The sequence below is a fragment of the Hemitrygon akajei genome, chromosome 30 (assembly GCF_048418815.1).
Source record: "Hemitrygon akajei chromosome 30, sHemAka1.3, whole genome shotgun sequence".
In the NCBI taxonomy this organism is placed as follows: Eukaryota; Metazoa; Chordata; class Chondrichthyes; order Myliobatiformes; family Dasyatidae; genus Hemitrygon; species Hemitrygon akajei.
This window is the reverse complement of record NC_133153.1, coordinates 31,571,669-31,643,757: the sequence shown is the minus strand read 5'-3', so window position 1 is coordinate 31,643,757 and position 72,089 is coordinate 31,571,669. Positions and strand designations below refer to the sequence as shown.

The following is a 72,089-nucleotide window of genomic DNA, read 5'->3' as shown; positions in this document are numbered from 1 at the left end:
ATTCATGGCTTCCAGCTTAAGAATATTATTTGCCATGAAAAGTATCTCCACCCAGCCTAGATTGGATGTGAGTGATTCAGATGCCACACAGTACGTCCCCAGCTTGAAGTTAGCACCAGTAAACAATGCGACCAAAGATGACATCCTCCAGACCATTCACAAAAAAGTGCTTCTTTTACCTCTTTCAAATGTGATTCTGCTACTATTGGAACCTGTGATTTACATTTTGATGGTGTGATTTTGGGCTGATGGAGCGATCGGCCCAAAAACTCCGAGGGAGCTTGGTGAGATTTCAAGTGGAGCGTGCAGCCTAGAGGCCAAGAAGCTGTGAGACGAGGCGCGAGGCCACGATCGACCCATTTATCGCTGATCTCACCGACTAAAATGTCGAGCAAGATCGAAATCGACGAGGATAAGAGCGAAAGGCGAGCGGGTATTCAGCACCATCTGATGTTTGATCAGTCTCTCTCTCTCGCTCTCGGTCGCTGCTCCCAGAGGAAGGTGCCTGCGTTTGACGGGCCTCTCTCTCCCCCTCTCACTTGATGCTGCTGGGGAACGGTGCCAGTGTCTTGGGTCTTGGGCAAGATTTAATCAACCTGGTTTGTGGTTAGACTCTCAAGTTTATGTTATATGTGTGTTTGTTTTCTTGTTACACCTTCTTTTATTGATCTTTTGATGCGATTTGGCTCGGAGTGGACTGGCTCTCTGTGGCCTGCAGTCGATGAACAACACAGTGCTAATTTGAGCTGAACTGATCTAAACTGAACACTCCTAGACTGTTTCAATGGCTCTGTGGTTTGATGTTTTATATTATGTGTTTTCTGCTTGTTTTTGCCGTTCCTGTGATTTGTTTTTTGCGCTTTGGGTGTTCGATGTTTTCTTTGCATGGGTTCATTTTGACAATGGTGTTCTTTGTTTTGTGGCTGTCTCAGGGTCATATACTGCTTACATACTTTGATAATAAGTGTACTTTCAACTTTGATTTCCTTCTGAAGGGTCTCAGCCCGAACCGTCTACTGTTCATTCCCTTCTATTCATGATGACTGACTTACCGAGTTCCTGCAGCATTGATCAAGATTCTGCTCAAGATTTACAACATCCAAAGAATCTTTTTATGTCCCAGGTTGACTTTGTAACTTTTCCCCCCCCCTCCCCCCCAGAGTGACAGTACAACTCTCAAATCTCTACACCTTTGTTGTGGTTGAGTGCCATCGAGTTGTTATCGACTCATGGTGACAATGTGGACTGTTGTCTACAGGGCTTTCATGACAGGATCTGGAGGTAGATTGCCAGGCTACTGCTGCTCAGGTTGGGGCCACACAGATTTGAACCCAGGACCACCCGCCTTCAAGTCCAGTGTTCATGCCACCGGACAACCCATTTTTTACTCTCACCTTATTCCTCTATTCATGGACTTTCACCATCTTGCTTTAATTACAAAGTTTAGTTTAAACTAGGGGATCCCAACCTTTTTTATGCCATGGACCAATACCATTAAGCAATGGGTCTGTTGACCCCAGGCTTGCAACCCCTGGTTTAAAGCCATTACTGCACTTATTACTGTTCTCTAGTCAGAAGCAGCTCCTTGGGTGGTCTGGCAGTCTGCCTTCCATCCATAGGATTAATGCAGTCTCATTTACTCAGTCTACTGTGGGGATATTGTGGCCCGTTTCCCACCAGTGCTTTGTCATTTCTCCTGGCAGCCATGAAGTTTGCACAAATCAAAGCAGGGGTACCACTTTTAAAGGTGTGATATTAATTTTTAAGACTTCTCAGTTCATCCTCAGTAAGGGTGACCGATACTTACATTTCACCGGTTGCTTCTTTTCCACGGTCCACTGACCTCGCCTATCAAATTCCATCTTCTTCAGCTCTCCATCATTTCCATCTATCACTACCCAACTTAAGACATCATTTCCACTCTGCCCCATCCTTTACCTGCCTATCAACCCCACCCCCACCTGGATCCACCTATCACCTGTCAGCTCTTGCTCCACCCCTTTCCTCCATTGGCTACCTCCCCTCTTTCTTTCCGGTACTGACGAAGGAACTCAGCCCAAAACATGAACCATCCATTTCCCTCCATAGATGCATTTTTCCTGTGTACAGTTTTTCATAAATTTCATAGAATTTATTTTCCTGTAAATGCATGTAAGAAAATGAATGTCAATGTAGTATTTTGCAGCATATACATACTAACTACCTGTTACACTGTGGTGTTTAGTTCCTCCATCTCAAGCAATGTTCAGGGCTTCCTTCATTGTGTCAGTAGCTCCCTCTCGGTTTTCTCTACAGTCAGGTCCCAGGTGAAGAATCAGGAATATTGTCATACTCAGACAATTTTGCTTTTGACAGGTCAGGGTTGTTAGCCCTGAGCTAGAGGAATGGTGGACCACTCTTAGTCTAGCCTCTACCCTTTGACCTGTTGACCCTACCAAGAGTCAAAGCATAAAGCTCTGACTCCAGCCAGCAAAGCTCTCTGGGCCTTTGAGGCACACAAGCCTCCAAACAACAATAAGGTTGTGATCTTCTTGGAGTATAAACATACATCGATAATAAATTTACATTGAACTTTGAACTTTGAACCACTGAGTTCCTCTGGCTCTTTGTGTGTAACTTTAGACTTGGCCTGGTTCCTATTTAGTCATAACAGTTCAAAATTCAAAGTAAATTTATTATCAAAGTACAAATATATCATCATTTATATCATCACTACCCCGAGAATCACTTTCTTTAGATACAAAGAAATAATAGAATCAGTGAAAAACTACACACAAAGACAGGCAAACAACCAATATGCATAAGAAGACAAACTGAGCAATTATTAAAAAAAACACAAATAGTAGTAATAAGTAATAAATAGTTGTGAGAAAATACTTTGTAGAGACTTTAAAAGTAAATAAACAAATAGAGGGGTGCAAATTCCACAGTAAAGAGTCCTAGTAAAGAGCTTAGATTTAGTTTAGAAGTCTGAGGGAACAGTCCCTCACCTTCAGGAAAGTGCAGAGAAGAAATTGTTATAGCAATTAAATAGAGTGAAAATAATGTCAGGAGCCTGAAGGTAATCAGCATTTATTGTCCCATGAAAGAAAGCAATGAATCTTTTGTTGTGGAGGTTCTGTGTCATCCAGGATAATGGATATGCGTTTCCCCCTTTAATTGACCCTCTGAGCTCAGGGCTGCCGTGTGTTTCCTGCCACTGGGCTTGTTTTGATCTTGCCACAATTTCCCTTCAGCCACGATTCTCGCGGCAGCTGTTTCCAGCCATTCTTTGGCGATGCCGGGAGAAGGATGAGCCTGCTCTTTCCGCCGATGTCACAGGAAAGCCTGCAGTTGACTGCGGTCACCCAGTCTTGTTGGCAGCATCTCTCCTATTCGTCGCCCTCCCTCTGTCATCCTGTCTACCGGCTTCTTGCCTCACCAGATTCAATATTTGGTCCACATTTTATGCAAGTACTGATGAATGAAATGATTGTTACTCTGGATCTGTTGTAATGGGAAAAAACACAATAAACATAAAGAGCAGAAAAAGGTACAATAAGTATAAATACATAAGATTAGCTTATATACATTCGTAGACCGATTGTATGTACATAAAGTAACACTAAATACAGTATTATCTATACATAGGGTGACTGACAGGAAAGGATAAAGTGTTGAACAAGAGTTTCACCATCAATGCACAAACCAACACAATTTTTAAAAAATGTCTGACATATTTCATTCTTTATTACAGTACAGTAGCAACCACATTTCAAAAGTATTGTGCTTTGAGAAATCTTAAAAGGAAAGGAGAGGAAAAATGGATCAACCATGAAGAAATGGTAGATCAGACTCAATGGGCCAAATGGCCTAATTTCTACTATATCTTATAGCTTATGGTCTCCTTATACTATGTAATTTTTTCTTTTCTTTATTTTCATTCATTATCCCTTTACCCACCATGGCCATCTCACTGGCTTCACGCTGCAGTAGCTGAGTTCAGGATTTTGGAGCATAATATATTGGCACCAGAATGTGCTGCAACACTTGCGGGCTGCCCCCAGCACCTCCCTAGGTGGTATTAGTTTATTATTTACTTAGAAGTGCAGTGTGGTAACAGGCCCTTCTGGCCCAGTGAGCCCACACCATCCAATTACACACGTGACCAATTATCCTACTAAGCCGTACGTCTTTGGGAACGTGGGAGAAAACCAAAACACATAGAGCAGGGGTGTCAAACTCATTTTAGGTCACGGGCCGGATTGAGCAAAATGCAGCTTCATGCGGGCCGGATCAGTCGGACGCGTGCGAACGCAGCTTTCGTTGCCTCCGTTTTTCAGCCTGCTCTCATGTGTCTCAGTCTCTGTTATAACTACAAAGTGTTTCACTTTACAAATTCCGTTTCTTATGAAGAAGACTGCCGAGCAAGACTGCTGAATAAACACTAAAAACCCTGAAAACCTGGTACCTGAATAAACTCAGCATTAGCCATATCATACGCCATAGTACGCTTCGATTACTGGGGCCAGCTTTAATAGTAATTAGATATTATCTCGCGGGCCAAAGATAATTCCACCGCGGGCCTTGAGTTTGACATATATGACCTAGAGGAAACCCATGCGGTCACAGGGAGAAAGTACAAACTCCTTGCAGGCAGTGACGGGAACAAAAACCAGATCTCTGGTGCTGTTAAAGCATTACTGTATCCACTACGTTCCTGTGCCACCCAAGATCAATGAGTTTACAAGTTGGGAACAATATCAATACAGTGAAGATTGAAATTGGTGGGGATGATGCCGTGTGCATTATGGAAACGTGGCTGCAAAGGGATCAGAGCTGCGGGCAAAATATCTCGGGATATGGATTCCATCAGAAGGCAGGCTGGTGTTCAGAGAAGGAGCCGTGGCCTCTTTGTTAAAAACTGAAATTAGATCAATAGTAAGAAGCAATGTAGGGTCAGAAGATGCAGAATCCTTGTGCTCAGAGATGAGGACCTGCAGAGGTAAGATGTCCTGATGGGAGTTGTGTGCAGGGCTCCAAGTATTAGTCAGGATGTGGAGTAGAAATAACAGCAGTACACAGAATGCTGTTAACACAAACAATGCACTTCACTGTACATTGTGATAAGTAAACAAATCTGAATCTTCAGAACAAACCCTGTTCCTTGCAACAGATTTCATCTCAGTCTGCAGCCAGTCTCAGCCTGAATGTTACCTGATCTTCCAACTCCGTACCATCCCGACCGATGTCTTCAGCAGCCACTTTATCACATACACACCTGCTCTCTAATCAGCCAATCATGTGGCAGCGGCTCAATGCATGCAGACATGGTCAAGAGGTTCAGTTGTTGTTCAGACCAAACGTCGGAACGGGGAAGAAATGTGACCTAAATGGCTTTGACTGTGGAATGATTGTTGATGCAAGACAGGGTGGCTCGAGTATCTCAGAAACTGCTGACCTCCTGGGATTTTCACATGCAACAGCCTTCAGAGTTTACAGAGAATGGTGCGAGAAACAAAAATGAGCAGCAGTTCAGTGGGCAACAATGCTTTGTTAATGAGAGAGGTCAGAGCAGAATGGCCTGACTGGTTCAAACTGGTAGGAAGGTGACAGTAACTCAAATAACCATGCATTACTGCAGTGGTGTGCAGAAGAGCATCTCTGAACACGCAAGTTTTTGAAACTTGAAGTGGATGGGCTATACCAGTCGAAGACAATGAACTTGTACTCAGTGGCCACATTATTATTAAGTACCTCCTGCCCCTAGTAAAGTGGCCACTGTGCATGTCTCAATCCTATTGCTGTTGTGAGTTTTCTTTCAGCTTGTAATCCCTCCAGACTGGATTAACCTAATGACTTCCTGATTCTGAAAGGTTGCAATAAAGTAGTATCCGGGTTTAAATTAAGTTAATCAGTTGCATGAAGTTAATATGGTATTTCAATGAAGGCATGATCAGATGGAGGTGATTGAAGTATGAACTCTGTATGTTTTAGATTAAGTCACTTGCCTGGAAATTCATTCTCTCAACAGGCCCGGAATGGAGGCTTGTAGAAGGTGAGGAGCTGAGGAGCCGTATCCCTATTCTGTATGGGGAGAGGTGGGGTAAGAGCAGAATATTGGGAATTAGAGGAGATGTGTATTAAGGTTCCATCATCTGTTGGGGCATATTCTGATGCTGCGGTTCCAGCAATTACTAACTTCACCATCAACCAAACTTCAGACATGGACATCAAGTCAAATCAAGTCATTTTTATTGCAATTTCGACTATAACTGCTGGTACAGTACATCCTTCTAATGCCCTTCCCTTAGACAACATCGGTGGTGTGCAGAGGGGTGACTTGCAGCTTGGGCAACTGCCGGTCTTCCATAAAAAAACCCTTGCCCAGGCTTGCACCCTGGAAACTTTCCAAGGCGCAAATCCATGATCTATTGAGACTAATGGAGGTCTACACACTACACAGTAAAAACGAGACAACGTTTTTCAGGACCATGGTGCTACATGAAACAGTACAAAAACTACACTGAACTACGTAAAACAACACAAAAAACTACACTAGACTACAGACCTACCCAGGACTGCATGAAGTGCACAAAACAGTGCAGGCATTACAATAAATAATAAACAAGACAATAGGCACAGTAGAGGGCAGTAAGTTGGTGTCAGTCCAGACTCTGGGTATTGAGGAGTCTGATGGCTTGGGGGAAGAAACTGTTACATAGTCCGGTCGTGAGAGCTCAAATGCTTCGGTGCCTTTTCCCAGATAACAGGAGGGAGAAGAGATTGTTTGAGGGGTGCGTGGGGTCCTTCATAATGCTGTTTGCTTTGCGGATGCAGCGTGTAGTGTAAATGTCTGTAATGGCGGGAAGAGAGACTCTGATGATCTTCACAGCTGACTTCACTATCCGCTGCAGGGTCTTGCGATCCGAGATGGTGCAATTTCCGAACCAGGCAGTGATGTAGCTGCTCAGGATGCTCTCAATACAACCCCTGTAGAATGTGGTGAGGATGGGGGGGTGAGAGATGGACTTCCCTCAGCCTTCACAGAAAGTAGAGACGCTGCTGTGCTTTCTTTGTTATGGAGCTAGTGTTGAGGGACCAGCTCCATAGCAATCCATGAGGGACATGGATTGTAGATTGAATTTAAAATGCAGCCCTGAACAATAGTTTTCTGGAGTTGATTGCAAACCGGACAATGCTGATTAACATTTATTTTAGGTGTATGGCGTGTGGGTGCAAAGAAGAAGGTGTGTGAAAACTATATGTAATTCAAAGGAAGCACTGTAAATACCTTGAATCTATAGAATTATCCCAGCTGTTACCTTTGATCTTTAGCATATAAAAATGTCAGGTAATATTGGATTGGGAGGCCTCTTCCTCCAAAAAGGTCTCAACATGATGCCTACTGCTTGTTTTAGATAAATAAAACACTTCAATATCCACTAGCTTCCGTGCCTCTCCGGTGACCTTGTTCATGTTACGTCAACCACAGTAGATGGGATGCCCCATTTGTCCTCCATTTCCCTCTTCAGATGCTGCCTGACCAATTCAATTCCTCCAGCTTCTTTTTTTCTGTGAAGCCATACTATTCTCGAAGATCTTTTTGTTCCCCCAGTTTTGGCTTTTAACATTCTAATGATTTTATTTCTTCTGCATTGGAGAGAGTGGCTTTCATCTCCACTCTCTTCCTCAGAGAAGTTGCTTAATGTATGGTCATTGGTCATCTAACCCAGGGGTTTCCAATCTTTTATATACCATGGACCAACACCACTAAACAAGAGGTCCATGGGCTCCAGCTTGAGAGCCTCTGATCTAACCGGACATCTTCCTCGGAATCAATTTTTGACAGCCTATTTGTTGATAAACTTCTTCAGGCACAGCTTTATATATTCCATCTCCAATTAGCAGGATAAGCTTTAAGTGAAAAGCTTTAAGATAAGATAAGATAAAACTTTATTTATCCCAAAGGAAATTATTGTTGCAAGGTTGCTCAGTCAGAAATAAAGGTAATTGAAAGGTAATTCAAAGAAAAATGAGATCATGGTAACATCTCAAGCCACTCTACACTCCAAGCATAGACCCAAAGGTACAAATTCTCCCTCACTTTCACAAAGTTTAATTGTTTTGGTCACAGCAGGATTGCAGAATGATCATCTGCCAAGTGACAGGCCTTGTGTGCTTTCTGATTATTGAACATCCTATGGAGAGACAGGGAGTCTTCCATGGTGCTCATTTGCTTTGCTCACTACCTACGGGTCACAGCCATCTCAGACAATCGAGGCTTTGACTATAGCAGAAGGAAATGGCTGGTGTTGGAAATTCAAACCGAACGTTGCCCTTCCTGGAATTTATCACAGCTCTCAGTCACTGGAGCACAGAGGAGGGTTATTTTGAGCAGGAAACCTAGTGGGAGCTGAAAGAAAACACAACAGTTAGAAGGGGTCAATTCATTTGAATTCCCAACCAACCTTCCTAATATTCTGATGTGTACTATGGAAAAACCATCTATTAGGCTATGGAAAGCTGTTCCAATTGCTACATGTAATCCAGGCACACTGATTGAATCTTACACTAATGATCATGAGCTACTTCCTCTTTTACTTGACGTTCTCTGCTCTAAACACAAATTATTATAACAGCTTTGTGTTGAAGGTGGTACCAGAAAATGACTGCGATATCATCTGTGTTTGGTAATGCAATATGCTACCGTCCTCATGCTCTTCTTTAGCACCGATCAATGCTGTTACTTTCTAAAGTTGTTTACCTAGCTTGGCTCACACTCAGAGGCGTCTGATCTCAGAGATTAAAGCTTGTCCAAAGGAGTACTTAAAAAGAGAGATGGGAATTCGGAGCCCCAGTTGGCCCGGATACTGGCACGTGGGCAGTTGGCAAAAGTCAGGAATTTTTCACCGGATGGCCAAGTTTCTGATGTTTGTACCTCTTTAACCTGCCAGAGACTCAATGTTCCAGTGGGTCAGAATGTTGACGCATACAGATTAAGTCATTATCGAAAGGCTTTAAGCAGTTGCCAACTGCAGAGGCAATCTGAACCTGATTGCACAGTCAGGACAGTGCTGAGGGGATGCGATCCTGTTTCTAAGCTATTCCTTCCACAAGGTGAGAATGGAACTGGGATATCTTCATCTTCATTGGGCATAAGTTCTTCGGCGTGTACATAGTGGATCTGAGTGGATTGACCATCCTGCCATTGAAAAACCAGTTATTAATTAGAAAACTGATCCATTGATGGCTAACACGAGGAAATCTGCAGATGCTGGAAATTCAAACAACGCACACAAACAACAACACACACAAAATGCTGGTGGAACGCAGCAGGCCATGCAGCATCTATAAGGAGAAGCACTGTCGACGTTTTGGGCCGAGACTCCAAATCCTGACGAAGGGTCTCGGCCCAAAACATCGACAGTGCTTCTCCTTATAGATGCTGCCTGGCCTGCTGCGTTCCACCAGCATTTTGTGTGTGTTGTCAATTGATGGCTTTTATTATAACGCTGATGATTATAATTTGTCCAAAAAGGGCAGTGTTTCATTCCTTTATGAAAGAATCTTTTGATTTAAGTAGAACATTCATAAATTTATTTGAACACAGAATGTCAATGTCACTAAAATGCTAGCATTACAGTTCAAAGTTCAAAGCAAACTTAATTATCAAAGTACATATACGTTAACCCATACTACCTTGAGATTGGAGTTGAAGTGTACATGTGAGTGGTGGTGAGTGGGTGGGTAGGCAGCCAATTATGTGACAGCAACTCAATGGATAAAAGCACGATCAAGAGGTTCAGCTGTTGTTCAGACCAAACATTAGAACAGGGGAAGGAATGTGGTCTTTGACCACGGAATGATTGTTGGTGCCAGGCTGGGTGGCTTGAGTATTTCAGAAACTGCTAAACTCCTGGGATTTTCATGCATAACAGTCTCTAGATTTTACAGAGAATGGTGCAGAAAACAAAAGAAAAACATGCAGTGAGCCACTGTTCTTTGCCTTGTTAATGAGAGATGTCAGAGGAGAATAGCCAGGCTGATTCAAGTTGACAGGAAGTCAAATGACCACGTGTTACAACAGTGGTGTGCAGAAGAGCATCTCTGAATGCATAACTTTTCAAACCCTGAAGTGGATGGGATACAGCAGCCAAAGACCATGAACATATATTTAGTGGCCAGTTTATTGGGTTATTGGCCTCTCGGGCAGGACCCATTCTCTACCCTGCAGCAGCCTAGTCACGTTACTTGTCAAAATAATGAAGCAGGTTATTTGTTAAAATGATGAAATGCTCAAATGCATTGGGATCAAAATCAGAATCAGCTTTATTACCACTGACATATATTGAGAAATTTGTTATTTTGTGGCAGCAGTACTGTGCAATACATAAAATGTACTACAAATTAAATTTAAAATAAAAATATATATTTATTATATTTACTGTTAATTATAATAAATAATACACACATACATTATAATATATACATTGTATGTTATACTCTGGAGCGGAAAGCAAGTTTGTTAATTTGGCGAGAGCAAAAGATGTTGGGAATGGTGAGGGTGCAGCACCATGGGAGGAGTGTGGGACAGGTGGCATGGAAGGGGTGCCCAGGGTGGGTGGTGGTACGGGTGCAGACACACTTCACCCTGCAACACTATGCAAGGTCATTTGCTTCCAAACAACTGGATTATTGGTCATGACAGAATGTCTCTCTGGTGCTTCCCGACTCCCTCCACTTTACCTTCCGATTTTCCCAACCATGATTCCCCTCTCCCTGCCTCCTTCCCACTCTCAACCCACAATGAAGACCCATATCAGAATCAGGTTTGTCGTCACTCATATACGTCACAATTTTTTTTTCCCGGCAGCATGACTGTGCAACACATAAAATTATGTCAGTGTTGCGCAAAAGTCTGTCCTGATGACAGGATTCGGCCCAAAACGTTGACTGTTTACTCTTTTCCTTAGATGCTGCCTGGCCTGCTGAGTTCCACCAGTACTTCGTGTGTGTGTGTGTGTGTTTCTTTGGATTTCCAACATCTGGAGATTTTGTCATGTTTGTAAAACTCTTCTGCACCCAATTACAGCACCTTACGTGCCTCAGACTTCTGCGCAGTACTGTATATATAAGTAGGGCGAACAGGGCAAAAATATCGAGATCGCGTTTATGGATTCATAGACCATTCAGAAATCTGATGGTGGAGAAGAAAGAAGCTGTTCCCAAATCTGAGCTACCATGCTTAGAGATCTGGTGAGGATGGCAGGAGTGAGCATTAAGCAGCATCCACGTACCTAAGCTGCTCCTGGTAACATGCAAGTCGCCCATCTACCCCCTGCATGGATGTTGTCAGCCACACAGAGTCAGGCGGAACAGGAAGGCTTCAGGCTGGATTCCCAATTCATGGCAAGTTACACTCAGCCAGTGTGACAAAAAATGAAATACTGTAAACAATTGTTCTCAGTGTTCTCCAGGCTTTCTGCTTTGAATCACAATCCAGTGAATCCTGTTGAGGGGGAAACAGTGAGTGGGTAGGATGTGGTAGGGAGTAGGAGACTCAGCAATAACCCACCTCTGCTACAAAGGGAAAAATTATAAATTTAAGCCAACATAGCCACAGTCCATGATGAAGGATGGTTCTGCCAGAAATAATAACCATTCTTGTAAACTAACTGCCTCTCCTCCAGTTGGAAAACAAATTGGCTCTTCACCACCCCAGTGCAAGTTTTTATTCACTATCTAACCATATTTAATTTCACCTCGAAAATTCTGCCTCAGTTTCCAGAATAGTTCTTTGAATGACATAGCTTTAATTCCAGGGGATGTGGACAAACTGGAACTATTGACTCCTGAACCTGATGAGCCCAGTTAACAAACACTCAGTGGCCACTTTAATAAGGTACCACTTGTATCTAATAAAGTGGCCACTGAATGTATGTTCATGGTCTTCTGCTACAGCAGCCTCCCCACTTCAAGATTCAACATGTTGTGCTACTAGAGATGCTCTTCTGCACACCATGGTTACAACACGTGATTATTTGAGTTACTGTCACCTTCCTGTCAGCTTGAACCAGTCTGGCCGTTCTCCTCTGGCTTCTCTCATTAGCAGGGCATCTTTGCCCACAGAACTGCCACCCACTGGATGTTTTTTTTTGTTTATTTGCAACTTTGTCTGTAAACTCTGTTCTGAATGAAAATATTAGGAGATCAGTAGTTTCTGAGATATTCAAACCACACCTTCAGGCACCACCAAGCATTACAAGGTTGAAGTCATTTGGTTTCTTTCCCACTCTGATGTTTGGTCTGAACAACTGAACCTCTTGACCATGTCTGCATGCTTTTATGCATTGAGTTGCTGCCATGTGATTGGCTGATTATATATTTGTATTAACAAGCTGTTATACAGGTGCACCTAATAAAGTGCCCATTGAGTGTAAAATACAAGTAATTCCTATCCCATTCCCTCTATTCTGTGGAAGAGACCCTACAAACCATTACATTATTGTGCATTTCCATCGTATCGTGGGTCAATATTATGGTCATTGACAATGCTAAGAGCCTGGTGTACATAGCGCTCCTGATAAATATCTCTAATGGGTCGAAGAGAGTCCCCGATGATCCTTTCAGCAATCCTTTCAATCCTTCATAGGGCCTTGCAGTCAGATGCCTTGCAATTGGAAATGCAGCTGGTCAGGACACTCCCAGTGGTGCTCCTGCAAAAATTGGTTCAAATGGGGAAGGTCAAGATGGCAACAGCGAACAATGATTCCTTGGGTGACATCTTCCAGTTAGCCAATCTCTTCAATTATTTCACTTTCTCCACGTCTTCCGCTTGTTCTTTTTGTCTTGGTAGTGTTAGGGAAACTCTTGGAGCCTGTGATGCGCAGTTTGGAATTTGACGGAATGATCTAGCGCTGTGCTGTGTCTGATGAGCTGCCTCGTGAAGGTGACCAGAGACAGGGACCCGAAGAGGACCGAGAGAGCGAGCGGCCTCATGGAGAAGAACAGAAGGGGTCATGAATAACTCCATTTCAAGGCACTGAGGAAGATTCGAGCATCGAGGTGAATGCAGAGGTCAACGGTCGCTCTCAACAGAGGCCACAGGTTCATGCTTGGACCTGACATGGTGGTCGCTCTTCACTGGAGGTCTGAGTTCATGCGGCTGCGCTCCTCGTAAGCTGATGGAAGGATGGTTTCGATATTCTGAGATTTACATGATCATAAGACTATACTTTCTATTAGTTTCCTTCAGCTTTCAGTGTTTTCTTTCTTATTGTTGATTGGCGGAGGGCAATGTGTTGCTTTTTATGCGAGAGAAAAGTTGGGAGTTTGGAGTCTGATGTGGGTGTTCTTCCTGTGTGGACGAATCTGTTAGGTTTTGTGTGTGAGAAAGGGGTTTGCCATTTGATGTTATTTCCACTGTTCTTTTTTCTGTGAGGGAGGGGTCTTGGGATTTGATAATTTTGTCACTGTTTTTTTCTGTGAGGGAGGAGGCTGGGGATTTGATGTTATCGTCACTATTTTTTTGCGAAAGGGGTTGGGGTTTGTGGTTTTTGGGGGGTGGTCAATCTTCTTTTGTGTGGGGGTGGGGGATTGAGGGGTTTGTGAGTTTTGTTTCTTTTTCTTTTTTGTGTCGGGGGTGGGGTGATGGCTTTTAAACAACTCCCCTGGTTTTTCCAGTATTTCATGGCTACCTGGAGAAGACGAACATCAGAGTTGTAATGTATGTGCATACTTTGACAAGAAAATAAACCTTGGAACCTTTTTGAACCTTTGGGAATGGGAGTCTCACCCACCTCAGAATGTGGGGACGCTGCTGTGCTTTCTTGACCACAGAGGTGGTATTGAGGGACCGGCATTGATGTGAACCGTGCACACAGCCAATCCTGCGATTATGCGCTTAGTAGGAGTCCATAGATAACAAAGACTTACTGTACTAATGATTGAACCAGCCTGCCAAATCAACAAGCTGCCAGGTTATTGCAATTTTACTGTATTAGGAATGTTTAAAAGAGTAAAATCCCAAATTATTGTATTTTTCTTGTTATATGCACCATCTACTTTCTTGATTTATACTTGTATAAATACCTTTACAGTTTGGGCACCTAAGACAATTCACAAATGTGTTTTCTGATCCTTGCTGTTCCTTAGCTCGACCCTAGCTGGTTCTACTTGGAGAAACACACAAATTTAGAATGTTTGTATGCTTCAGTCTGTTCTGACAAACAAGCTGAAACTCTGTTTTCCACAGGCCACTTAAACCTACCAGGGCTCGACTTCCTGTTCCCTTTAACTCATCAGGTTTAGTGCAACATTTTTGCAACATGTAAAAATTTCCAAACTAAAATCCTTTTGCTCCTCTGCCTTTCTCATACCCTTCATTACTAAGGACACCATTCTCTCCTCTTAAATTTTGGAATAGGTATAAAGTGGATTATGATGGAATAGTTAATTCCCAGCCTTGGTCACTTTAGAATCACATTTTCCTAATAGCTCCAAGACTTGGCTTCTGTGTACTTTTAATTAATCTATGCTGTTATGAATGCTATATGTGTTCAGATAAAGAGCTTTTAATTTTGTGCTTTTATCTTTTCTTTCTAACTCTTAATTATGTTCTCACACTTCCTGATAGACCCCGCTTATCATTAATACTTGCGTTATCCTGCACATCTTCTCATCTACTTTCTGAAGTTTATATCAGGTTCTAGCATCGCCTGTCGGCCTTTCAGTCTTAACTGGCATAAATACAGAGTTATACCTCTGGCCCTCACTCACAGAACCCCCTTACTCAATAGCCATACACTAAGGCACTACATGTTGTGCAAAAACATATTGTGCCTCAGCAGAATCTAGAAGATTTATATTCTTAGGTTTTACTAGTTTTAATCAGCTGACTTCAGTTAACCAGTTCCAGCTGGTCATCTATTGATGAATAAAGCCTTGTTATTTACAATTATATGAAGCATCACAGATGTAATACCATAAAAGAGAATCTGATAAACAGTTAAATATTTAAAATGAACTGAGGATCTAAAATACTAATTCTTCAAAACATTAAAATGGATTAAACTCTATATTTCCCAGAAACATAACTCACCAATTCAATTAACTGCTTTTCTCTGTAAGGGCAAATACCTTTAAAATTGGACATTGTGTGCCCTCTAGAGGATTTCCAGAGAAAGGATTCAATTTGATTTTACAATTTAAGTGCAGCACATTTTGACAATAGCCCCTTTTCCATATAGACTACTGTGCCCGCTAAGCTGCGCAGGGGCGCGGCCACACCGTAACTGAAATGCTCCCGCTCACATATTCTTTGTTGCCGCACAGCCGGAATTGCCTTTTATATAATGCTTTATGAAAGTGCCACACAATTTTCAGGCCGTGTAAAAATTTCCTGCTCAGAGCAATGGTTGGTCTGTGTAGCTGTAAAATAAATCAGACGGAACATTGCTATAGACCTACCCAAGGTCAGATTCAATGCTTGCTTCCCTTCCAGCTCATATAGATCACTGTCATCCGTTGCCACTTCCATAAAGCAAAAAGACCAAGTTTAAAACAGGACACTGGTCTCTAAATTCCAGACTTTGACCTTCATACCTCATCTCTATTTTTGGAAATATTCTGATCTTTTTACCCATTGTAATCTACGCCAATTTTTCTTTTCTTATGCTGTCACTTACAAATTTTCCCTCCAAACCATAAGACTTTAAAAAAAAAACACAAACTCAGCCTTACTTAGCGATGACAAACCAGAGCAAATCTACAGATGCTGGAAGTCTGAGCCACACACACAAAATGCTGGAGGAACTCAGCAGTCCAGGAGGCATCCATGGAAGAAAAGTACAGTCAACGTTTTGGGCTGAAACCCTTCAGCAGGTCCGATGATCCCTTCTCACGTCTTCAACCCTCCTCCTCCTCCTCCTTGTCCCCCCACCCTGGTCTTTTGCCTGCTCTGGACCTTTTCATTGTCAACTGCTGATGGGACATCAACCGTCTAGACTTCAACTCTCCTATTCCAACCTCACTCCTTCCAAACACTCAGCTCTCCACTCCCTCCGCACCAATCCTAACCCCACCATCAAACCCACAGACAAGGGAAGTGCTGTAGTAGTTTGGCATACTGAACTCTTGCTGAGGATCAGCATTATTTTTCACTTATCTATGACTGCAATTAACTTAGTTTTTTCCGCTGTTATGGATGACACTGTAAACCTGCATCTCCATTTTTGGGGCACTTAACAGTATCTCGGTGCAATAATATACATATGTCAGAATTTCCAATATAGACAGAAGCCTGCCCAACTGATTCATCCCGGCATGTGCTAATAAGCTACATTACTGCACTTGCAGCAAACAGGAAGATTCAACAACAGGCAGTCAAAACTGCCCAATGCATCACCGGCACCAGCCTACCACCCCCCCATCAAGGACATATATACAGGAAGGTCCATGTAAAGGGCCAATAACATCATGAAGGCTCCCTCCCACCCTGCTCATAGACTGATTGTCCCCTTCCCATCAGGCAGGAGGCTACGTAGCATCCATGTCAGGACCACCAGACTCAAATAACAGTTACTTTTGCCAAGTAGTAAGGCTGTTCAATACCTCCACCCACTAATCCACCGTTCCTCGCCCCCAACCACCACTACTTTATCATTTCCTGTCAGTCACTTTATATACAGACACTCCTGTGCTAGGCGTCACTTTATGGACATACAATCAATCTATGTATATAAGCTATTTTACATATTTTATCTTACTGTTTTTTTTGTGCTGCATTGGATCCAAAGCAACAATTCTTTGTTCTCTGTTTCACTTGTGCACTGGAAATGACATTAAATGATCTTGAATCACAACAGCCTTCTCCAATTATCTAGGTATATTTTATGAAAGGCATTCTGAACAAAGTGACAAACCAAGGGTAATTAAGTTACAAGAGTAATCAACCCTTTAAGGAGTGAAGAAAAATGTAGAAAAAAAATCTAAGCATTTTAAACTAAGTTGACCCATTCTATATATCAGTTTGCTCAAATGAGGCCAACTTATTCAAATTGTTAGTAGTAAAAAGATAAATATGAGCTCAGTGTAACTTTTGGTACATGACACAAAGTTTAAAAACTGAATCTTGTTTAGAGATGAGGGACATCTGGTGGTATGATGAAGAACACACTGTATAGGAAATATACTTCTACACTGACTTGACCTGTAAGGAGCAATGATGTAAATGTAATGATTGTCAGGAAGACAATTGGTTATTATAGATCAAGACCTATCATTAGAAATGAAGTTCAAAATAAATGCTATTATCAGAGTACATATATGTCATCACATACAACACTGAGATTCTTTTTCCTGATGGCATATTCAGCAAATATTTAGAATAGTAACTGTAAAAGGATCAGTGATAGATCAACTAGAGTATAGAAATCAACAAACTGTGCAAATGCAAATAGATAACTAAATAATAATAAATAATGAGAGCATGAAATAACATGCGAGTTCTTAGAGTAAGATCATTGGCTGTGAGAACATCTCAGTAAATGAGTGCAATTATCCCCTTTTGTTCAAGAGCCTGATGGTTGAGGGGTAGTAACTATTCTCAAACCTGGTGGAGTGAGTCCTGAGGCTCTTGTACCTTTTGACAGCAGCAAGAAAAGAGCATGGCCTAGTTGGGCAGGATCTTTGAAGATGGGTGCTGTTTTCCTACGACAGCATTTCCTGTAGATGTGCTCAATGGTTGGAAGGGCTTTACCCATGATGTGCTGGGCTAAATCCACCACCTTTTGTAGGATTTTCCATTCAAGGGCATTGGTGTTTCCATACTGGGTCTTGATGCAACCAGTCTGTACAATCTCCACTACACATCTATAGAAGTTTGTCAAAGTTTTTGATGTCATGCCAAATCTCCACAGGAAATAGAGGCGCTGCTGTGCTTTCTTTGCAACTATATTTATATGATGGGTCCAGGACAGATCCTCAAGATAGTAACACCCATGAATTTAAAGTTACTGATCCTCTCCACCTCTGATACTCCTATAAGGATTGGCTTATGCACCTCTGGTTTCCCTTTTCTGAAGTCTAGTTTCTTGATCTTACTGACATTGAGTGAGAGGTTGTTGCTATAAAACCCCTCAGGCAAATTTTCAGTCTCCCTCCTGTATGCTGATTTATCACCTCCTTTGATACAGCCTGCGATAGTGCTGTCATCGGAAAACTTGAATATGGTGTTGGAGCTGTACCTAGCCACAAGGTCATAGGTGTAAAGTGAGTCAAGCAGGAGGCTAAACACACAGCCCTGTGGTGTACAAATAGCTAGTCGTCTCAGGGCCGCTTTATTTGATAAAGTATCTTAACAGAGAACACCACTACTCCATCTCTGTAAACACTGCAGATTTTCACCATTTACCATTAGCCCTCAGGCTATTTGTACAACATTGATTCAAATGAATACATACTCCACAAAAAGGGTGGTAGGGTGGAGATATGTCTCGACCGAAGGCAGTAAGGCACTCCTTCCCTCCGCTAGACTGCAGGGCAAGGTGCAGCACCTGCTTATCCGCAATCAGGGTCACGTGAAGCGATGGGAGCAGGTTGTGGATGGTCGTATGAACAACTGGTGCATATCACAAGTTCTGGTTATGCGACCACTGACACCAGGCAAGCAATCTTTGAAGAGAATTGATAATGGCTGGTGTCACCCATCTTATAAAGACAACACGCAGGAGGCAATGGCAAACCACTTCTAGTGTGCAGGTGAATGTAGCAGGAAGGAAACAGTTAACAAATGTGGAGAAAATTTCAATGGGATTAGTAGTAAAATAATGCTCTATAATTGGAGCAAAAAGCCTTTTTCTGTGGTCTATGCCTCCATTGTTAAAAATCCCAAACCAGATTTCTGTAATGTGCAGGATATTACCTTGTATTTGCATGCATTCCAAACCAAGCAACAGTCCCCTTGATAATCAAGATTGATTAGCAAGTACTTGTCTGTAAGTGCCAAGCAATTTGCAACACAGCGCCAGGCTAGGTCATTTCATGGAAAAACATTAGATGTTGGCAGAGTCCTAGACACATCCAGAAACTATGGTTTTGAATTAGAACCAAATGCTGTTTTTTTATTATATGGACTAACTCTAACCTCAGGCTTGGGCAAGTGTTATGAAGGTTTGTACAAGTGTTTAAAGAAGTGGATGAAACTGCACATAATGGCCAAATGTCAGTACTGTTCATTTTTAATTAAATAATTGACATTAGTATAACCAACTGTAACCCCCTTTCTATGTATAGTAATAATTGTGGAAATTGCACAGGACACTCAAATTTCTTCAAAGAATGCATCAAGTGCTAGAATCATCTCATTTTTGCTCTCAAGACAATAAGGAATGCTGCTTCAACTAACAGGCCACCAAAATTATTAGCCACTCACTTCATGATGCATTTCTTGCAGGACTGTGCTGTGCATAGAACAACTGTGCATTCCAAAGCCAATGATCTTTATGACTTGCACTGAAGCAGGTTAATTATAGCTCCCAATATGGATGGCTCTAAAATCGATAAGGGATTTTGCCAAGGTAAATTACAGAAATAAAGGTTGCAGATTGAAGATAGTCACAGGGCGAAGATAAAAATCACAGGGAAATCATCACAATTCCACTTCTATATTTTGCAAAATCCTCAATACCTTTTAAAAAGGGGGAGTGAAAACGAGACAATGGAGGGGACACGTAAATAGTAAACATAAGAAATTTTGAAATCCAGAGCAACACACAAAAATGCTGGAGGGACTCAGAAGGTCAGGCAGCATGTATGGAGCCAAGACCCAGGATTGGAAAGGAAGGTGGGAAGAAGACAGAATGTAAATACTTGTAAATTCTAAACACAAGACATTCAGCAGATGTTGGAAATCCAGGTCAACACACACAAAAAACTGGAGAAACTCAACAAGCCCGCTAGCATCTATCGACATGAATAAACAGTCAACATTTTGGAAAGATGGAAGACACTGGAATAAAAAGATGGGGGTAGGGGAAGGAGTACAAGCTAGGTGATAGGTGAAAGGGAAAGGTAAAGGGTTGGAGAAGCATGAATCTGACAGTAGAGGGCACCATGGGGAGGTAGTAAGCAGGAAAGGAAATAAGGCAAGAGGCCAGAGTGGGGAATAGAAGAGGGAAAGGGGAGGAGAAAAATAATATACCAAAAGGAGAAATTGATGTCTATGCCGTCAGGGTGGATGCTACCTAGATGATATATGAGATGTTGCTTCTCCACGCTGATAGTGGCCTCATCATGGCCAAAGAGGACACCACAAAATCAACATGTCAAAATGGGAATGGGGATAGGAATTAAAATGGTTGGGCAGGGAAATTCCACTTCTGGCAAATTGAGCAGAGGTCCTCGACACTCAGCCCCAAATTTATGTTGGCTGTCACTATTGTAGAAAAGGCAGCATTGGGAGCACTGGATACAATAGACAACCCCAAAAAGAGTTGCAGGTGAAGTATTGCCTCAGCTGGTAGGACTACTTGGGGCCTTGAATGAAGATGAATGGTCAGGTGCAGCATTTCCCCTCACTTGCAGGGACACAAACCAGGAAGATTAGTGGGGAGGGACAAATGGACAAAGGAATCTCGAAGGGAGTGATCCCTGAGGAAACTGGGGAGAGTGGAAATATGTTTGCTGGTAGGATCGCATTGAAGATGGCAAAAGAGGATGTGTTGGGTGCAGAGGCTCATGGGGTGGCAGCTGAGAACACAAACTTCTTCCTTGTTAAGGCCGCTGGAAGTGGCGAGTGTGGATGTCCAGTAAATGGAGGAGATGCAGGTGAGGGCAGCATCAGCGGTGGAGGAAGGGAAACACTGTTCTTTAAAAGCACATCTCTGAAGTCCTGGAAAGGAAATCCTCATCCTGGGAACAGATACAGTGAAGATGAAGGAACAGTGAAAAGGGACCAGGGTGGGAAGAGGTATAGTCATTAATGTAGCACAGAAAGCACTGGGGAGCATCACCAGGGAAGGCTTGGAACATGGATTGTTCAAGTAGCCTACAAAAAGGCAGGCTTAGTTAGAGCCTGTGGCCACCCCTAGAGCCTGGTGAAAGTGGGAGAAATTGTTTAGGGTGAAGACCCAGATTTGCCAGGCAGAGGAAAGCAACTGGTTAGGGTTTTTTTGGTCAAGAAAGAAGCAGAGAACTTTAAGATAGTCTTGATAGGGGATGCAAGTGTATAGGCATGGTGAAATGAGGTGGTCAGGGCTAGGGAATTGAAAGTTAAGTTCAAGAGCATGTGAACTGTCACAGATTAAGTGGGAAGGGTCTGAACCAAGGGGGATAGAGGTATGTGGACATATCAGTGTGGCAGGAGGAGGTAGAGACAATGGGCCTACCTGGACAGTCCAGTTTGTGTATCTTGGGTAGGAGGCAGAAACTACTAGTGCAGGGTAAGGGAACTATGAGTTTGACGGCAGAGGATGGGAGATCTTGAGAGTTGATGAGGTTAGTGATGGTGCAAGGGACAGTGGTTTGATGGTTCGGGGTTGGGTCCTTTTCAAGGGGTAAGTGAGAGGAGGTGCCTAAGAGTTGCCATCTGGCGTCAGCAAGGTCAGTCAGTCACACTACAACTGCAACCTCTTTATCTGCAGGTTTGATGATGGTTGGATTGGTGTGGAAAGAGTGAAGGAGCAATGGATTCAGAGGGGGTAAGGTTCGAGGAAGAAAACGAGTGCGTAAGTCAAGCCCGTTAATGTCTCATCAGCAGTTAGAAAAGATCCAGAACAGGCAGACAATCAGAGTGGGGTGTCCAAGAGGAGCAAGGGTGGAGACAGAGGTCATCAGTGTGTCACGGGAAACTCTGGCCAAAGTGGGCTTGAAGACAGGGGAAGAGCTCAGTGTCATGGTGGGAGCAGAACCCACTGAGGTGTGGGAAAGGGGAACAAAGGCAAGACCCTTGCTGAGAACAGAACGTTCTACTTTAGAGAGAAGATCAGAGGGCGGAGGACATGAAGCTCAGATTAAAGCTGGGATCAGAGGGTGTAGGAGTAAAATAGTGATTATTTCAAAAAAGGTAATAGGCATCAAATACACTTGTGTCAGATTTGTGATTTCAGTAACAAACTTAAATTTCTAAGCCATTTCAAACTTAATTTCTAGTATATATGGATGAACTTCAAAATCTACACATCAAAACAAAAAAAAATTAAAAAACAAAGTTCACGGATGAACACTTGACAAGCAAGGCTCAATTGTCTTTAATGCATTTTCCACAAGCAGTAACATGTATGTACAAACTGCACTCATAATTTTACACATAGTAGAACAATGAATTTATCACTAACTGTACAAAACTTATAATAGCTTTCATTTAAAAACACTTTACAGTATTTACACCTTCCCAAAATTAGTTCATAAATAGAAAGCTTATGCATAACATACATCTGCATTCAGCATGTGTCTAGCTCATTTCTCTTCTATTGTAATTATCAATGAGATAACTTAAGAAATACAAGTATTATTACTCCACAAAAATCAATTTGAATTTAAAATGTGACATGCTTGAAAAGATAAAATTGTATTTAAGTTTAAAAGTACAAAATATAACTTGGGTGCTCCACAATAAAATGTTCTGTGAGCATATTCAGAATTCCAAATTTTAAAACAGGGGTGCAAATTAACTTTTTAAAAGACAGATAATCGAGGACTGAACCACTGAGAGGAGCCCAAGATCTGATGAATTCCAAAACTGCAGGCTTGCACAGGCTATTCACTGCAGTGCAAGGGGCAGAAGCATGTGATTCAAAAATCTGTTTTCTTCTCACACTGCTGGGTAGCACTCTTAAAAGTCACTGGAAATTCACCGTAGCTTCTTTTAAACATTTCATGATGTCACAAATGCTGTTAAAGATAAAGAAAGCCTGGAGAATTTAAAATTGGCTGTATTAAATTGTTCCCCTTGATTAAAATAATGTAATTTGCAAAGAATTTAAAATCATAGGTTGTATATAAATGACAACTAGGTTTACTATTTCCTTCCTTAACCATTCAAACATTAAAAAGTGGTAATTGAGCCAACCCTTTGCAGTGTGTAAATTTAAATGAACAGAAAGTTAACCCTTTCCTTTCATTTGGTCCAGTCTTGTGAAGAAGACCTAGCAAATGCCCCACTGTGGGCACTCAGACTTTACCTTTATTTAGTCCACATGGTTCTGGCTCAAGTATACACTGACACTTAAGGGGTGGGGTTTCAAATACAACGTGATCAATTTGTCAAACTTACTATGTGACTAAGCTTATTTAAAGCTAGTGCAATGTTCCGAGTTCACGCCATTTGAACTGCTTTATCCAATCCACTGTTATCACAAGCAATTACAACTTTCAAGAGAACCACTGTGCAACATTTTCCCAGAGAAAAGAAAACAAAACTATGAGGGGTTGACACCATGACTAAGATGGTTCTAGTGAAGTAGCAAGTTTTTTTCTGGAGTAGGTCTTTGTAATGCATCGGCGAACTGGCATTTTAGCGAAAGGAGAATAATCTTGATCCATGTCACCAGCGAATTTCTTGCAAGGGGAGTTGTCTGTTTGCACAGTACCTGTGAACAATTTAAAGTGAAGAATATTAACTTCATAATTCTAAATATGCTCTGTAATGTAGAAGTGAAATGTTCCAAAATTCCAGGTTCAGTTCCTTGCAACTGCTAAGCATTCAAAAGTCATTCTAGAAAAAAATACAAGTACGCAAATGGAAACAAGTCATTATCTTTCATTTGATAGCAAAGAAACATCATCTGACGCAGAAAAGACATGATTTTTGATATCTTTCAAGTCAAATAGTTAATTTTAATTTTATAGACAGTGCTATTTGGGCAAGGGACCAGAAATCTGATAATTCTGCCAAAAGTGCATGTTAGCAATTAAACATCTTCAAGGAGCCATTTAAGGCAAAAGCAGGAAAGGGGGCAAGTGCCCCACAGGAGAAAGGAAATTTAAGTAGCAAGGAGAGAATCTGTTAAGGGAGATAGATTAAAGAAAAGTCACTTTGAGTATAATATATTAAAAAAATGAGAAGTTATCTATTTTGTTGAATAGAATTAGATGAAGATGGCAGATTATTGTTGGAGACAAAGTACAGAGGATTTGTACTAAGACTTCGAAGTCACTCCAACATGAAATACAACAAACATGTACAAAAAGTAATAAAAAAGGCACTGAGAACAATGACCTTCATGGCAAAGGAATTTAACTTGTAAATAATCTTTCTTTCTCCTCAGCTTACACGCTCATCACCCAATTTGTGAAGGCAGGTATGCTATACACAAAATACAGCAGGCCAGACAGCATCTTATAGAAAAGAGTAAACTGTCCACATTTTGGACCGAGACCCTTCATCCTTGGGTGCAATGGACTCAATCTCTCTGTGTGTCAGTGCCCCTGAAGATCCTGTCATTTACTGTATACTTTAAGTCTTACTTTTGATCTCCTTAATTGCAACATCAGAAACTTATTCAGAATAAACTCCCATCTGCCATTTCTCTGCCTACATTTCCAATTGGTCTGTCCTGCTAAATCTTTTGACAACATTCCCCACAGTCCAGAGTTCAGGGCTCAGATGTGTAGCTGCTGAAGGAATGCTGCTTAATCTGCTGGGGAAGCCAAAACAAGAGAAATTCAGTTTCAGAATGGGGGAATATATTTATGAGAAAGATGAAGAACTTTCTTTCAGAAGTTGTAAATTACTGAAATTCTCTACCCCATGTTTTACTCACCTTACATTATGGGTACATAACATTGACAGCATGAAAGATGATAAAGAAAAAAAATTTTGCCCTTCAAACTGAAACTCATCTTCCTTGGTTCAGCTTAACTTAAGTCCAATACATGCATACACAATACTTAAAATACAAAATGCCTTTCATATTTACCTCTGGTACCACCTCTTTTCTTCGCTGGTGTTCTTCCAGCACACAACAAAGGTGACTGAGTGAGTGTGAGCAGGCCACTGGCAGACAGACCTGATTTAACTCTACGACTTGGTGATGTTTCAGCTACAGAACACAAATAAGACAGCTTATGTTTCAGTTCCCTACTTTATCATTTGACTACCCATAATTAGTTTTGTCATACATAGATCAAAATATATAGTGAAATATGTTGTTTCTGTCAAATCAAATCAGTGAGGAGCGCACTGCCTGTATCGGCGACGCGGGTAGCATAATGTTTAGCGCAACGCATTAACAGGTTCAATTCCTGCTGTTGCCTGTCAGGAGTTTGTACATTTTCCCCATGACTATGTGTGTTTCCTCAGGGTGATCTGGTTTAACTCCACATTGCCAAAACGTACCGGTTGGTAGGTTAATAGGTCATTGTAAGTTGTCCAGTGATTGGGCTAAGATTAAAATTGGAGGTTGCTGGATGGCACGGTTCAAAGTGCCAAAAGTGCCTACTGCGCACTGTATGTCAATAAAATAATGTTGCAATGCTTCTGTGAATGTAGCACACCCACACCTTACTAACACCATGCTTCTATATCGCCTTGATGCAAAATGTTTCCACCTCAGCTCCCAAACAGCAAAAGTATCAATAAAATACTTAAGAGCTGCTCTCAGGACAGTAACTATACATTATTATTCATTGTCTGCATTGGATAAGCAGGACTTTCTGGAGTACTAAACTAAAAAAACCAAACTTGTATTATGTGGAGGCACAATTCTGAATTCAAACTTTGTCAGGAAGCTTCAACTAGTACAACTGTCCTTTCATAGAACATAACAGCACTTTGGCCCTTGATGTTGTACTGACCTTCTAACCTACTCCAACAGCATTCTAACACCTCTCCCCACATTTCTTTCATCCATGTCCCCAATAAATCAGCTTCTACCAACAGCTCTTGCAGTGTGTTTCTCACACCTACCAATTAATAAAAAAACCTAATTGAGGCCCTCCTCACAACCCTTCTCCAATCACTTTAAAATTATACCCTCATATTACCTCACATTAGCAATTTCCACCCTGGGGGAAAAGATACCGACTGTCCATTATATCTATTCCTCTTAGCATCCATACACCTCTATCAAGTCATCCTTCATTCTCTTACGTTCCAAAGTGAAAAGACCTAGCTCACTCAACCTCTACCCATTACAATTCTCCAAACACTTTATTTCCTGTCAGTTGCCTTACAGTATGTACAGACGCTCCTGTGCAGAGCATCACTATATGGACATACAATTTATGTATAAGCTATCTTATATATTTATACTTGTGTTTTTTTCCTCATTGTATTCTTTTTATTTGGGGGGGGGGGGGGGGCTGCATCAGATCCAGAGTAACAATTACTGTTCTCCTTTACACTTGTGTACTGGAAATGACATTAAGCAATCTTGAATACAGGACCCCAAATAGGCTTTCCAAGTGAAACAGTGAGTCACTTGCTCTTTGTTCACAGTCTGGTCTTGTCTACAGTGCAGGAACCAGATACAGATTGTGTGACTGCATTGTGGTTCACTTACACTTGATCTGCAGGGGTAACCCCGAGCTCCCCAGTTTCCTTCCATTTTTATTTTCCATCTCACTCTGATCTATGGTCTCTAGCCATAATACAAGGCTCAATGCAAACTCGAGGATCGACATTTCACTTGCCAGTTGGTGATGTAGCCTTCTAGACCCAATATCAAGTTCTCCACTTCACTCTCACTTTGGTTCTCAGTGTTTCCTCTTGACCTGCTGGGCCTGTAGCACAGCCCTGCTCTGAGAAACATTATCACCAAGAGTGAGCAAAATCTGATTCCAAGTGGCACATTAGCTCATTTGGGTTTACTCTACATCAGATATTGGCTTTGCCCTACCAATTTCAACACCCCCCCCCCCCACATGCACACACTCTCAAAATTCTTTGTACTGAAAATTATATATTTTTTCCTGACACAGGATCTGAAACATTATTTGTTTTTCTTGACCTGCTGAGTATTTATAGCACACTTCTCTCTTTCTACTCTTTCCTTTTATGCCAAAAATGAATGGTCACCAAAATCCCCAATCTAGAAGTCTATGGTTGACAAATCTCCACTCCTCCATAACCCCCTGGAGATTTTAAAACCTGAAGAGGTCTGCAAACAATTACTACAAGCAGGTAACACTCCTACAAACCACATAAACACTGGTAAGTATCTAATAACCCAAATAAGTGAACTGAGGGGAATATATGGCAGTGCCTGAGAGTGAAATTGGTATTGCACAAGGATTCATTTAATTTGCATACATCAGGCAAGACAAGCTCTTGCAAGGGCCCTAATTACAACAAATCTAGTGGATTGCATAGTAAATTCAAATTTCTGGCACTTAATCAGTGAGGGCTGTAAAGCCTGATTTTCCTGCCCCATATCATTATACTATGACATGCAGATTTGATTTTTAGTTTAAAAAAAACAGCCTTCTTTCTTTACAATATATAGAGATGATATATATTCATCTCTAAAATACAAATTCATGGTACTGTAATGGCAAATTGAGTTACTTTCATAAACTGCACTTCCAACAGTAGGCAATAGCTAAAGATCAGAACCAGAAAATTTGGGAAACAATCAGCTGTTCTCTTGCCACATATTTTAATTCACATTTCCAGCAACTGCAGTAGTTTTCTAGTGCAAGAGTAAAACCAGTCTGCAATCTATAACTTCAATAAAAAGCAAAGTGTTAGGAAAATCACCTGGATTACTGAAGACATCATCCTCAACTGAACAGTGCAATCTATCTTTTTGAATAGGAGCAAAAGATCTAGATGAAGACTGCTTCATTTGCAACTCTACTGATGTAAATCCCGATTCTGAAGTTCCAGTAAAATTTGTCTCTTTGTGCTTTTTAACTTCCCTTCCTTCTGTTGCAACAGGAGAGATAAAACTACTCCCACGTTTTCTGGAACGAAGGGCAAATTTTGTCACTGGACTATCTGGAAATCTTTGGTCCCGTTCCACATTAGGGTATTGATCTTGTAACCTGCTCACTCCTTCCATACCCAACTCTTCTAAAGGCAGAGTTTTGTTACTATAGTGTTCAGTAGAAGTGCTCCCATCTTTTTGCATGATTATAGGTTCACCCTTCTTCTGATTCTTTTGATTGAGTGGGGTGGTGGCTGCCTTCTTTTTTCTTGGCCAGTTTTTAATGGCATCTGGTGTTTGGGAGGGCCAAAGCTTGTGTGTGGGTGAAGGAGTCCAAGGAACAGCTCCCAAATCTGTCTGTGAGGGCGAGGATGTGTTAGAGGAGCACTGGGTTGGAGTATAGGATTGACAGATATAAGTCTGTACACTACCTTTTCTGGGTGTAGCCTTTGCTGGAGTACTGAGAGAAGCATGGAAACAAAGCGATGGGGAAATTTGGCCTGCTTCAGTTTTGCCCAAATGTTTGACGCACCACTGTGTATGCACCTCGCTTAACGGGCTTTCACATCCACTTCTCTTTAAACTAACTGAAGGAGGACTATTATTGCATTCTGTGGTACACTTCTTCAGCTTTGGACCAATTCCCATACTGGAATTGGTCCTCCTGAATCGAAGTTTAGGAAGTCCAGAATCTTGCATTTCCAACTCAACCTCATAGGTTGGCATTGAGGGCCGATCCCAAGTACTCAGAGTTGATACTTCCCTTGGAACTTCAAGCATCTGCTGTTGTTGTGCTGCTGCAAGTCTCTGTCTCCTATCCGGAGTCCAGCGGAACTCATATGACATAGATTCCTTTTGATGGAGGGGTGATTTAGTTGGGGCAACACAATTAAGAACACTGGAATTAGACGAGTTGCTCTGCCAAGCAAATTTCATTCTTAAGTCAGAGCATTCCTGTGGTAAATGGTAACCTTGAGATATGTCACCATTTTCTTCTGTTTGCAAGCCATCAGAACTAGAATCAACTCTACTCGCCAAATGAGACAAATCTGGTTTCTCTGATATCAAAACAACACCAGGAACATGTTCAAAAGTCATGCCTTGAGAAGGACATGAGGAAGCTCCAACAGGTTTATAAAAGTCTTCTTTAAGATTCTGCAAGCTATCACAAACTGTTTCTGACCAACTGCCAGAAACTGTTTGGCTGGCAGCACAGCTTTCAGTTGTTTTAGGAATACTAATGTTTTCTTGTTTCTCACTCTCCCATATACTGGACTTTAATTTCCCAGATATCTTGTTTTTCAGGGAGTTCTCCCCTGCATTATAAATTATCCTCTTGTGTTTTTCTGGAGTTTCAAAAACTTGGTTTAATCTGGGCACAGAAGTGCCATGTTTTGGTGGAATTTTCATTGATGCTATACTTGCTTCCACTTCAGAAACCAATTTAATTGATGCATCCAATATTGCTGGGGCTTCAAATAAGTTATGCACATCAGGTTTAGATTCTATGTTAAACCTCATTGGGCTTTTAGGCGACATTGAATATTTTGGTGGCAGCTTTGCTTGAGGTTTTGCTGGCGTTCTGTTAAACATTGACCGTGTCTTTACCGGGCTTTTAGGAGGTGTTACAGATTTAGATGGTGTCTTCAATTGAGATTTTGAAGGAGTAGCACAAAACCCAACTCTTGTTTGCCCTGGACTCTCATTAAACTTGACTGGTGTATGCAGACTACGCATAGATCTGGTCATGACTGGAGTTTTAAGTAGTGTTTCAAGACTGGCTTCACTGATATTCCTTGGTGTAGAAGGGGTGCTTGGATTTGATTGCAAACAGACACTTTTATCTGGTGAGCTTAAATCATGTACTCTTTCACCATCTTTTGTAGACTCTGATAAGCATAATTTTTGGGGAGAAACAAAAGATTTCACTGGTGTGTGAGAGATCAATAGTTCATCAAATTTTGACCTGCTTAATTTTAGTTTCCCTGACGTACTGAGCCTTGATTGTTTATCTTTTGACAAGGAATCAATCAAACCAGATGGAGACAGCTTTTTTAACTCTATTACTGAACTATTCAACGGAGATGCTTCTTTAATTGGTGTTTTCACTTGGGAACCAAAGTCTGCAGTTGAGTTTCTGCAAAGAGAAGACTGTTTGGCTGGTGAATGATCCTTGTAAGATGACAGCTTCAGCTGGACAGTGGAAGACAATTTAAAAGAGGATTCACTTTCTGTTTTTGAAGGTGAATTATCTTCTTCATGAGTTGCTTTAACCAAACGTTCACTTCGTCTTGGTGATTGAAACTGCGAATCTGTTGCTATCTTCCAGGGTGAAGATTCTTTATTTAGGAAATTTTTGGCAAAATTTAGTCGCTTGGACGGGCTTTTGACATTTTTTGCTCTCTTCCTTGGTGTTAAATAATGATGTGCTGGTACTGTTTTCTGCGCAGCTCTGGTCTTGTCAGGTGAGCTCAGCTTCGGACAAGATTTTAGATCCTGGGAGATTAAACAAAATATTAAAGTTATATTCAAGAGCTTTTAAAATCAGTACCCTCAATTCTAACTATTTGAAAATTAAGCAAACATTCTCAAAGTTTATTCTAAAGACATTCAGTAAAACAGAATTAATTCAAAAACTGGAAAGTGCCAATTACTTCAAGATTTGGCAGTTAAATTTTAAAATGACACCCCAGTTTAGTGTTAATAATGATGACTGGGATTCATCCCAAATCAACTAGCAAGTCAGCAGCATTGGCACTTCTATTTTTAAACTTTCTGCATTTGCCCATAAAATTTAAACAAAATATTTATCAAATATTTAATGTTTTTAAAGAAAAACAAAAAAACTTAACTAGTACAGAGAGAGGAAAAAAATTGTGGGTGGGGGGGGGGGGGAGAGAGAAACAGAACTAAAGATTTTTCCAACAGTGTATACAATATTTTTCCACTCTTGAATCAAATTTGCATGTTCAATCATACCTGAACCAATAATCCCTCAGGTGAACAAATTCTTTTGCCCTTAGGACTGACATGCCCAAGAATTCTTTTGCCCTTAGGACTGACATGCCCAAGCACAGCACCAAAGAGAAGACGATTTGGAGACTGGATAGCTTCTTTGTCTAAGGAAAAAAGATCAATGAGTGCAGTAGAAACCTCATATCTAGAGAAAAACATTGTATCAAGCTTCTAACACCATCCCTTAAACATCAGTTGAAATTTTAGCATCTTAAGGTGCAAATGACCTGATTTTGTAGACAAAACTGACAATATTTCACAGTAATACCCACAGAATGACAAATTGTCAGTCATATGTTTCAAAGATCTATACACATTCTTTCGATGTTCTTTGGATCGGGACAAGAAGGGCAGCGTGAGAGCTAAATTCTGAAGGAAGGCAGTTTTTTCAAAAACTTCTTCGAGTACAAGAAGGGTGAGACTGCGCAGGCACATGACATGGACAGGACAGCTCGGAGAGTTTAAAAAGACACCCTATACAGTAGGCAGCGGAGTGAGTGGCAGCAGAGTGTAGGGCTTTGGCTCAACGGGCTTAGGCGGTAACAGGAAGAGACGAGAGCGAGGCACCAACTCCTCTTTTCCCCTTGGCGAATTGGCCCGGATAGACGAAGGAACAGCAGGGCTCACACAGCTAACGGTTAAGAAGTTGGTGTGTTTGGCGAGGTAAGCGGGTGAGTACTTTTTTTTCCTTGTTTTATTCCTGTTGAATTAGGTAGCATGACTGCAGGGTTAGTGCTTTGTTCAGGGTGTCAGATGTGGGAATCCTGGGAGACCTCCAGCCTCCCTGATGGCCACATCTGCGCCAGGTGCACTGAGATGCAGCTCCTCAGACACCGTGTTAGGGATCTGGAGCTGCAGCTTGATGACCTACTGCTTATTAGGGAAAGTGAAGAAGTGATAGACAGGAGCTACAGGGAGGTAGTCATCCCTAGGCTACAGGGTCAGAAAACTGGGTGACTGTCAGCAGAGGGAAGGGAAATGCCCAGATAGTGGAGAGCACCCCTGTGGCTGCCCCCCTCAGCAACAAGTATATTGTTTTGGATGCTGTTGAGGGGAATGACCTGACAGGGGACGGCCACGGTGACCAACCGGGTCTCTGGCACTGACCCTGGAGCTGTTGTGCAGGAGGGAAGGAGGGAGAATGCGGTAGTCATAGGGGATTCCATAGTCAGGGGAACAGACAGGAGATTCTGAGAGCCTTATAGAGATACCCACATGGTGTGTTGCCTCCCAGGTGCCAGGGTACGGGATGTCTCGGATAGGGTCCAGAATAGTCTGAAGGGAAAGGGCGAGCAGCCAGCTGTCTTGGTACATGTTGGTACCAATGACATAAATAGGAAAAGGGAGGAGGTACTGAGGAGAGATTTCCAGGAGTTAGGAAGGAAGTTGAGAAGCAGGACCTCCAAGGTAGTAATCTCAGAATTGCTACCTGTGCAATGTGCTAGTGAGGGCAAGAATTGTAGAATCAGGCAGATGAATGCATGGGTGAGAGACTGGTGCAGGGGGCAGGGCTTCAGATTCTTGGAATACTGGGATCTCTTCTGGGGGAAGTACGACCCGTTCAATACAGACGGGTTGCACCTGAACCCAAAGGGGACCAATATCCCGGTGGTAAGGTTTAATAGAGCTGTTAGGGAGGTTTTAAATTAATTTGGCAGGGGGATGGGAACCGGAGTGATAGAGCAGAGTTGGTGGAAAACCAAAATAAATCTAAAATAGTGAGCAGTAAAGATGTCAGGAAGGACAGGCAGGTGATGGGGCAAATTTGCAGCCATTGGGATGAGTTGTAGTGCAATAAAGTTGGAATGCAATCAAAGCAGAAAGTACCAAATACTGGACTTAAGGTGTTATACTTAAATGCACGCAGCATAAGGAATAAGGTGGATGGTGTTGTCGTACAGCTACAGATTGGCAGGTATGATATTGCGGCCATCACTGAGACGTGGCTAAAGGATGCATGTCTCTGGGAGCTAAACGTCCAAGGATACATGGTGTATCGGAAGGATAGGCAGGTAGGCAGAGGAGGTGGCGTGGCTTTATTGGTAAGAAATGATATTAAATCAATTGAAAGAGGTGACATTGGATCGGAAGGTGCAGAAATGGGTTGAGCTAAGAAATCGTAGGGGTACAAGGACCCTGATGGCATTTATATACAGGCCTCCTAACAGCTGCAGTGATGTGGACTACAAATTACAACAGGAAATAGAAAAGGCTTGCCAGAAGGGCAGTGTTATGATAATTGGAGGAGGTTTTAACATGCGAGTGGATTGGGAAAATCAGGTCGGCACTGGATCTCAAGAGAGAGAATTTGTAGAATGTCTACAAGATGGCTTTTTAGAACAGCTTGTTGTTGAGCCCTCTAGGGGATCGGCTGTACTGGATTGGGTATTGTGTAATGAACCAGAGGTGATTAGAGAGATTGAGGCGATTGAGTTCACTGTGAAATTTGAGAAAGAGAAGCCGAAATCCAAGGAGTCGGTATTTCAGTGCAGTAAGGGAAATTACAGTGGTATGAGAGAGGAACTGGCCAAAGTTGACTAGAAAGGGACGCTAGCGGGAAAGACGGCACAGCAGCAGTGGCTGGAGTTTACACGAGAAGTGAGGAAGGTGCAAGACAGATATATTCCAAAAAAAAAAAAAGAAATTTTCAAATGGAAAAAGGATGCAACCATGGCTGACAAGAGAAGTCAAAGCCAAAGTAAAAGCAAAGGAGAGGGCATACAAGGAAGCAAAAATTAGTGGGAAGACAGAGGATAGGGAAGTTTTTAGAAGCTTACAAAAGGAAACTAAGAAGGTCATTAAGAGGGAAAAGATGAACTATGAAAGGAAGCTAGCAAATAATATCAAAGAGGATACTAAAAGCTTTTTCAAGTATATAAAGAGTAAAAGACAGGTGAGAGTAGATATAGGATTGATAGAAAATGATGCTGGAGAAATTGTTAATGGGAGATAAGGAGGTGGCAGAGGAACTGAACGAGTATTTTGCATCAGTCTTCACTGAGGAAGACATCAGCAGTATACTGGACACTCAAGGGTGTCAGGGAAGAGAAGTATGCACAGTCACAATTACGACAGAGAAAAGTACTCAGGAAGCTGAATAGTCAAGGGTAGATAAATCTCCAGGACCAGATGGAATGCACCCTTGTGTTCTGAAGGAAGTAGCTGTGGAGATTGCGGAGGCATTAGCAATGATCTTTCAAAAGTCAATAGATTCTGGCACGGTTCCTGAGGACTGGAAGATTGCAAACGTCACTCCGCAAAGGAAATTATAGACCTGTTAGCTTGACATCGGTAGTTGGGAAGTTGTTGGAGTCAATTGTCAAGGATGAGGTTACAGAGTACCTGGAGGCATATGACAAGATAGGCAGAACTCAGCATGGTTTCCTTAAAGGAAAATCCTGCCTGACAAACTTATTGCAATTTTTTTGAGGAAATTACAAGTAGACTAGACAAAGGAGATGCAGTGGATGCTGTGTATTTGGATTTTCAGAAGGCCTTTGACAAGATGCCTCACATGAGGCTGCTAAACAAGATAAGAGCCCATGGAATTACGGGAAAGTTACATACGTGGATAGAGCGTTGGCTGATTGGCAGGAAACAGAGTGGGAATAAAGGGATCCCATTCTGGTTGGCTGCCGGTTACTAGTGGTGTTCCACAGGGGTCCGTGTTGGGGCCGCTTCTTTTTACGTTGTATATCAACGATTTGGATTATGGAATAGATGGTTTTGTGGCTAAGTTTGCTGATGGAGGAAGGTGGAGGAGCCAGTAGTGCTGAGGAAACAGAGTCTGCAGAGAGACTTGGATAGATTGGGAGAATGGGCAAAGAAGTGGCAAATGAAATACAATGTTGGGAAGTGTATGGTCATACACGTTGGTAGAAGAAATAAACAGGCAGACTATTAAGTGGGGAGATAATTCAAAGTTCTGAGATGCAATGGGACTTGGGAGTCCTTGTGTAGGATACCCTTAAGGTTAACCTCCAGGTTGAGTCGGTGGTGAAGAAGGCGAATGCAATGTTGGCATTCATTTCTAGAGGAATTGAGTATAGGAGCAGGGATGTGATGTTGAGGCTCTGTAAGGCACTGGTAAGACCTCACTTGGAGTACTGTGTGCAGTTTTGGGCTCCTTATTTAAAGTTGTGCTGACGTTGAAGAGGGTTCAGAGAAGATTCACTAGAATGATTCCAGGAATGAGAGGGTTAACATATGCGGAACGTTTGACCGCTCTTGGGTTGTACTCCTTGGAGTTTAGAAGAATGAGGGGGGACCTCATAGAAACATTTCGAATGTTGAAAGACATGGACAGAGTGGATGTGGCAAAGCTGTTTCCCATGATGAGGGAGTCTAGTACGAGAGGGCATGACTTAAGGATTGAAGGGCGCCCATTCAGAACAGAGATGCAAAGAATTTTTTTTTAGCCAGAGGGTGGTGAATCTGTGGAATTTGTTGCCGGGGCGGCAGTGGAGGTCAATTCATTGGGTGTATTTAAGGCAGAGATTGCTGGTATCTGAGTAGTCAAGGCATCAAAGGTTATGGTGAGAAGGTGGGGGAGTGGGACTAAATAGGAGAATGGATCAGCTTATGATAAAATGGCGGAGCAGACTTGATTTTTTTTTTTAAGACATCTAGCTAAACTGAACAAATTCACCCCTCACTTCCTTGACAGGTTGTCTAAAGGGTTATTATTGTACACTTTTACTTCATTGAAGCAATAATCAGAATGACCTTCAATCCTTTTTGTTGTTAACCAGACAAGAACTTCATCAATGTACCCAGGGAAATGTGTTCTCCTTCTTTACAACATTCAAATACGCAGTTAAATAAAAACATTTCACTGTATAAAGATATCAGGTGTGATTTGAGAACAATGTTCCATAGAAAACACCAAAACATTGTTAAAAACTTAAGAAAACGGTTTGCTATTTAGCAGCTTGACAGGTAAAGCATTGCCAAATATAAAAATTAGAGTTCAATCAATGGTATATGCTAAGCTAATTGATCTTATTTGCCAAGTTTAATTGGCGAACTTTTGACCAACTCCTAAACTACACAGGTTTCCTTCTAAATTGATTCAGTGGCCCTTATTTGTGCAATTATCAATCAAATAAGAATAGCAGGTTCCGTTGTTATTATCAAACAATTATTAATGATGCCCAACATGTTGTGAATTAGGGTGTAAATTGGGGGGTGGGGGGGGTTGTAGAATGGGTTACATATGCTGGGATCAGAAACTTGCTGACCTAGATTATAAACTTGTTTTTCAAATTTACACAAGAACATTAATTTAGTACAAAAAAGCATCATCTATGCTTTCTGAGATAAGGATGTGTAAAGCTCCCTATTCCCATTCCAACAACTTTCTACAGGAGCACCAGTGTCTTGTCTGGCTACTAAACAAGACCCAACAGAGGATAGTAAAATCCACTGAGGGGTTCACTGAGGTCTCGCCCTCACATTTGTGACATCTTCTGGGAGCATCATACACAAAAGGCCTGAAGCCTTGTTGAGGATCTCTACTACCCATCCCTTGAACCCTTTGAACCACTACCATCAGGAAAGAGGCACTGGAACATCAGGACTAGGAATTCCAGACTGGGTAGCAGCTTCTTCCCCAGGATGAGGGGCAAATTAATACCCATCTCCAATGATGTCTTGTCACCAGGACAGCAAGGTGTTTACTGTACTGTTATTTTATTAACTTATTTGTGGTAGTATTTTGTTTTATGCACTCTGTGATACATGTATTATGGGTGCACTGTGGTCCAGAGGAACACTGTTTCATTTGGTTGTATACACAAGTCAGTTGGCAATAAACTTGAACTTGAAATTATTTATTACTTGGAAGCAATCTATAATTTTTGTTACCTGCTCCTTTTGCTTTTTGTGACAATGATTGGATTCGCTCCAGACTCCGAGACATTGGGCGAGAATAAGAATAGAATGAGCTAGAATGTCTCCGGGTAAGAGATGCTTTCCTGATGCGTGGGCTCCTCCTCAGACATGAACCTATACATAAGGAATAACAATACAAAGGGAGGAAATAATTTTTCAAGCCTAAATAACAGGCAAAGTACTGGATTCAAATATTTATCACTTTTTTTTCATTTCTTCTACTCAAATTTAAATTTTCTCCACTTTGAGTAACATTGAAGTAATGTATTATGTTGGCATGACCTGCAAAGTAGTTTATTTGTCCCAAATGTAGTTTATATTTCACATTATTATATATTTATATGTGGTCTATATTTCATGATACTATAGATACAGCTCATCCAGCTTCAATATTTGAGGCAAAGTATACCCCTTAAATGGCATTGTATCCATCATCTTTATAAGCATATGATTCGATCTGCAAGATCTATTGCAACAAATCAAAGATTCATCTATTGTTCTTCCCAAACTAATGAATTTTAGCAATTGGAAGGTTAATGACAAAGTACCAAAAAAAAACCATAACATGCACATTCTCTTTCAGGTCATAACTTGATTGGGGATCTTGGAATCTCTGAAAGACACTGTGAGAAAACCTTCACCATTAAGATTTCTATCATGTTTAAGGTAGTTTCTCGCTTACAACTTCTCAGGGATATATTGGGGATGGTCGTTAAATGTTAAGCAAATTATCACTGAATCACCATTTGCTATTCTCAAACTCAATATAACATCATCCCTGCTTAAAAAAATGTGCAGAACTATGGAAATTTTTTTGACTTCAATGATACAACTTACAGTAAAATGGCAGTACATTCGGTTCCAGTGGCTTCTATGGGGTCAACCAAAGGGTTATTTTCTTATAAAAAGGCATTTTTTTTTATTATCACAAAACCCCACTGGACATTAAAAGCTTAAAGTATTGCAGGTTTACATCATCAGTGAGTTGCTCATCGGCAGAGAAACAGAAGGAGCTGGACTTTGTGCAGATCAGGCTGCTGTCTGCATCAGAGAAGTTGGTGTACAAACTTGGTGTTCAGTTTAACATCGCCTTAGTCGCTTTTCTCGTGATCACAAGACGCTGTTGAATACTGTTAATTTAGAATGCTGCAAGTTTGATTCATGATTTAATTACAGACTGCGGGGGGATTGCTTGCCCTCAGTTGCAGCGAGAACTAGGCCTCAAGCCGCAGTGTCACCTGTTTACAGCAGCCCAGGAGAAAAGTGTCCAAGTTGGAGTCAGTGCTTCTGTTCAGCAGAAGACAAGCCGTACTGTATTTGATTGCAGACTGTTGCAACATTCATGGTCTCAGGGTCTTGGACTATATTTTTTGTGTGACTACTTTACTGTTAGCTCATACATGCTTGCTGTCTTATATGTGCCTTATGCTGTGTATGACTGTTGGTACTGTGTTTTGCACCATGGCCCCGAAGCAAGGCTGTTTTGTTTGGTTATATTAGTGAGTACTCACATATGGTTGAATGACAATTAAACTTGAACAACTTGACATCGTCAGTATGTGCACGAACTGTAAAATAACTGATCTAACAACTACAAACTTACTGTCAGACAATGCTTTCTCTGGAGATTCCTCCACAATACCAACATCAAAATTGGACTCTGAACATCTGTAAAAGACAATGAAGTGGAGGTTAAAAAACATATGATGGCCATATAATTGTTGGCCATCTGTCTGTCTTTCTAGGTACCATATCCGACGCGGACATTGGTGACCACGGTTTTCCATACAGATCTATCCCTCGTTCTTCGGATGACTTCCATTTCCTCGAGGTGGCTACACATCAAGGAAATGGAAGTCATCCAAAGAACGAGGGATAGATCTACATGGAAAACCATGGTCACCAACATATGCATCGGATATGGTACCTACACAGACAGATGGCCAACAATTATCAAGAAAAATACTTTTATTAAGTAGTTTAATACCCAGTGTCTGAAAATGTTAGTTATGTATACTTTTGATAAAATGCAGTAACTAGAAAATACACTGCATTTTATTTACATGTAGCTACATACCTTCCTTGAATCTGTTTACGCAGAAGCCTCTGTGATACCTGCTTGTGAAGTGGTGTCTCAGTCACCTTCTTGGTTAGCAACTTCCGATTACCTAAGAGAGGTAAAACATACTGAACTTTTTTTCTTTTTGGTCAGTAGACTTGAGACTTATTGCCAAGATAAACAATTACTTGACAAGTTTAGGATAAACAGAAATAGGGCAATACTTAGACTTTAGGGACAAGGAAATGAATGTGGCCTGGAGCTTCCTTTCATAAGGCACGGTGACCACTACTGAAAAATAATCATTCAGTAAAAAAGATTTACTGTAGATTCAAAAAAAAATTAAAGGCACATAGCTGAATCAAGTATTCCAATTCTGAACTTGAAAAAGTGAATGTAAGAGCCAAAAGGCTTATCTGCATTATTCATTACATCAAAAGTTATGGGGGAAGGTAGGAAAATGGGGATGAGAGATAACAAATTAGCCATAATGGAATGGCAGAGCAGACTCAATGGGCCAAATAGCCTAATTCTACTCGTGTCTTTTGGTCAATTGCCCCCAAATGTGAATCATCAGCAAAATGTGTGGCCCAGTAACTATGTTACTAAACAGATGCCTCCAACCAGAAGTGCCTTAAACATAAATCTTACCATGAAGTCTCAGCAGGTTGTCAAAAGTCACTTATTTGAAAAACTTTACCCTAATGATCTGCTTTTAGACCATGAAACATGCTGGATTTGAGTGTTGTACATCTAACAACAGGATGGATAGAGTATTACTTTGCACAAGTGACTTTTGAAAAGAAAAGACAATATTTAAACAAATTATTAGATCTTACTTTTAGTGGTATTTTCTTCATTGTGTAATTGCTTCACTCCCTTATCAACTGACAAAGACTGGCTTCTTGGCATCTTTGATTTTTTCCTCGGAGACAACATTTCATGATTGAAAAGGTTTCTTCTCACTTTTGTAACCTCTGAAGATTAATAAACAGAAAAAGATCAATTGAAAGGTTGGTAACCCCAAAAATTTTTTAACATGTCAGCAGTGAAATTCATGCAATTAAATTTATAAACCAGTTTTGGGCTTGAAAAAACCAAGGATAGCAGTAGAGGAAATTCTTAATCAATGATAATATCTGCTCAAAATTATCATGGTATGTGGGAGAATTTTAGATCATCACCAATTTGGGGACATGCCCTCAAAAATCTGTCCACCCCTGATATAACACAAATATAATCAATTGGAACAAACTTTGTCTCCTCCAAGAGCAAGAGCATCCTGATTTGGAAATATATCACCATTACTTTAGTCTGAATCCTGAAGCTTCCCATCAACATTACTGCAGGAGCAAGAGCACAGATATTCAAAAGCAGTAATGCAAAGAAATGATACCCAATGCAAAGCTAGAGCTAGAAGAGTAGTGTTAAACTGAAGTTGTAATGGTTTATATTCTACAGCATGCTGAATGTGAACAACATGCCACTGGGAGAATTCGAGAAACAAGGATAGGCACCATTTTTAAAAGTACTTGAAATGCAGCACAAATCGGTAAATTTTGAATTTCATTGGACTAAATTCAACTGCATCCACCTCATGTATTTTGAACTGGCGATCTATGCAGTAACTGCAAAGAATGTGATTATCAAAACACCAAGAAGTAGTTATTCCATATCTAATCACACAGGTACTAACATTCAGTGGTACAATAATCAGTTTAAAAAAATCTAAATGTGACTGCAAAATTGTACCTTGCACTTCTTTTTGTGACGAAGACTGAAGCTGCGCTGGTTGCTCAATAGCCAAGGACAGATGAGACTGTACATTCTCCTGCCATTAATCAAAGTGTTTATTGAGTAGTTTCCAGCTAGATTCACATTTAAACATCGCAACTCGATACATACATTGCATAATCTTATTCTTTTTAAGGGCCAACATGGAGATATAAAGTTATACCTTTAAGACTAAATCAACAAAATAACATAATAGAAGGGCCACATGCAGTATTTGCCCAAGATTGATAAGGCATGGGACATGTGTCTATCCCATAATTATTTTCCAATTTCCAAAAACATTAAGGTAGATGTCAACAACTACTAAAGAATGTAAGAATTCTAGCGAAGCATGCAATTCACAGCAAAAGTTAATATAGAAGTGGAATGTGACACATTTTGACAAAAACAATGTATAATAATGAGGGACAATTATAAAGAGGATACTGGAAGACAGTTGTGAAAAGTCCATGTATCCAAATGGATGATGGTAATATTATGACATTAAAAAGAATACAAGGTCAGTGCAGGAAAATGGTCCTGAGATACAACATAGATCCTACTATATGGTTGAGCAGGCTCAAGAATTAAAATGCCTACCTTTGTTTCTATTTCTTACATTGTAAGATCAGCCTGAAAAGTAAACTTAAATCGTAAAGAATATTTCCTGTAGCTTTAATACACCAGATTATACAATTTACCCACAGAAAAGGAAGATTGTGAAAGGATCACACTGAGGCATTTAAAACCACACTGCATAGACAGTGAATAGAAACTTCCCATTGTGGCAGGATCAAGAACCACAGGACATTGAATTGATGTGATCAGTGAAAGAACCATAAGTGATTTGAGGGGAAGAAACATTTTTATGCAGTGTGAGTTCTAGGCTTGAAAAGCCAATGATAGTAGTAGAGGAAATTCAGCTGTAGTTTTCAAAGAAAGGAATTTGCAGTTATAGAGAGGAGGGTGGAGAAAAGGACTTGTTGGATTGCTCCTACACAGACATAGCACAGACAGGACAGGCTGAATGGCATCTTTCCTTTTTGTAACCATTCTTTGAAACTTAGCCTCATTCCATTTGTTTTTGAAGTCCTTTAAGTGCTAACCAAAAATTCCACCAGGCTTTAAAAAAAAGTTACAACTTTAAGGTTTACAGATCATTCCTTCTTTTAAACACTTTACCTGTTTTACAGACTTCTTTGGCAATTGGATTTGCCGTAGATTATGGGATACTTCTGACAAACTCCGATGTCTAGCCATTAGAAGTTTCCTAAAAGAAAAACCATTAATCTGTACTTTTGTTGAATGTTGAATTAGAATAATTTACTGTACAGAACATTACTAATTTTATACCCTTAACCCATATGAATAAATCTATGATGATCACATTCAGTATTGCTAACCTTTCATACTCTACTCATGTTAACAGCAGCCTTTTAAGAGAATTGAGTATGCAGACAAAACTTCTATATTGGACAAATCAGCTGATTTAGCAACAGTAAAGATGCAAAAGTTCCTGCCTTCAGTATCAAGCAAATTGTAGGAAAGTAAAGGACTTTAATTCTATATTTTTAATCAAGTGGTCTTTGGACACAAAAGCTCAGGTTTTTTTTTTGAACAGGCATAAACAGTTTTTCACTTCTTTAGGAAATCCAAAACATTCCTTCATTGTTGAATACTGAATGGAAGAGACAATCTCTTAGATAATCATATCTAATGTGCTCAGATACCATTCATATGACAGCAAACACGAGGAAATCTGCAGATGCTGGAAATTCAAACAACACACACAAAATGCTGGTGGAACACAGCAGGTCAGGCAGCATCTATAAGGAGAACCACTGTCGACGTTTCGGGCCGAGACCCTTCGTCAGGACTCATATAGCAATAAAGAGATCCAGAGCAGGCAGAAGACCAGAGCGGGGTGTCCATGAAGAGGAGGAGGGTTGAAGACGGGAGAAGGGGTCATCGGTGGGGGTAGGAGTCCTTGCCAAAGTAGTAAGCTCGGAGACGGAGCTGGCGGAAGAAGAGTTCAGCGTCATGGCGTACGCGGAACTCGCTGAGGTGTGGGCGAAGGGGGACAAAGGTGAGGCCCTTACTGAGGACAGAGCACTCTGCCTCAGAGAGTTGAAGGTCGGAGGGAATGGTAAAGACCCGGCACGGTTGAGAGATGGGATCAGAGGGGGGAGGGAGGCTGGTAGTGTCGGTGGAGAGGGAAGGGTTGGGGTGAGAGGAAGATGGAGCCTCTGAGGGCCCAGGAGCTGACGACGGGATCTGAGGGAGAGGGGATGGCAGAGTGGTGGTGGGGGAAGGGGAGACGGGAGTCACAATTGCAGCATGTGAAGACCTGGCCTGGAGTTCAAGGCTGGAGTCGCAGTTGGTGGTTGCGCAATTACTTTGAAGCTGTCCATGGTCGTTGGAACCCGCGTTGATGGTGCTGGAGTCTGGGTTTTGAATATGCCCAGGGTTGCTGGGGCAGCCGAGATCGACGGCTGGGCCCGGGACCGCGATACGAAGTCCATGCTCTGGAGTCTGCAGATGGAAGATCTTGCAATCCTTGCAGGACGTGATAAAGTCAAAGAAACGGCGATTGCACGCATGGGTCTGATGGAGGATGAAATAACCGACAGGTCCATTGCAAACGGAGAAAAAGGTGTCCCAGGGGCGTGGAAGGGATTGTGATAGGGACACCAGGTACCTCCTCATGGTGGAGAGTGTCGCCCTCAGAGCTCGACGGGAGAAACAACGGGAGGCAGAGTCAATTAAATGTGAGTACCCAGGATCCTCAGAAGGTCCGAATTGAGAAGCTCGAAAACGGATCCTGAAGCCAACTGGAGTCAGTTGGCGGCGGAGACACGTTCCAAGGAATTATAGATGGGGAGCAGAGAGAGAGGGTCCTGACGAAGGGTCTCGGCCCAAAACGTCGACAGTGCTTATCCTTATAGATGCTGCCTGGCTTGCTGTGTTCCACCAGTATTTTGTGTATGTTGTTATTCATGACTGTATTGTTTCCATGCAGCCATATGATTAGAATCTGTATCTCATAGTAAAAGCTCTCAACATACCTTTTTTAAAAAAGAATTATCAAACAAACTTTTATATCTGACTTCATATGTAACATTGGGATGGATAACTGAACATTTGGTAAAGGAACTAGGTTTTAAGGGTTATCAAAAAGGAGGAAAATGGAAGCACAGAGAAACTGAAGCTATGGCTGCCAGAGAGACAGGGACTGGAGTCAAGTATGCAGAAGAGATCCAAACTGGAAGAGTGCACATATCTCAGAACTACGTAGGTTTACAAGTAGCTCACAATACCACCATGAGATTTGAAGACATAAATAAAGATTTTATATCAAGTCAACATTTCCCAGAAGAGAAGTCACTGATAAAAATTATTTTGGATAATGGCAGGAAACAAGAAGTTTTGTAGAGCTGCACGAGGGCAGTTGGCCAATACACTGAAAGAAACTAGAAAAAAAAAGCAACAGAGCTTGTCAGAAGTATTTCATAATCTGAACAAAGTTTCAGAGAGATGAGCAAAGGTGAAGCAGTATCTTATACTATTTTTAAAAAAATAAGACATCTGAATGTATAGATTTTCTCCTTCAAAACAGAGATTGCATTTGTTGGGCTGTAAACTAGAGTAAGGTAACTATGGTTATGTATAGATAATTGGTGTAATAACTGGTTAAGAAATGTGAATATACAAATATACCAAAGCAGCTGAAACATCTCTTTACTCATTCTCACAAGGATGCTAAAAGACGACAAACAATGTAAGTGCAAGAGACTGCACATTAAGGGGCTCAATACCTTCTTTTCCTACAAGACCTGGTACGCAGTTCTTCCAGCTGTTCTCCTTCAAAGTCTGCACAGCTGCTAGTTGGAGCTAGCGAAGTAGGCTGGGAGCTACCGGCAGACTCGGGATCTTGACTCATAGATTCATCACTGAAGAAATCAGCAGGAAGCAGTGAGGCGAGACGTTCTGGAACATTCTGCCCTAATCCGAAATACAACTCCCCCAATATCTTTGGCAACGTGAGCAAATATCTGAAATGCAACAAGGTTGAATTCACCTGAATCAATTTCATTTTTAATAACCAACTGCATTTACATGCTGTTTTTGACAACAAAGAACATTACAAAAGCACCTTTTGAGGTTTAGGTACTCTGATACTGGAAAAACTAGAGAACCAATCTGCATGCAGACACTCCAATATATAGCAACTTCAATAACCCAATACTCTTGTTAGGGATGTTTGGCCGAAGGATAAATATCAGCTTAGGCACAGAGGATAGCTCTGCTCCAAATTATTCCTTATAGACCAGTTGACATCATAGTTTAAAGAGTCTTTAGAAAGAGATTGCCAATACTATATTCCTCCTTTAGTAACAGGCAGATATTTGTGCTCAAATGTCTAATTCAGATGAGTGAGCTGCCCACTGAGCAAGTTTGACATTCTTGCACTAAATATCAGAGTCAAGCTGCTCAAATGATCACAGTGAGTAACCAGCAGAAGAGCTGAGAGTTAATTCCACAAATCCAATATTAGTTTTTAAACCACCAGTAAATTACACAGATATGACCATAATATATACATTATTTTTATTTTAAATGTGACATCTCAGAATTTCTCAGATGTTATTTGAGGTTTGAGAGTGAATTAATGAATTCCACAAATTCAATATTAGTTTTTAAACCACCAGTAAATTACACAGATATGACCATAATATATACATTATTTTTATTTTAAATGTGACATCTCAGAATTTCTCAGATGTTATTTGAGGTTTGAGAGTGAATTAATGAACTTTGAGGAAATGAGGAAACTCAGCAATAATTTTTCAGATTCAGAAAATTATGCCTATTTTTCCACATTAACTATTCAAGTCACAATGAACAAAGGATGAAGAGAGTAAGCAATAGACAATAGGTCTTTGCCACACGATACTATATGAAACTCACTATTGACCCAGTGGAAAAATGATAAATTAACTAAATCTTACACAGCAGTAACAAATTTGGAAACTATACCAGGCAATTTAAAATGTTACTTAAAGTTGGGGAACTTTCCAAAGGGTATTTGCCTTTCAATAGTCCTGAGTCATCCAGCATGAAAAGCCCACCAAATCCATTATCAAACACCCATTTATACTTTTCAATGCTACAATATTTCTCAAGATGATAAAGAGAAAACACTCAATTCATGAATCAGTAACTTTTGTAAATTCTTACTCTCATATTCTTGCACAAACTGATTAACTTAAAAACAGCTTAAATTTTTTGTGAAACTAACTTTACTGCTACCAGCCCATTGGGTAAAAGCCCAACCAGCAAAGTTTAGAGCCACAGAAATGATAAAATCTTATATTAAGCTTCACTTTCAAGTTGATTTGAGAGTGAAGTTATAAAATACCAATATCAGTCTTTGTTCATCAATACTCGTACAATTAACCCTGAACTGCAAAGTACAGGTGTGTGAATGAGGAGAGAAATTAAAATAAAAACATAATGCCATATGTAATTAATTGTTTTTAGCTTACGTATTTAAAATCTCCTCCTCCAGAAATGTCGTGAGGAATGTGGTATCTTTTGTTAAAGAAATAATGCGCAGGAGATTTGTCATCTGTAACCAACATAAAGTTTGGTTTAAAATAAAAATTAATCTTTCATAATGTTATCATGAAAATACACTGGTCACCAAATTGCAGTTTATGATCAGTTGCTACATGAATGGCACTGGGAACATAAACACTAATATTACATCTAGAACCTCTACTCTCAGAATAAAGTGGATTCTGGTTAATTGGGCAATTGGTTAGCTGGGGCAATTGCTCATTTGGGACAACTCCTAAAGACAAAGTCTAATCAAGAAAGTAGCTGGGATTCCCTTCATTTATTTGGGACACCCTGCCACTTAATTGGGAGATGAAATCTTGCTGAACAATTTCTAAATAGCATCACTTGCCATGTTGTGTTCAAAAAGTGATTTTTGCAAGAAGTAAGCAATTCAACACTGTTGCTCACTGTGGTTTTAAACATTCAAGCATTGGAGATGCCAGGAGAAGCTATGAGTGAAAATGAAATTACCTCACTACTTCAGCGTTAGGGATGAAGAAATTGGACATTTTAATAATCATCTTGAATATCACAATGAAAACAAAGACTTGGAGGATTCAATCGTCAAAAGCATTATAGGAAGGCAGTCAATTATCTGCGCTGATCTTGTTCATTTACAATCAAAAAAATATGGCAGCATAAACTGGATGAATTCCTTCATCAATAACAATTAGGAAGCAATACACCGTTTAATAATTCTGTGGTATTGGTAGTGTTCCAATTTGTTCTGCACTTCATTTAAAGACCCATTTAAACAGTAGTTATTTTGCTAACATTGTAACTATTTCCATGTAACTTTGACTAACTGGGGCAGCCGCTTAATTGGGTCAAAACATATTGGTTTTGTGCCTAGATTAACCAGAATCCACTGTATTTAAAGTAAGTGAAGAGTTGAACAAATGCTCAGATTTCTCGTGTACATACATAAGCTTGCTTCAAACCGTCATGGATTCTTCAGCTAACTATACTTATGTGGCTTCAAATCCATGTGATAGAAGATTGCCTCCAAAAACTGCTCCAGTATCATTGGGGATTCAGGACACCACACCAGGAATGCATGTTAAAATATACAACTGCTTTGACATGAATTTTTCTATTTCATTCCACATCTCAATAGTTGGTGTTAAAAGTTCAATACAAAAAAAAATCTTCTGACGAGGTAAAACTCATGCATTAAATATCACTCTAACAGCCATTGCTCCAATGCAATTAATTCCTGTTATTTTTGTTTTCATGTAAATCAAGAGGTTTTGTCCCACATCACAATTTTCTTCCAGTTACCTTATGACAGTTTGTAATGCAATAAAAATATTCCAAAACAAATATTTCATCCTTCAGAAATGACTGTTGAACATGACTGTTGAACAGAAATATTGAACATATTCACTTTTGCTTAAAATGGTATGGCACTGAATATAAATGGTGTTCATTGGGGAAAGTGCTATAGCTTCTATTGCTTCTCATGACAGATAATGGGAGATTTTCAATTAATGTCTACCATCAACAATTCTTGAAGTGAAATTGCTGATTTGGCTTCATACAAATAGCTGCTTCAAAAAAAAATACAAACAGCATTAAAAACAGTAAATTCATGACACTTATCCTGTCCTTTATGCCAGATACAAACTTAAACTTGCTGTAACACTATACTCACTTCTTCCACTAGCTGTTCCAACTGCTCACCGTCACTTTGTAGTGATGGAAACTGCTGGCACATCTCCAACCGCAGCAGGACCTGAAGTTGGCAGCTGCAAAAAGAATCATAATCATTTACAAAAAGGACAATTTTTCAAAAATAATAAAACACGATTGAAGTTATAATAATAATTTCCAATCCAAGGCTTATCACCAAAGAAAATTTGAGATGTTGAAAGAGGATATTTGACACTGGTTAAGAAAAATACCCAAACCAGATTCAAAAGCAAGTTCGAAGTCTGTTACCGTTTCCCCAACTCCTCCTACACACCTTGTAGTGTTTAAACTTGGAAAGTGTATTTAAAATAAAACAAGGGGCAGTTTGAATGAAACAGACAAATTATTAAAGTGCTGGATTGCACAGTTTTACATTGTAAACAATTCTATACAATTTCACTAGAAACTACCCGACAAAATGCATTTTCTTTAAAAAAAATGGCTAGCCAGTATGACCATTAATTTTCAAATTATGTCATTTTACTCACTCTCTGACTTTAAATTCCTTATCTTCCTGGTTTCCATAGTGCTGTCGAATTGATTTACTGCTTTTCAGTAGCTGTGTCCGGATCAGATTTATGCTTGATGCCTTTAAAAGCAATAATAATATTATATGAAAAGAGTTTGCAGAAAGACGAGGGTTGAAATTGTGAAACTTAGAAAAGTGGTAAATTTGCAGTTGATGGAGGTTTGAGTTTTCAAACTACAGGGAGAAGCAAAACTCAATGAATGGAAGGAATGGTTTGGAGTTGGCAATGAACTCAGTTTGAAGTGAGAAATTCATTACATTCATAGTTACATTGTAGCTTAAGTGAGAGAAACTAGACAATAGGGACATCACAGATTTAATGCTTCATACAAGATTTCCATCACCCTTCACCAAATCACATCTATATTGTCCCTATTCCTTTTTCCTTCACCAGGTCTTTCGGTACCCCTTATATACATCAACACTCAGATACTTGCATTAGCAAATTTCACATTTTAACTACTCAGGATTAAACATTGTTCAGCTGAATATCCTGATTTCTCAGTAGTCATGTTTATACCCTATATTGTCATAGTCGAGCAGAAAAATCTTATTCATGATTAGCTTACAAAATCATTTTAAGAATTTAAATACTTTTATCAGAGAATTGTTATTTTTTTCCTAGACAAAAAGACCCAAAATAATCTCTATCTTCCTTGATAAACAATCTTTCAATTCTGATGACATTAAGTGCTCATTGCATCTTCTGCGGTTTATATGAGAAGCAATACTTAAACGTGACAAATCAAATGCCTGCTAAGTCTACCATTTCATTAAACCACACATTTCTATCCATTTTTTTTAAATTAGAAAGTGCAACATTGCTAATTCTAGTTAGTTGTGCATAACAATGGGGTAGCGCGTGTGGCCTCCGTCGGTCATGGTCAACCATGGGTACTGCACCTCTGGTAGTCACTGGTTTGTTGAGCAGCGTCAACTGTGGCCGCCAAGGCCGATCCTAGAACGGTAGGCCCTGCCACAGTTGCTTCATGTGTAGGGCGTCGTGGAATTGTCCACTGTCCTCTCCAGGATCACTCTTTCACCTTGCTCTAGGTGTTGCTGAAGAGTACCTCATCATTTGTTGCAGTCATCTGCTGTATCCTTCTTGCACTGTGTTGATTTTTAAGGCTTTCATGTCACGCTTGCAGAGGTCCTTGAAGCGAAGTTGGGGTCTACCAACGTTCCTCTTGCCTGTTGCTAGTTCTCCATAGAGGGTGTTCTTTGACAGTCTATCATCTTTCATACAATGGACATGGCCCAGCCAGCACAGTCTGTGTTGTCTTAAAAGCGTGAACTTTGTGGGAAGTCCAGCATGGGCGAGGCCCTCAGAGTTTGGGACTTCGTCCCTCCAGGTGATGCTGAGGATGCGGCGAAGGCTGCACAGGTGAAAACTATTGAGTTTCCTCTCCTGTTTGGAGTAGATGGTCCAAGTCTCGCTACCATACCGGAGGGTGCTGATAACGCATGCATTGTACAAGGCAGTCTTGGTCTTTGTAGCAAGTTTCGGATTCTCCCAAACCTGCAAGGAGAGACGAGCAAGGATCGATGTTGCTTTGCCAATACACCAATTGATTTCAGCATCAAGGGAGAGTGTCGCTAATGGTTGACCCCCAAGTATGTGAACTCGTGGACCACCTCTAGATCATAATTTTCGACGGTAATGACTGGTGTCTCCACTACGTTCTGGGCAAGGACATTTGTTTTCTTTAGGCTGATGGTAAGCCTGAAGTCCTTGCATGCCTTAGAGAAGCGGTCCATGACAGTTCGTAGTTGCTGTTTGGTGTGCGAGGTTATAGCAGCGTCATCGGCAAAGAGCATGTCACGTATTAAGATTTTTTGCACCTTTGTTCTTGCTCTCAGGCACGCAGGGTTGAACAGCCACCCATCAGGCCTGGTGTGCATGTAGATGCCTTCTGTCGATGTCCCAAACACGTGCTTCAATAGCATAGAGAAGATGCCACCAAATAATGTTGGGGCCAACACGCATCCTTGTTTGACTCCACTACGAATAGCGAAGGGTTCTGATGAGCTGCCATCATACTGAACAGTAGCCCTCATGTCATCATGGAATGACTTGATGATACTTCGGAGTTACGGGGGACAGCCGATCTTGAGGAGAACCTGAAAGAGCCCATCCCTGCTGACAAGGTCGAATGCCTTGGTCAAATTGATGAAAGCGACATTGTTGTTTCTGGGTTTCTGTTGTTCCCTGCACTTCTCCTGGAGTTGATGGAGTGAGAAAATCATGTCAACAGTTGACCCCCTTGCGCAAAAATCACATTGGGACTTAGGGCAGACTCGTTCTGCCAGAGTTTGTAGTCGTGCCAGAGCTACACGAGCAAAGACTTTGCTGACAATACTCAGGAGGGAGATACCCCTGTAGTTGTTACAGTCGCTCCTATCACCCTTGTTCTTGTACAAAGTAACAATTTTGGAGTCGCACATATCCTGTGGTACGTCTCCTTCCTTCCAGCACTGACAGAGGACCTTGTATAAAGGTTGGAGGAGTGAGCTCTTGCAGTGTTTGATCAGATCTGGAGGAATCCCATCACTGCCAGGAGCTTTCCCTGGGGCCAGACTGTCAATTGCCCTGTTGAGGTCCTCAATGGTTGGTACAGAGTTGAGTTCATCCATGACTGCTAGACAATCAATGGCAACAATGGCTGAGCTAATAACAACATTTTCCCCTCGAGTAGAGCTCAGAGTAGAACACGCTGCATCTGCTTGCTTTTATCAGTGATTATTTCACTGCTGATGACTACAGGGGGTGCTGTCTTGTTCTGCAATGGGCCAAGGACCTTCTTGATACCATCATACATCAATCTGATGTTGCCCGGTGAATACAGTACATGTACTTTGATAATAAACATATTTAAATTCTACAAGTCACTTAGTGATTCCAATTCACATGGTTTAAAGATCAATGTTCCAGACCTCATGATCTCTTCACATTCCTACCAAAATGAATAGCCCCTCAGCACTAATGCTCGTGAAACACTACTTCCATTCTTTCAGAAGCTAATGAAGCATATTTCAATTTGCATAACAATTTCTAAGACGTAGCAACAGAATAAGCAAGATAAACAATGTAATACTGTGCTATACCAAAAAGATGACAAAAGTACTCAAATCATGAAATGACACAATGGTACATTTAAAGCACATCTTTACTTCAGAGTAATTTATCAAATTAAAGATGGAATACCTCAAGATCTTCAGCATTACCAGATTCTAGATACATCTTAATAATAGTGACAGCATTTTTTATGAAATTGAACTGGGACAGTTCTTCTTCCAAAACACATTTCTGGTAAGTCGTTTTCAGGCTAGATACCATCTCCTCACTACTTTTAAAATCTGTAAGAGACAGATATAGAAGTCAATTTAAAAGTTGCAAATCGGTGCCGTGGTAAACAGGGTGTAATAAAACACAAATGTACACTCAAATTGATTTTTTCTAATAATACCCCCCAAATATTAACATAGCATTGTATACTGTTTTAGTCACCATACTACATGTCCTTTTAGTACTGCAAAGCTAAACTAATTCCCAATGATATTTCAGTATTTTTTTAAAGAGACAAATTCCTAGGCAATCAGTCATCACCCTGCAGAATCAGGTTCACTATTCACCGAATGCTATTTCAACCCAGCTTCAAATGAGTGAATAAATAATACAAAATTATTCCATATTCCTTTAATCCAATATTGATCAGTCATAGCGATGATACTTCAACAAATGTAGAAATAATGAGCAACTCTCATGTTTTTACCCTCCAACTAGCAAATCAAGTTTATGCAGGGACCATCTACCTTACCATTTTCAACATTTCAATGATCTGATGAGAAGCCATCTTTGAACTATGTACCATTTATAATTTGGATGTTAGGTCATTACTGAGACCAACCTGCAATATCCTTTCTCGCTTTTTTACTTTTCCGTTTGTCCCCCGAACGTGTTTTGGATTGATCGGTGGATAATCCTCCAGAAGGTGCTTGTGCCCCATCTGTTTGACTTTTCTGAGCTTTCACATTTAGTCGAGCAACATTCAACATCTGGAGAGAGCGACTCATGGATTTCATCTTTTGTCGGATGGGAGTTCGCGGACCACCTTTAATTTATCAAATCGTGTTCAGAGAACCAGAGGAGAAAATGACAGATAATACAGTTTAAGTATAATGAGGCAAAGCCAGATCTGTCACGTTAGGTTTCAAAGTTTTAAAACTTATTCAAAAACAAGAAAATAGACGCTGGAAATCTGAAATAAACACAAAATACTGGAGTTGACAGCATTTGTGGAAGAGGAAAACAAAGGTGGCTATTCAGCCTGATGACTTATTCTAAAGAAAGGTCATCAAATAAAATACCCGTTTTCCTTCCTACAGGTGCTATCTGCACTACCAAGAAAAATTTTTTAGTTAAATTTATTCCTATCCGCAACATTTAGTAATCTGATAAGTTGAATAGCTTGCTGACGTTATGATCACAAAAATATTCATACCATAAAATGGTGAAATAATCAAATAACCCAACCACAATAGTGGGAGTTGAGAGAAGATGCATCATAAGTAAAATTCACAGCAACATATTTTAAGTCGCAGAAAACACTTACATCTTCTTCTTTTATCTTTACGCTCTATATTTGCTCCAGCTTCACCTGCAGATTTCTTCTGGTAAAACTCAGCTAAATGACCAGTTAGAGCAAGTTCAGAGTCTTGATTCTCTTTGTTATCCATGGCTTCAATCGATCTAATAGAAAAACGTTTATAAACATACAAGTTTATTTTTAAGAAGGATTCCACTACTTGCTATTTCAAGAATTGAAGTGATTTTAATAATTTACCTGAATGATTTCATTAGAGTGGAGCTTGCTCCTGATAATTCAGATAATGGAAACCACCCTTCAACAAAGGAAATATTTTGGTGGGAGGTCTCCGACAACTCCAAGTGCACCCAGTCTGGAACAGTAATATCTTCTGGGAGGAAGAAAATTACTTTTAATTTTTTTCCTGCTTTATACCACATGACAAAGCTAGAGCGCCTGAAGCTGAACGCTATGATGAAGAGATGATCATATTACTGAAATACCTAAACAGAGAGCAGATAAATCCAAGCCACAAACTCTATACAAGCACATGATTCAAGTGAGCAGTGACTGCATGGCAATGGTTACTCAGATGAGTAAAAAAATTTCAAAGGAATGCTGAGATTATGAGAACCTTGGGCAAATTTGGCTTTGGGACCAGACTGCAACATCAATGTGCACAGTATATTATGCTTAATCAGTCACAGATGTTTCAATAGTCAACGTTAGCACAATTTGCACTTTGATGCTAGTTTACATAAATTTGAGACAATATGAAAGAAAAATGTTAAACTATCTACTCGGTCTTCTGAATTCATCTTGTAAAGATGGGTAATTATGATTTGATTGGTGTTATAGTAGATGAATTTAGCATTAATATTTCATTTGAAGTAGTTTTTATTCCAGTGACCTCATTTACGTTTTTTTTTTAAAAATAGGGTCACCATACATTTGTTCCCCACCCCTCAACTAGAACTGATTCCAGAGAATAACAATGGCAGATAACCTTGCCAAATATCACTTTTAACATCAAATAGGTATCAAACAAATCTAGACAACACTGTGAACTCTTGATTTCACAATCGATTTTAAACATGAAATGTTAAGTAACAATTTTTTTTTAAATCAGCAAGTAATATAGGAACTAAACAGTTCAACCAAAGTCAATTAGCTTCTATTTTAGTATAATTTGTAAAGATTTAAACTTTCTTGAATTCCTATTCCAGTGACTAAACAAAACAATTACCTCAAATATTACATGCTTTGCTGCATTGCTGTCCAATTACCTACATCCTTGATTTGTAAAATAAATTTGGATTGATTAAGCACCATTGCCTCAAGGGAAACAATTGCAAAGGAGAAAAAAAAATCAAAAATTAGATGACAGATGTCAGAAATTATGCGGCCCAACAGTTAGACCAGTAGTTAAAAAATTCTGCAATTGTCACAATCCATTCAATATATATAGTGAACAAATCATACTAGTATCAGCAATGAATAAAAAACTAAAATGCACAGATCACCTTGACAACGCAAATGGCATACATTGCCATGAACTCAGACCCAGGTTTATTATCACCAATGCACATGGTGAAATTTGCTGTTTTGCAGAAGCGCTACAGTGAGGCACCACCTTTACAAGATGTCCTCCATGGCGGGCAGGGCTGTACTAAAATGGAGTTGGCTGAGTCCATAATGCTCCGCAGCATCTTGATATTCTATGTATTGGAGGATCCCTAAAGGCTGTCAACCAACAGACAATATGCACTCCACTGTACATTTGTAGAAATCTTCAATCTTTGGTGACATACCAAATCTCCGCAACTCTTGAGCCGCTGGCATACGGTCTTCTTTGTGATTGCATCAATGTTTTGGACCCCAGATATGTCCTCTGAGATAATGCTGTTGAGGAAGTTGAAGCTGTTCACCCTTTTCCACCAATGAGGACTGGTGTATGTTCTCCGACTTTCTCTTTCTGAAGTCCACTACTAATTCCGAGTTTGTTGATGCCGAGTGAGAGGTTGTTCGGTGACACCACTCAACCAGCTGATTTTCTCTTATTCCTGTACAACTCCTTCTTGCCATCTGAGATTCTGCCATCAGTGAATTTATAAATGGTTTTTGCCATGCCACACAATCTTGAGTGTAGAAAGTAGAGCAGTGGGCTAAGCTCACATTCTTGATGTGGGCCTGTGTTGATTGTCAGTAAGGAGGATATGTCATTACTGATCTATACTGACTGTGGTCTCCCAACAAGGAAGTTGAGGATTCAGTGCAGGTGAGGTAGAGGCCCAGATCTTGAAGCTTGTTGATTAGCAGTGAGGAGATGATGGCTTTGAATACCATGATGCAATAGATGTACATGCTGCTGTTGTCCAGGGGGCTCCAAAGTGAGTGGAGACTCAATGATCATTAATCTTTAGATCTATTGTGGTAGTAGGCAAATTGTAGCAGGTCCAGGTCCTTGCTCAGGCAGGAGTTACTTTAGGTATGAGTGACCTCGCAAAGAAATTCATCACCATAAATTTTAATTCTACCAAGTCATAGTTGTAGAGGCAGCTCAACCTGTTCCTCTTGGGCTCTTTTGAAGCAGATGGGAACCTCTAACACAGAAGCGAAGGGTTGAAGAAATATTTTGTTTTCTCTTGACCATTATTATATTGCATCAAAAGACATTAATTCTTAACTCTTCTAATGAAATATGCATCTTTAGATTTAAAATGAGATTAAATAACTCATTGCATGGTCACCTCCATTTGTCCTGTAATAAAGATGACAAAGCAGATTCCTGCAGTCAAAACAGTACACAATTAAAGCACTATATACGTAAGCACTGAAGCAAATCAATGCCACATATAATCTTTACCCACAAAATCTACTGCATATCCTCACTCAAGTTTAAAATTCAGAATCTGACTGTTCAAGTTCAGGAATAACAGAATTACATTCTTATTACAGACCACGGGGAACGCAATCATCAAAAATTTGCAATATTATTGCTACTTTTGCTCACCTGAACTTGTCAAACATTCTTCAGGACTGTCAGAAATGAGGCTCAGTGCTTTGTCCACAATGTGTGAGAGTTCAGAGGACATTTCGTGGCTCTCTTCTGTTATGCCTGCCTGCAAGAGAAGCTCCTCAAACTCTGGTGATTGTGCCCGAATTAGTGTGACAATTGCAGTACTATGATGCAAGGGAGACAGTATTCCTGTACATGTGGGCAGGCAATCATTAGTCATCTCTATATCAGCAACCTGTAAAAATAACACCATAATGTTTGTGTTATTAAGTACTTCTTATTAATTTTTCCCAAGGCTACAGCTTTAATATGAATAATGTTATGCAACACAATGCAGGATAAAAAAAACGCTACAAATAGTAAACACCAAGTATATTTCCTGTGATATCATTCCAACATGACAGTGATACACAGACGTTAACAAATCTTTCTTACCAAAACAAAATACCCACCATGTGCAATTCACTGTAAGCCATTTTCTGCAGAAGTCGTTGAAGGAGACTGCTATCTTTAGTTTCTTTCTGTTCACGTTGCTGTAAGACCCAAGAATGTGTAGACAAGTCACCTCTTTTTGGATTCCAATTCTTCATAACTCCTTTCACAATAATATTCACTGAATCGGTCAGATATTCCTGAGTACAGGAAATTGGTTCCAAAGTGATAGGACAGCAAATCTTCTGCCCTCCTGTTCACAAACAGACATTTTTACATATAAACAACACTCAAAATAAATAGTGGAATCACTGCTGGAAGAACTTTCATTTAAATAACATCTTGTAGCGTCTCTAAGAAATAACCTAAAGTTCAAATTTAGTCAGTTGTTAAGATTTACATTGATCATTACACATACAGATCTCCATGGAGATCAAGACATGGACCTGCCTCTGAAAGTTTATACTGAGGGGAAAAAATTGCTCAGGATAAGGGAAAGAACCTGAATCAGGCTTATTATCATGGAAATATGTGATGAAATTTGTTTTGTGGCAGCAGTAGTGCAAAAAATATTTCTATAAATTACAATAAATAATACAAAGAGGAATAGGAAGGCACAGTTCATGGACTATTCAGAAATCTGCCACAGGGGAAGCAGCTGGTCCTAAAACATTGAACCTGTGTCTTCAACTGTTTTTACCTCCTCCCTGATGCTAGTAATGAGAAGATGGCATGTCTTGGGTGATGAGGGTCCTGTTGAAGTTGAGCTCTCGACATTATCTCAGAGATAACTTTGCCTTTAAACTCCAGTGGAAAATGCAGTTAAATTTTAGAATGGCAACTATTGTTATTCTTCTTGAATTACCTCACATTTTCATGAACTCCAGTTGAATACAGACCATATTTCCTCATATGACTGAAGAGCAAATCACTCACCCCGGCAATCAACCATGTAATTTACTTTTTATTTTCTCCAAGGTCAGTATACTCTTCCACAAGAACAAAGACAAAATGACGTCTCTGTCTCACCAAACCTGAAAAATATCAGCAAGGTTCCCTTGCTCTCCTATATTAGAGGTTGACATCCAACTTGCCCTAACTGCGTGGTGTACTTGGAATTCCTTAGATTCCTAGCATCTAAAAGAATCATTGCAGTTCCACTAATCTGACCAAATAGCAGCATTTCTCCAGATCCTATCAGTGAATTCCACATGCTCTTTGTGCTTTTTCCAACTCTGTCTGTTAAAAGTACTCCATCTTCTCCAGCTCACAGCCCTACTTCCTTGGTCAATACTATGAAATTTACTAAGCCATTTATTTAACTGAGGGCTCACTGACGATCCCTGTAGCAATCCACTGGTAATGATCTGCCAACCGGAAAAATATTTCATTAGTTCTGATTGCTTTCTCTTTAAGAAATCTTTTATCCATTCGAACGTTACTCCTCATCTTGTGGGCCTTATGCTGTGAAATCTGTTATGTGGCTAATTAAGTGTATGAAACTGCTGGAAAGAGGAAAAAAAAAATGGATAGGGAACCAGAGCATGTACTTGGGCTAGTTTAGGATAGTCATCACTATAAGGAGATTGAGGACTGAGTCTTGCCGTCTAGGAGAGGGAAAGTATGTTTGGAGACTTTATTCTGTAGTTGGTTTGAAGGTGTGAGGGGCTTGACATTCAATGCTGTGATGAATGATCAGATCTGCCTGGGTGATTTTATTTTACTAGCATAGATACAATAGACCGTGTGGCCTATGAATCAGTAAACTTATGACATGGTACATTATCAAACACCCACTGGAAATTCCATATTATTCATATTCCTACTGATGTCACCTTCCTTACACGGACAGCTACTTAACTAAAGGCAGGCTGATCACCAAGTCTAGATTTATATTGTGTGCATGCTCTGAGAAATTGTTTTGCAACAGTACTAATATTTTTCTGTAAAACAGTTAAATATCAGAATACAAGATAGGAAAGGCAAAGTTATAATCCCAAATCATGTTTAGAACACCAGTACCAAAGTACATTCTCTAAATTCTGGCAGCGATCACAAAGTAGTCATAATTACCTTGTGCGATAGTCACTAATCCATGTTGCAGTGGAAATGTATTTCGATAGAAACTATCAATGTTAACAAAATAATTCATGGTGCAATCAAATGGGAATAAAGCATCCACTGTTTTCAACTGATTTACACATTCCTTGGTATATTTTCCATTCTGGCTGAGCTGAGAGTCCAGTGAAGTTTTTTCAAATGGTAAATAAGAATCTTTAAGTGAAAGCTCCATTAAAGCAGCAAATGGAATTAAGCTCCCACCAACCAATTGCATCACCTCCGAAATTAACCTATAGCCAACATGATCGGAAGCTCCAACGAACTAGATGGAGAGAAAACAAATTAAAGAATGTCATTTCAGAACAAAACCAGGCAGTCATACAAGTGTTCATAAATATGTACAGCAAGTTCTTTAACAAGAAGTTGCTCACTTCCCCATTAAGTTATGTCACATTATGTGGTCAAAGTATATTTTTTTATTTTTAAATGTGATGAGGAGTTCTATCTATACCAATGGTTTTCCCAGCCTTTTTAATGCATGGACCAATACTACTAAGCAAGGGGCCCAAGTTTAAAACCCCTGATCTACACCATTCTTTCAGTCATTATAGGAAGCCTCAAAAGCAAACCATGGAAGGAATGAGATTTTTTTAAAAAATGATGAATTGTCAGGGAACCAGGGTAGTTTGATGTTCTTAAGTATTCTATAATGTTCTTCTATGGGGCAAGCAAGATTTACTGCCAGTCCATTTCTGTAGATTCCAAACGATTAGTCAAGCCTCCTTAGGGTCACTACCTGATGACAGGTGGATCATGTTATGCTCAATAGGGCAGGGTAGGAGTTTCTGTGTTTCACATATTCCCAAAGAGACTCCACCATGGTGATCTGCATCTTTCCCTGATGCCCCTTCTCCATTTTGAACATCTTTGGCTAGGAATTCCGCAAGTTCGTAAGCATGTTACATTTGTTGCTAAGGTGGCTTTACCATGAACGAACCATTTTGTTCTTTCTCAGCCATTTCCTTGCTGAATGGCAGAGCAAGTCCTAGAATAGTTAAGTTAAAGTCTGTCCCGAGCCTTACAGGTTCATCAGGCCAGTGCTTTTGCCAGTTTCAGTGGTGTGAAGCCACTGAGAGTACGAGACTCCCCACCCCGGAACAGGACACCAGTCTATTGCGAGGTAAGTCCAAGAATAATTTATACCTTATTATGTTCTTGGAAACCTCTTGCCAAGATGGATCGTGGAGTAGTAACCACTTTGGGAATCTAGTGTCAGGACAAGGTGATCCACACCCCAATCATAATTAAGGTTTGGGATTCCATTCAGCAGGCTTGATTGGAAAAGGGGTTAACAGACATAAGAGGGCTGAGGCCATGGTATCATATAAAAGCAAGAGCAAATGCTTTATTGTATAACATAGTCAGAAAGATGTCATTTACCAAAGGATCTCATCATCCAAATCATGCCCTATTCTCACAGCTACTGTCAGGTAGGAGGTACAGGTCAGGCCCGAGGCTCCAAACTGCCAGGTTCAGGCATGCACACAAAATTGAGGAACTCACCAGGTCAGGCAACATCCATGAAGAACAGACAGTTGATGTTTCGGCCCAAGACCCCTATTCAGGCCTGGGAAGGAAGGGGGAAGACGCCAAGAAAAAGTCAGGATGGGAAGAGGGGAAGGAGGCTAGTTGGAAGGTGACAAATGAAGCCAGGTATGTAGGAAAGGTCTAGAGACTGCTAGAGACTGTTCATTTCCATTGATGATGCCTGAGCTGTTGAGTTCCTCCAGCATTTTGTGTGTGTTGCTTTGGATTTCCAGCATCTGCAGAATTTCCAGTGTTTAAAATTAAGGAACAGCTACTTCCTTACAACTATCAGGTTCTTGAGCTGACATGCACAACCATAATCAATATATTAGCAACACTATGACAACTTTAAAATTGTTGATAGCATTCTCTCTTGTACTATACATGTCTTGCTTGTGAATACACTATCTCTGATGTTATGAGCTTGTGATGCTGCTGAAAGTAGATTTTTCATTCCATCTGTACACACATCTACTTGTGTGGCGGTTTTTGAATCTACCTGCACAGTCCTAACCCTACGGCATCAATGGAACACTAAAGATCACTTCTTGCACTATCACACTTGTCTTTGATTTTGTCTTTATTTTTCCTTTGCAATGACTATCGTCATGCTTTTGCAGACCTTTCTCCTCCCAATGCAAGGCATAATTTTATGTATAGCTTGAATTAGTCATAGAAAGGTACAGCAGAAAGAATCCCTTCAGCCCATCTCGAGCCATTTAAACTGCCTACTCCCATCCATCATCGCCCTCCATACCCCTACCATCCATGTAACGATCCGAGCTTCTCTTAAATATTAAAATGGTGCTCGTTTCACTCACAACCCTCTTTAGAAGTTTTCCTTCATGTTCCTCTTAAACTTTTCACCTTTAACCCATGACTTCTAGTTGTAGTGCCACCCAATCTGTGGGAAAAGTCTATTTTTACCCTATCTATTCCCTTATAATTTTGTATACCTTGATCATACCTTTTTCAATATTCTGCGTTCCAAGGAATGAAGTCCTAACCTATTCAGTTCTGTGTGTTTTTTTTGTGATGCTCCTCCAAACACACTTTTCATTGCGATTTAATGTACGCAATAGGCCGATACTGTACTTGTATATTGGTGTCAGTGCCACTAGAGATTTAAAAGGGGCGGCTTGTGAGATCAGGGTGCACCGCTTACCTGCTGCAAGGGCTGAGTGTCTACCCAATGCAGGGCGATGTTGTGGTCGGAGAGTAGTGCCCGGGCCGGCGGCGGAATGATTTTCTCCGCCAGTTGGTGACAGCTGTCGGCGACCGAGAGCTGCAGGAACCTGCCCAGGTCGGCCCGGGAGAGAGGGCACGGGGCGAAGAGGAAGAGGACATTGCGAGGCCATGGCTGCGGGGCCTCGGCCGCTGACCCGCGGCCCAACTTGGCTGGGGAGGTGATGTCGGGCCGGTCCCACGGGTAGTCCGACAGGGCCTCGATCAGCGCCGTCTGAGTGGCGGCCGCCGTCCCCCGCCGGCGGCTCTGCCCCAACTCCCGGCTCAGGGCCTCCTCCAGTTCCTCCAGGTGTTCCAGCCGCAGCTCCCTGAAGCCGTGGCCCCGGGACACGCGACCGCGCGCGGCCGCCGAGTCGAAGAGTTTAAAAGCCCAGCGGACGTCCTGGAAGCCGGCGCGGCAGGCCGAATGCAGCAGCACCCGCAGCGCGGCCCGCCGCACCAGGGCTGGGCTCAGGACGCGCTCCGAGGCCGCCGTGTCCACCAGGAAGGCGAGGTTGTGCGACACCATGGCCGGCCGGCCGGGCCGAGGGAGCCCTCACTCCCTCGCCATCTGCCACGGCTACAGAATCGCCGTCGCCATCTCCTTCTTCAACTTGGGTGAACTGTTCTTGGCGCCTTTTTCGTGCCCAAGCGCTCATTGGTCGAGGATGCGTCGTACCGTTTGCTCATAGGGTGAGTTACAAACCGCCTACTAACGTCATTGGTTCGATTTTAGCAACCTGGATGGTTCATGTATTTGATTGGCCACAAAATTTCCTAGCTCGATCAGCGATTGGCCATATGGCTTTGGCATATCCATACATACAGTTAATTGGATAAAATACTTTGCAAAATTACCAATTGTGTTCGAAGAAACATTTTTGTTACTTGATTGGAAAATTTAACTGTCAATCCGAAGACGCAGCCAATGGGTGGATTGTCATAGATGTATTTAAAATTTTAAAGTTTGTCTTTTTTAAATCCTGCAGCATTTAAAGGGTATTTGCACCATATTCAGCAGAGCCTGTAAAATGTTGGAGCAATTCAGCAAGTCAGGCAGCGTCTATGGAGATGTCGGCTTTTCGGGCCGAAACCGTTGATCAGACTGCTATTCCTCTCCATAGATGGTGCTAAGTTTCTCCAGCATTCTGTATTTGTAAATCTGAATTTCTAACATCTGCAGAATCTAGCATTTTGTGTGTGTTGCTCGGATTTTCCAGCATCTGCAGATTTTCTCTTGTTTCTGATCTGCAGAATCTTTTCTGTTCATTATATTCAACATGGTGCGTTTTATTATAATTTCATTTAAATTGGATTTAAGAGGTGAAGACGTGAATATCTGAAGGAAGAGCTCTTAGAGCAGTATCTTAGCAGCAAAAACAATTAGCAACGCCTTGGGTCGAAACCCTGCATCAGGAAGGGCTTCTTTTACTTCCCTCCTTTAATTCCTTTCCTGATGAGGGGTCTCAGCCCTAAACGTGGATTGTTTACTGCGTTCTATAGATTCTGCCTGGCCTGCTGAGTTCCTCCAGCATTTCGTGTGAGATGCTGCCTAACCAACCGAGTTCCAACACCAGTTTAGAATTGGAATAGACTTATTACCATTACATATACCCCAATACAGTGAAAAGCTTGTCTCGCACATCCTCATACAGATCAAATCATTACATAATGCATTGAAGTAGAACAAAGTAAAACAATAACGTTGCAGAATAAAATGCAATAAAGTGCAGGGCAGGTAAACAATAAAGTGCAAGATCGTAACATGATCAAGAGTCAATGTTATCGTACTAGGGAACAATTTAGTAGTCTTAGAACTTTATTTGTTTATAATATTTATATCGCTCAGATTACTTGTTGCTCCAAAGTTGAAAAGTTCAAAATAAATGTACTATCAAAGTACATGTATGTTACTGTATACAAACAACCCTGAGATTCATTTTCTTGTGGGCAAACTCAATAAATCCATAATAGAATAATAACCATATCAGAATCAATGAAGACCAACTTGGGCATTCATCCAATTTGCAAAAGACAACAAACTGTGCAAATACAAAAATAAAAAAATAATAATAGTAATAAATATTGAGAACACAAAAGTGAGTCCAGAGTTTGTGGGAACATTTCAATGATGGGGAAGTGACGTTATCTCCTCAGGTTCAAAAGCCTGACGGTTGAAGAGAAATAAATGTTCCTGAACCTGGTGGCGTGTGTCCTGAGGTCTGTGTACTTCCTGATGACAGCAGAGAGAAGAGAGCTTGACCTGGGTGGTGGGGTACTGATGATGGATGCTGCTTTCCTACGACAATGCAGATTTCAACATCTCCGATCTGCGTGAGATTGTAGGTGTAGTCAGCTGAGCAACACTTCATCATGCGATGTAGCTTCTTGATGTAAAAATGACCACATTAACCCTAAAGGAACGCATCACATTCTACAGGAACACAAATATCAAAATCATCTGAATGATTCTTATTTTTTTAAGAACTTGTGTTCATGCATGCATTTTAAATGGTCTTTTAAATGTAATCAGATTTAAGAGAGAAAAAGACTCCAGATGCTGGAATTTTCAGGAAGAACCCAGCAGGCCAGGCTTATCTGTGGAGGCAAAGAAATAGTCAACATTTTGGGATGAGTCCTGATGCAGCGGTCCTGACTCAAAACAACATCAACCATCCGTTTGCCTGCATAATAGTGCTTGATACACTGAGTTCCTCTAGCAACTTGTTTTTTGTTGTCAAATTTAAGTTCCTACACAGCCTCTAAGATATATTAAATCTCTAATATGACGATTGGTAGTTTTAATATAAAATATTTAAATGAATGGCAATAAAAGACAAATAGAAAGCAGTAATGTGATTTTTTTTTTCCTCTCTCTTTGTCAGAAAGTTAAGGCTGAGAAAAGAACTTAGACTATGAGAGAATCAACAGGGAAGTAGAGCAGAGACTGTTGTAGTTTGTGTTCCAAACCTTTCCACCATTCAGAATATTATTCGATGGAGGAGAAAGATGTTTACCAGGTTGGGTTGGGTAGCACGGACTTCGGGCTTACACTGAGCAAAATTAGAACTATGCAGGAGACAAGGTCAGATAAATCAGAATGGAAGCAGGATGGAGAATAAAGTGACAGGCAACTGGAAGCTCAGGATTGCCCATACCTATGGGATGAAGGTGTCCTGCTACCATGGAGGTGCTGGTCACCAAACCTCTGGGTTCTCCAGAGAAAAGGAGCTCACATTGTGAGAACTGAATGAAGCAATGCCAGTGCAATCTTCAATGTAGTGGAGGAAGACTTGGGGAGTATAATCGGGGAAGGCTTTGAACATCGACTGTTCTATGTAGCCAACGAAGAGGCAGGCATAGTTAGAGTCCATGCAAAGGCTCATGACTACTCCTTGAGTTTGGAAAAAGTGTGAGGAGACAAATGAAAAATTGTTGAGGTGGGGACCAGATGCAGGAGGGTGGTGGTAGAGGCAGATTGGTTGGTTCTTTTGTCAAGAAAGAAGCCGAGAGCATTGAGGTCTTCTTGATGGGGAATAAAAGTGCATAGGGCCTAAGCATCCATGGTAAAGGTGAGTCTGTCATGGCCAGGAAATTTACTGAGGAGATCAAGGGCATGTGAAGTGTTGTGGAAGTAGATGGGAAGGGACTGATCCAAGGGGGATAGAATGGAATTGAGATATAAGGACACAAGTTCAGTGGGGCAGGAGCAGACAGACAATAGACCTACCTGAACAGTTGGTTTGTGGGCCTTGGGTAGGAGGTGGAAGTGAGCAGTGTGGTGTAAGGGAACAATGAGTTTAGTGGCAGTGTATGAGAGTTTTCCAGAGTGGGTTAGTTCAGAGTTGGTGTTGGAGACAGTTTTCTGATGGTCTGGAATGGGGCCCTCTTTGAGGGGTAAGTAAGAAGAGGTGTCTAAGAGTTGCCACCTGGCCTCGTTCTGCCACACTACAACAGCACCCTTTTTGTCTTCAGGTTTGATGGTGAGGTTGGGATTGGTGCACAGAGGGTGGACGGCAGAGCGTTCAGAGGTGGCACGGTTGCAGGAAGAGAGAAGAATGCGGAAGTTGAGATGGTTGACGCCTTATCAGAAATTCGAGATGAAAAATCCAGAGCAGGCAGAGAATCAGCTATCCAAAAGGAGGAGGAGGGTTGAAGGTGGGAGCACAGGGTGTGGAATCCTTGCCAAGAATTGGGTTCAGAGACGCAGGTGATGGAAGAAGAGCTCTGGGTGCAGAATTCTCCTCCAATGTCTTGTGGTCTTATTGTTTAGCCCTGAAGAAGGGTCTCAGCCTGAAAAGTTGACTGTTTTCTCATTTCCATAGATGCTGCCTGACTTGCTGATTAGCACTGGCATTTTGTATGTGCTTCTTTGGATTTCTAGCATCGGCAGGCTTTCGCGTGTTTGTTACCATGTTGTAGTTTGTGTTCCAAACCTTTCCACCATTCTCTTGTTAAAAGTAAGAAGACTCCTGTCAGTTCGGATTGGCAACAACACACCCTCCATAATCTCCATCAGCAGGTGAATCACACCTATATATAAACTGTGTGGCTAAGCACAGCTCGAATGCCATATTTAAGTTTGCTGGTGACACCACTGTCCTAGGCCAAATCAAAGGTGGTGATGAATCAGCATATAGGAGGTATATTGAAAATCTGGTTGAGTGGTGTCACAACAACAACATCTTACTCAATGTCAACAAGACCAAGAGCTGATTACTGATTTCAGGACGAGGAAACCAACGGTCCACTAGGCAGAGCTCGTCAGGGATCAGAGGTGAAGAGGGTCAGCAATTTTAAGTTCTGCGGTGTTATTATTTCAGAGGACCTGTCCTGGGCCATATAAGTGCAATTACAAAGAAAGCTGAGTAGCACCTCTGCTTCCTTCGGAGTTTGTGAAGATTCAGCATGACATCTAAAACTTTGACAAACTTCTACAGATGAGTGGTGGAGAGTATATTGACTGGCTGAATCACAGCCTGGTATGGAAACACCAATGCCCTTGAACAGAAAATTCTACAAAAAGTAGTGGATACGGCCCAGTCTATCACAGATAAAGCCCGCTCCACTATTGAGCACATCCACATGGAGCATTGTTGCAGGAAAGTAGCATCCATCATCAGGGATCCCCACCACCCAGGTCATGATCTCTTCTTGCTGCTGCCATCAGAAAGAAGGGACAAGAGCCTCAGAACTCACACCACCAGGTTCAGGAATAGTTATTACTCTTTCAGCCATTAGGCTCTTGAACCAAAGGCAAAACTGCATTCAACTGTCTCAGAAAGACAGCATCCATTATCAAGGAACTCCAGCACCCAGGGCATGCCCTTTTCTCACTGTTGCCATCAGGCAGGAGGTACAGAAACCCGAAGGCACACACTCAATGATTCAGGAACAGCTTCTTCCCCTCTGCCATCCGATTCCTAAATGGACATTGAACCTGTGAACAGTACCTCACTTTTTTAATATATATAATTTCTGCTTTTGTATGATTTTTAATCTATTCAATATATGTATACTGTCATTGATTTCCTTATTTAGTATTATTTTTTCCTCCTTCTAGATTACATATTGCATTGAGCTGCTGCTGCTAAGTTAACAAATTTCACGGCACATGCTGGTGATAATAAACCTGATTCTGATTCTGAACTTCACTTGCCCATCACTGGACTCTTCATCTCATGTTCTCTATTTATCGTTTATTTATTATCATTATTTCTTTTTCTTTTTGTATTTGCACAGTTTGCTGTTTTTGCACACTGGTTGTCCGCAGTCTTTCGTTGCTTCTACTATGATTATTGGATTTATTGAGTATGCTCACAGGAAAACGAATAGATGGTGACGTATGTACATTGATAATAAATTTACTTTAAACTTTGAAATTGCAAATTTTATAATTGCCTAGATGGGTGAAGATCTAAGAACTCTCATGGAGTTGAAAGCCACTTAGAATAAGGATGTCAACTGAAATGATGCACCACCCACTGGTTAAATGATCATGTGCTCTACCATAAATCAATCACGGTTGTAGTATGCACTTCCAACAGTGTGCAATCTGCAATATTTCATCCTTCACAATATGCCAGGAGAAGGGCAGCAGGTGCTTGGGAAAACTATGACAGATAACATCCTTTCCAATTCACACATGGTCCTGGCATGGACAAATATTGCATTGCCTTTTGTAGCTGCTTGTTCAAAACACTGAAGTTCCCTCTCTTACATCAGTAGCGGAGTTTACAACGTGTAAAAGTCAATGGTGTGAAGTCTATTGTTGTCACATAGACCAAATGTCCTTTTATCACATAGACCAGACTTCAATGCAGTGAAGATTTATCACCATTCAGATGAAGATATTACAGATTGGCAAAAATGCCTTTGCTGAAGGTAAGTAATAAAATTGACTGGATTTTAGTAATCCTTTTTGACAGCAGCAAAAATACTTAAAATTTGCATATTTTCCAGTAAAACATGCTTTTGCTGACAAATATTACATTCACTTTTACATGCAAATTGAATAAAACAATTCCATCTTTATCTTTGTCGAAAGTTATTATATAAAAACATGCCAATGCAATTGCACATTTCTCCTGATCTGGTAATTACTCCTCACCAGCTTCCCAAGAGTACTCAGGTATTAATTCCAGTTCTGGCTGTTACAGTAATTTAGTGGAGCAGATGGTTCTATTCATCCTCAGGCTGAAGGATCATTCAGCCCATTAAAAGGCAGGAGCCAGACATGGGAAGTGTTTGTAAGTAACCCGCGGAACGGTTTTAATCGCCGACTGGCTTCCTGGCTACTCCTGTTCGCTCACCGTTGTGATCCTTCGATAGCGGCATACCATCATATCAGCTTCTCTTTTGTGCTCTGATGATCGTGCAGTGTGTTTTACTGTAGGAATACTGCCCCTTTAAATTTCTTTCCTGTCACCTCAGATAGCGAATCAAAGGAACCAACGGCTAAAAGGCGAGATTGGTCCGGGGAAAATAACTGTTGCATTCACTGGAAAGATAAGACTCCAGTTGAAAAGTAGTACAAAAATATACTTTTTCTCCTGGAAGGCTACAGCTCAATTAACCCTTTCTTTGCCACACCTGCCATGAAGATGTTTAAAAGTCTCCATTAATTTAATCTGAATGAAACAGTGGTAAATTGGTCTGGTGCTACAGGGCATTTGTCTCATTAATGGATAATTGGATTACAGCCCCTACTTGACATGCATGGAATGACAGCTCAGATAGGAACGAGGCAACCCCATATGTCAGTGCCCCCAAGGAGAGTTCTTACCTGGACAGGAAGAGAAATGCTCACTGGAATTAAAAACCCTTTGATAATTTGGCCTGAGTTCATCTAAGCTTTTGGAGCAAATAGGATTTGACAAGTGCACTATCTGTTTTGTCGAGACATAGTAGTCAGGTTTTCTACTAAATGTCAGACAAATTTCTGTATGAAATCAAGTGCATTTTCCTTCCTTAATTAAATAGACAGGGAGGTTTTTTCCTGAATTGATGAACATAGTTGAATTGCTTCAGGATTAAAGAACAGTAGCAATAACCATACATTTCTGTGAACTGTCTTTAACTGGAACTTATGCAAGCAATCCCACTCCATTTACACCATCCTTCATCATATCAAGCAAAAGAATCATTCTCTTGCAATTTGGATCAATGCTAGTATTAATAGTAATCAACTATGTTTTTAACTGCTTGTCCTCAATACTCTTTTCCTTCCATTATGCATTGAAACCAATTCCTACTGAACTCATTATTGCCCCCCAAGTCTTAAGATTCTGGGCCCCCCTCATTTTACCAAGTCACCTATCACAAATTAGCAGCCAAGCTTGGCATCATTTAATTACTGTTTTTTTTCTCTGCGAATCTCCTCATTGTTCCCTGATGGTCTCACTTCAGTTTCCTGTTGGGCATTGGCCTGTGGTGTCACGAAGAAAGGTCACAAGATGCAGAAAATGGCAAAATATCACAGAGGTGCAAAGGAATCTTTACCACACAAATTTATCACTGCTTCAATTCAACTATGTTCATCAAATTAATGGAGAGTTTTAAATACCTTCATGGCAGATGTGGCAAAGGAAGGGTTAATTGAGCTCTGGCCTTCCAGAAGGAAAAGCATATTTTACTTTCTTTCCGATCTACCTGTACTTAATGCGTTGGTGTAGAGGTGGGGTGCAGGACAACATCCCACACACCACAAATCTTCAGGCCATGCCTCTCAGAAATCTGTGCTAATATTATCTTGTGACTGTACTGTGCTTTATCATAACTAAATGTGTTTTATCGTAACTACAGTGTATTTGTAATAATAAATAATATCCTCCCATGGCTCACTGGCAACCTTCCCACTTCTTTAGTATTTGTCTGCTTTTATGAGGCGAAGTTGCTATCTTGACGCTCAACCTAGCATTGATAGAAAGCATGCAAGGAGCTGGCCAGATTTGAACCTGGAACCAATCACCTTGAAGTCTGGTGCGGATGCCACTACACCACCAGCCAGCTAATACGGTGTATATGTGCTGTATCATAATGATATGTACTGTTTTGTAACTGTATGTGGTGTGTGTGACTATATGTGCTATCTTTTGCTCCCTGGTCCCAGAGGAACTTTGTTTTGTTTAGTTTGTATACTTGTGTATGGTTGAATGACAATAAACTTCAGCTTGAACGAATTCACTTTTATTAACCTGTGCTGCGCTTGATCAGATGAAGTTGATAATTCATGATAAAGCAAGTTTTATTTAGTATCTAAACTTTATTTATTACCTAATCTTTATTCAGAAATGAACACCAGAGTCACAAACATGAAAAAATCTGGCAGTGCTGGAAATCCAAAGCAACACACTCAAGATGCTGGATGGAACTCAGCAGGTCAGGCGGCATCCAGTGAAAAGGGTAAACAGTCGACGTTTCGGGCCGAGACCCTTTATCAGGACGATGAAGGGTCTCAGCCTGAAACATTGACTGTTTACTTTTTTCCAGGGATGCTGCCTGGCCTGCTGAGTTCCTTGAACACCAGAAGGCTCTCTTTTTGAACCAATTATTTAATATACAATATATATAATTATTTCTTTTTATAACTTGCAGTTTTTTAATGTGTTCTGCTGCTGTAAATCAACAACTTCCACAACATTTGCCACAAATATTAACCCTGATTCTGAGTTTTCCTTTGCAATTTTGTACAGGAATTTGGAATATTTGCTGGAGTGATTTTTTTTTGTCTGTTGCCACAGAACTTCCATTGTACCTTACAATAGAGTGTTTGACAGACAGGGTAGAAGGAGTTTTAATCTGAATTTCACTTATGCCACCCCTGACCTCAGTGTACTTTGTTTCAGACAGAGTAGAAAGAGCTTTAGTATATGTGTATTCAGTGAAATAACTTGTCTGGGAATGCTTCAGGGCATCATTAGTTGCCTGATGTAAGAAGAGTTCCACTCTTCTACCTAACATTTTGCACCTTGCCTTAATATTCAGAGCAATGCAAGTCACAAAACAAATAAAACAAATTGCAATTTCAGGAAAGGGGTCTCTTTAATATTGATGTACTTGTTTGAGGAAATGGCCTGGTGCTGATATGCTGGAAGTAATTAGTGATGAGGGGGCCGCCTCTCAAAGATAATGCATTTGCTTGAGTAGCAGATAACCATCAGGCGCAATTAGCAGTGGGCACAGATGATGTAAATAAGGGCACCTTGTTATATTAATTGCTGCATTCGCTAAGACCTTGTACTACACAAACCTACTGTAATTATTTTGATTTCATTAATTTTTGACATAAACTCTTCTAAACTGTAAACTTTGCAGCTCTGTTAATTGAAAAGCATGAAAAATTCAAACTGTCCACTAATGGCAACGTATCTCATATTGGGGAACAAACAAAAGTTTCTATTAATATTTTAGTCCGATTTACATTCTGTGGCTTGGCGAGTCTGTATAAAAAGCTCTGTTGGCCGCAGGGTGCCATCTGTTCTCGTGCTTTCCATTGCTGTCACACATTGGATGATGCAGCACGGAAGCAAAGTGGAGGAACAGCTGGCATCTGATAAGATGCATTTCTGAAGGTTGAACTAAAAACAATAGCAAATGGGACTCACAGTTGCTAGATCCAGACCTTGGGTTCACTCTTCGAAGTGGATTCACGCTCTGATAGGACTGTATTCAGAAATCTGACAGACATTTTGTTCTTGGGAAGTCTCATACCCATCCTGTTGATGGATGCCATGTTCGAACTGAATCAGGTCAGCTTCTTTGTTAGTCCCAACCTCATGGGAGATTGCTATGAGATTACAGAGCCTCGTCTTGTATTGGACTTCTGCAGCCATTAAATTTAAAAAAAACGTTCAGTCCTTCAGAGTGGAATTGATTTAAATATGTTTGTCAGGGGTGAAAGGCTAGTGTCCAACTCACTAGGGAAATTTTTTTTCACAACAACAAAAATGAATATACTGTGGATGTAGCTAATTGAAATTCAAAGTAAATTTATTATCAAAAGTATGTATAATATATAAAACATTGAGATTCATTTTCTTGCAGGCCCCCATGGAAAAATAAAGAAATACAATATAATCCATTATATTGTAGATATAACACAATCCCTGTAAGTGATTTTGCAGAGCGTGTAGTCAGTTCTGCGCTGAGGCAAGTGAAACCATCCACACCAGTGTAGGAGCTCGATGGTCGTAGGACGACTGTTTTTGAACCCAGAACTTCCGCACCTCCCATCCGATGGTAGCGGTGA

At 40.7% G+C, this 72,089-nt stretch overlaps 1 protein-coding gene across 2 annotated transcripts; it reads right to left on the bottom strand.

Moving 5' to 3' along the window:
* Positions 1–22,195: 22,195 nt before the first annotated feature.
* On the bottom strand, positions 22,196–61,952 carry ticrr (TopBP1-interacting, checkpoint, and replication regulator). 2 transcript variants are annotated; one of them, XM_073033244.1, is made up of 22 exons: positions 61,281–61,952; positions 58,541–58,850; positions 56,488–56,720; positions 56,030–56,270; positions 53,275–53,407; positions 53,044–53,180; positions 52,339–52,542; positions 51,636–51,787; positions 48,390–48,490; positions 47,864–47,957; positions 46,134–46,216; positions 44,403–44,639; positions 41,770–41,857; positions 40,567–40,645; positions 39,654–39,791; positions 38,833–38,923; positions 38,359–38,423; positions 36,729–36,869; positions 30,828–30,967; positions 27,680–30,344; positions 24,900–25,022; positions 22,196–23,570 (listed from the first exon to the last, which is right to left on the bottom strand). In XM_073033244.1, the coding sequence occupies exons 1-22, from the start codon at positions 61,866–61,868 to the stop codon at positions 23,422–23,424; spliced, it is 6,192 nt and encodes a 2,063-aa protein (XP_072889345.1). In that variant the 5' UTR covers positions 61,869–61,952; the 3' UTR covers positions 22,196–23,421. The 2 variants fall into 2 exon arrangements, with proteins under 2 accessions (XP_072889345.1, XP_072889346.1); XM_073033245.1 differs by having other exon boundaries at positions 53,275–53,404.
* Between the last annotated feature and the right edge of the window lie 10,137 nt (positions 61,953–72,089).

What these genes read in the sequence shown, in the direction of transcription:
- ticrr (XM_073033244.1), bottom strand. Translation starts at nt 61,868, where the DNA reads ATGGTGTCGCACAACCTCGCCTTCCTGGTGGACACGGCGGCCTCGGAG. An exon ending in ACTCTAATGAAATCATTCAG is followed by an intron (nt 53,181 to 53,274) that starts GTAAATTATTAA and finishes TTTTTCTATTAG; the next exon opens with ATCGATTGAAGCCATGGATA. An exon ending in CGTAAACAGATTCAAGGAAG is followed by an intron (nt 38,424 to 38,832) that starts GTATGTAGCTAC and finishes TGTCTTTTACAG; the next exon opens with ATGTTCAGAGTCCAATTTTG.